We start from the raw sequence: 60948 nt of genomic DNA, 5'->3' as shown, positions 1-60948 counted from the left end.
GTAGTGGAGCTGAGTGTGGTGGTGGTGGTGGTGGTGAGGGGGGAGGGGGGTGTTACGGGGTTGTGAAGGGATTGAGGGAGGATATGCAGTGAAACAAATCTGATGGACTGAGCGTGAGATAATGAAGTTCACTCCATCCTGTCATTCTGTATTTATGTCCAAGAAAAAAAAAAAAAGAATGCAACATTAAATGAGGAATTTATTTATAGAGATTAAGTCGAACTCTCTCTCTCTCTCTCTCTCTCTCTCTCTCTCTCTATGGGGAATAAAAGCGCATCTCAACCTTCTCAAGCAATGTTTAGGTTTGTACCCGAGCTTTATGTATAGAGATATTTTTGTTTTTTTATATTAAAAGCTATAGTTATAATCCTGTGCTACATTTTCTTTTTTTCTTCTCTGGCCCTGAATCTCTCCATCCATTTTGCTGTTCATCGCCTGCGGCTACGCGGCATCCGAACTAATCATGGCGATTAAAATCGGCTTTGCTGCGGGAGAGGAGGAGGAGGAGGAGGAGGAGGAGAAGGAAAGAAGATGAAGAAGAGGAGGAGGAGGAGGGAAAACACGGGCAAGTCGTAGGCAGACAGGCACGCAGGGGGAAAAAACAGCAGTGTCTTTAAGCCATTTAGCGTTCAAATATACAAATATATAAAAGGAGGGGAAAAGGGTTTGTTCTGGGTCCAGCCTGCTGCTGCTCTGAGCGCTCGCCAGGAGCGGTTTTTTTATCCTCTTGTATTTTTTCAGACCGGGCTTACAGATATGAGCTAATTGTATCCTGGACTTTTTTTCTTCTTTCTTTCTTTCTTTTTTGCCTGGAGGGGTTTTGGAGCCCCGGAGCGACTCTCCCTCTGTATTAGGGCTCCGCGGTTCTCCGGCACGCTGCTGCATTTCTCGGCGGCGCGGCGCGGCACGGCGCGGGCAGTGGAGGCACCAGCGCGCAGGGCCGACACCAAGCGGGGAGAGAAACACAGACCAGGGTGCAAAAAAAGCAAAACTTTTTTTCCAGATGTTCATGGTAAGAGGGCGAATTTTCTCCTTTGTATTTTTTATTTTTTTATTTTTTTTGCTTTAGCTTGGACGCGTAAAGGCGCGGCCGCTTTTACGCATGAACCGCGCACGGCACTTCTAACGCGACAAAAAAGAAAAAAAAAAGATTACGAAACATTGAACTACTTCCTGCTTCTCTGAACCGGATATTTTTACACACACACACAGACACACACACACACACACACACACACATATGTGTATATAACCACCGACGTTTCCATTGCGCTTATTTTGTTTCGCGTCCCAAACCCACTTTTACTCCTGTACTAAGTAGCACCCAAACCGAACAACGCAGGTTCCTGTAATAACCATAGGTGGCGTAGGTTGCACTTTCTCTGCGTTTGGAGTCATTCTGGACCATGTGCCAGGTTGTTCCCCGGCTCCAGGTTTCGGTTTTCTCCAGACTCGTCGCGTAAAAGGCGCCATTGTGGAGCTCTTGAGCCCCCCGGGGAACGAGCGCGCTTCCTCTGCGCCCCTGCTCCTTCAGCCCTTCAAGTCAATCGCAGCTTTTGTGCTCTCACACTCCCGGTTTCTCTCTTCCAGACCTTAAACCGATCAGTGTACACTCAAAAGTAGAGCAAATGATCAGTCCTGACTGTGTGTGTGTGTGTCTTGAATAGTGAGGAGCCTTGAATAGTGAGGAGAACTTTTCCTACTTTATTCAGACATTTCCTGGGTTTTTTTGTGCTCAGATTGTCTTACTTCTCATTGTGCCCTCAAGGGAACTTTATTGAAATACATGTGTTCCTGTGACACATAATGTCTCCGATTTCCTTTACAACCAGTATTTCTGGTCATGTTAATCCTGGATCTACTGGATTCTTCTTAATGGTAATTTTGTGTATCCATGTACAGATTTTACATTATAAACATTCTCAGTGTTCCTGTACACTCTAAAATCCAAGGGTCCTAAAAGATCTTAAATCGGTTTTCCTGACCGTCTCCTTGGCAGAACCCGTAAATGTGCTTGCAGGAACCTTTTCAACATAATTCGAGTAGAACCTGGATTTTCTTGTTTCCAACCCACACACTGGTTCTACTGGATTTTCTATTGGAAAATGTGATGTTTAATGGGTTTTTAGTCTCACTGGTGTAACCCTTAAAATGTGCCCCAAAAACCTTAATGAGGCAGAACTAGTTCTTAAAAGGACACTGAGGAAAGAAAATAATTTTTGATCGAATCCGATTTTGTTCATTTGTATTTTTCAGGATTTCTCAGGATATCTCTAGATTATTTTACTGGTGTACCCATTCAAAGGTTTAGGATTCTTACTGGATTTTAACATTGTTAAAATAGGGCACTAACCCCATCAGAACCCTGGCAAGTCTCTCTCTCTCTCTGGGGTTCTGGGAAAATTGTACTTTCGTAAGTCACATTTATTTAAAGATACTGAAAGTTTTTTTTATAAGTTTTCCAAAGATAAAAAAAAACTGAAAGGTTCCTGGAAGATCTTGAATCGGTTTTCCTGACCGTCTCCATTGCAGGACCCGTAAATGTGCTTGCAGGAAACTTTTCAACATAATTTGAGTAGAACCTGGACTTTCTTGTGTCCAACACTGGTTCTACTGGATTTTCTATTGGAAAATGTGATGTTTAATGGATTTTTTAGATTGTCACACTGGTGTAACCCTTAAAATGTGCCCCAAAAGACACGGAGGAAAGAAAATAATTTTTCAATCAAATTCGATTTTGTTCGTTTGTATTTTAGTGATGTTCCAGGAAGATTTTCTGGATTTTTCAGGATATTTTTTGGTTTATGGTTTCATTTGTATCTCAGGAATATTCCTAGCAGATCTTTAGAGCTTCTCTAGATTATTTTACTGGTGATTTTAACATTCAAAGTTCTAGGATTCTCACTGAAACATAAACATTGTTAAAAGAGGGCACTAACCCCTTTTTATAAGTGTTCCAAATAGCTCAAAAAACTGAAAGGTTCCTGGAAGATCTTGAATGAGTTTTCCAGATTGTTTCAGTGCCAGGACCATTAAAAGTGCCTCCAGATATCTGATTGAAACTAATATTTCAAAAGAGCTCTAATTTTCCCAGTAGAACCAGTATCTCATTTCTTTCCAACCAACACTAAATGTCAGCACTGGTCCCACTGGGGATCGATTTAAAAAAAAAAAGAGTGCCTCAGGAAACCCTAATGAGGCATCTATAATTTTTCTTCTTCAGACGACTCTGAATTTCACTAAGGTTTAGAGTAGAACGGGTTTTCAGCGTGGAGACGAGGGGAATCATTTGACCTTCTAGGCTCACTTTCTCTTTATTTGATTATTCTTTAAGGTCAGGGACTATACATTAGCATTTTGTAAAGGGAGCCCTGTTTACTGTTTCTGATCGCTGCCTCACGGGCTTTTAATGTTATTAAATTCTGTAATATTACTCGCAGGCCGTGCTGTTATTTAATTCCTCGTTCCTTCCTCGGGCCACTGATTCAGTCATAACCTACAGACATACAGTTTTTAGAAACGATTATATTTCGGTGCTTGGAGCAGATTCACTGCAGATACGCTGAGGCACATTCGATGTCCTGTAGGTCTGCAAAAACGCAGAGGTGCTAAAAGTTCACCTTTACTCAAGTAGACGTACAAATACTTATGTTTTTCAAAGACTCTGGTAAAAGTTGAACACTTCTTTTCTTTTTCATTCAAGTTAAAGTAAAGAAGTTTGACATGTACAGTAAAAAGTAATCATTACTACTACCTGTTTTAGTGTCACGCAGGTAACTGGACTGAAAAACTGGATACCAGAAAACTACTTAAGTACAATAACAAAGTATTTGTACTTTATTACTTCCACCTCTGCTGAAACATAAATCCCACCAACCTTGAGCGTTAAAACCGTAGCTCGATCTCCACATCTCTCGCCCAACTCTGGAGCTTCACATTTGAACTTGTTCCTGCTTTAATACAGAGAAGTGTTAACTATTAAGAGGGAAGTAGCAGGTTTTGGGTAGATCTAGAACACCATTTGGTTCTTTGGTTCATCACTGGGATGATAAACTAAGGTTTTGTTTTTTCCTTCCAATTTCCAGAGGTTATTAGAAATAAATGTACATTTTGTGGCATTTGTAAGATGCCCTTTTCCAGAACAACCTACATTTATCTAATTTGTACAACTGAGCAGCTATGGGATTAAGGGCCTTGCTCATGGGTCCAGCAGTGAAATCCAAAATTTAATGCTATAACCACTAAGCTACCACCTTCTCAAACTTCTCCTGTCTAAACCTGGGGGTGTTACGTTTTATGACCCCTCGCGAGTGACAAAAAATGGCGAGGTTTTGACTCTCTGCTTTTGATGGTTCCTTTTTCAAGGGGAATTGTACATAAATGTTGTCAAATGTTGTCATAAATGTTTTATTTACTACTTTAAATGAATCCTACAATAATAAAATAGTTTTTCAAACATTTTTATGTAATTTATTAGAACAAACTTTCAGATTTTTCGCGAGTTAACTCTCAGTCCAAATTAAAAGTCGCGAACTATCGAGGACGCGAGTGTCAAGGTTCCACTGTATATGTATGGACAGGGGTGGATTAGTAGTTTAGATGTTGGCCTTCTGATCAGAAGGTTGAGAGTTCATATCCCAACACTAAGCTGCCACTGCTGGGCCCTTGAGCAAGGCGTTTAACCCTCAACTGTTTGGTTGTAAGTCACTCTGGATAAGGGTGAATCAAAGCCTTCTGACCAACCAGGATCATGCATTCAACAGTGCTGTGGGCAAATCAGAAAGGAATCAAGATCATGTTGATATTTCTGATTATTTTCAGTGTTATGCTCTTGACTTAATAAATAATTAAAACTCTATCATTCTGATTTAGAGGAGAAGAAATCACAGCTCGGTTACATTTCGAAACACTTTCATCGACTTTTTCTTGTTATTTCCCCTTGGGTGGATCTCTGTTGGAGCTCTTTGAATGCTTTATCAGCCTGAGCGAAGTTTGTTAGATGAGATTTCTTTTAGAGCAACATCACTAGAACCCAGAAGGATCTGAAATCTTGTATTTAGTTTTCATTTATTTTGTTTGTTTCATGCAGCCACCTACTGCATCTGAAGCAACTCCATCACACTTTTGTGCCGCGATTTAGTCGTTAAGTCCACTCGTTCATGCCATACGCACGTTTAGGTCAAGTCAGTGAGGGCACAATGATGTCAACAGTAAAACTTTTACAGCTGAAATACACTCAGCACAGGTTAAATATGGATAAGTGATGTCATGATTCACTTTTTTGTGAGATCACTGAAGGGCTGAGCGATATCATATGATGATATAATATTGATATTATGAGAACGGAGATTTCTAAAGCTCTAAATTGAGGACCTACTAAAACTATCTTTTAAACTGTACAAAATAAAAACACATTCATATTCAAATTAAGACAAATAAATAACATTAATAGTTCTTTTTTATTTCTAACAATTTTATAGATAGATAGATGTATCTAAATATATTTGAAGTAAATGTAAAGTAAATGTATGTACAGTAAATAAATATAAAGGCTCTGGCAGTGTGTAAATATTATCTAATAAAACTCAACCATTTTATTAAGAATAAAAAATGTATATTAATACATAGACTATGTATATAAAAGAGCTATGCTACATATTTATACACATTGTATTATTAAATATGAAATGTTACATGCACATACAGTGTGTATAAATATGTATACACTGAATATGACCAGAATATGACTATAAAAATAATAAAATAAATCAGTAAAATGACATCAAAATCCTTAGTTCATCTCCCAAAAGTAAGTATTTGTGTCAGTAAACATCACACTGCTATTAAAAATGACAAGTGTGAATTTTAGCAGCACAAATGTATTTATTTGATTGCATATTTGATTTATATTGATTGTAAAAGACAGGATTCACACTTTTACTGTACAGGTGTTTGTTCATTTCTTGGTTGTTCATCCATTTTCAGAAATTGTAATTCCGTGTTTTGCTCTGTCTCCAATTGAAGGTTCACGAGATTCACCTTTGACCTGTTTTAGAGAACCGGTTGATTATCGGTTGATCCGATGCCGTTCACTCGCCTGCATTAGCGACAAGATTCATCTGCACAATTCATCAATTCGAGTCACATTTACAAATAAAAAGTTGAAAAGAAATTTTAGATGAGAGATTCTGACAATGAGCTGAAGCCTAAATGTTTTGGGGGGTTAAAACTATTCAGGTGAAACCAGTATAATATATTTTGATCAACATGATCATAAACAGGAAACGGTAAACGATTGTACAGAATCATTTATTTGAACGTATCAAAGCATTCGCAATTAGATCGAAGCAACGAGAAACGCTTTAATGATGTGCACGTGAATACATGATGTGGAGATCGACCAAGAAGTTTTGAGAATTTTATTTCTGATAAAAAATCAGTTCAGTAAAGACATGTGTACTTCAGTCAGGTTCTGGAGATAAAAATGTAGCCAATGCACAAGGCGCTCTATTTTTACTCTATTTTCTACTCATCACTTACAGGACTGCTGGTTATTCTTCATGAAGGGTTGATTTTTCGACATCATATATTTCCTGCAGTTTGATTCGATCATATTCAACTACCAACTCTGAGTCATCGTTTCTCAGAAGCCATTCGAAACTATTATACATATTCTCATATATTTCCCTAATATATGAGAATATATATAATACGTTGATGTATACACATATTTCTACATTGACACCTGATACTGCCTCGTATGTTCAACATTACACACAAATTACTGTTAATAATGTCATATAATTTTATATATACAGTATCTCAGTGCACTCCTCACATTTCAGCAACCATTTTTTTATATGTTCTTAAGGGACAATACCATAGAAATGAAACTTGGATATATTTTAGAGTAGTCAATGTGCAGTTTGTACAGCAGTACAGATTTACTGTCCTCTAAAAAGAACTCAACATACAGCCATTATTGTCTAAATAACTGGCAACAAAAGTGAGTGAGCCCTAAGTGAACATGTCAAAACTGTGTCGAAAGTGTCAATATTTAGTGTAAGCACCACAGTTATGTAGCACTGCCTTCATCCTCCTGGGCATGGAATTCACCAGAGCTGCACAGGTTGTTGCTGGGATCCTCTTCCACTCCTCCATAATGACATCAGGGAGAAGCTGGATGTTGGATACATGGCGCTTCTCCACCTTCTGCTTATTATCAGGTCTGGAGACATACTTGGCCACTCCCATCACATTCATCTTTAGAAAGGCAGTTGTCATCTTGGTGGTGTGTTTGGGGTCGTTATTATGTTGGAAAACTGCCATTTGTCCCAGTTTCTGAAGAGAGGGCATCATGTTCTGCTTCAGAATGCCACAGTACATGTTGGAATTCATGTTTTCCTCAAAAACCGCAGCTCCCCAGTACCAGCAGCACTCCCGCAACACCAGGCCATGATGCTACCACCAGCAAGTTTGATTGTAAGACAAAATTTCCTTTGTATTCCTCAACAGGGCATGACCACACATGCCACCATTTGAGCCAAACAAGTTTTTCTTATTCTCATCAGACCACAGCTTCCAGTAATTAATGCTCTTGGACAGGCTGTCCTGAAGACGACCTGTCCAAGAGCATGAACCTTCCGCTTCTGCAACCTCTAAAACAACACTGCAGCACTCATGCGTCTGTTTTCTAAAGCAGCTTCTGCACCTGACGCACAGCACGAGGACTCAAATTCTTTGATGGACCCTTGCGAGGTTTGTTCTGAGTGGAACACGTCTTGGAAAACCTCTGTATGACCCTGACCACTGTACTGTAACTCAGTTTCAGGGTGATACTGATCTTCTTATAGCCTCAGCATCTTTGTGGAGAGCAACTCTAATTCTAATTCTCAGACCCTCAGAGAGTCTTTACCATGAGATGCCATGTTGAACCTCCAGTGGTCTGTAATTGTACTCAAAGTGCCACATTTTAACTGCTCTAATCTCTAATACAAAATACACAAATTTGTATGGTCCTGTCAAGCAGACAACATGAACATGATGAATAGGACGTGTGGCTTTGCACGGTTACATGACGTACAGCTGTTAGGGTTTACTTACGTATGTTGCCAGTTATTTTGACAGTAATTGCTGTATTCAATAGCCGATTCATTTAAATAATTTCAATTCTAATTGACTATTTTTGCTGCTAATTAATGAAAAATTTGATTATTATTATTGACAAAGGAACAGGTGTATACAACTTTTGATGATTGTATGAGCGGTGAGTGAATGGGCTAGCTAGGTGATTTGCAAGTAGATTAAGTGATGTAATCAAATATTGACTCTTTAATTTTTAATTTTTATTAAATTTCATTCAATATAAGGACACAAATATTAGGACACGACTTATTTAGCCATATGTGATTAAGGAATACAATTGTATAGGTGGTCTTTGGATGTTGTAGCATTACATTTTACCTTGAACTAGGAGACCCAAACGTGCTCCACATGTACACAAAGACAGCTCCATTAAGATATGCTTTACATGTGTTGGAGTGGAACTACTCCCACTATAGAGGTCTGACCTCAACCCTATTGAACACCTTTATGATGAATCAACTGCAACCCAGGCCTCCTCACCCTATGCGAGTACCTGACCTTTGCAAACACCCTTTTGTCTGAATGAGCACAAATCTCCACCAAAACATCTTCCCAGAAGAGTGAAGTTTATTGTTATAGAAAATGAGGAGTAAATGTGGACTGGGATGTTCAAAAAGCATTGTATTTTCTAGTAATGATGGTTGTTATTGTATACATCATTGCATTATCTTATGCTAGCAACAGTATTTTCCCTATTCCATTTATAGCTACTATATGCTATATACCATATTTCCCTGACTATAAGCCGCTACTTTTTTCCCACGCTTTAAACCCCGTGGCTTAAACAACGAAGCGGCTAATTTATGGATTTTTCCTGGATTTTTCCCAGTTTCACAAACTTCAAGCCAAAAAACTGAGCCCCTTAACATTAGACCAATGAAATTGCCAAACGGATTCAGATGAACCAATGAAACTCTTTATATTAAATCAGAGGCGCTCCCACTGAATCGGGCCGCACCACATCATAAATATGGATGATGTTCCTCTGATGTTTGACCTGCCACTCACTCGGACTGTCTACAGGAAATGTGAATCATTCGTCATGCTGAAAACAACCGGGCATTAAAAAACACACTTTCCTGTGTTCTGAGCTGCACGGCATCGGGAGAAAAGCTTCATCGATGGTGATTTTTAAACGCACGACGATGCCAAAAGATAAACTCTCGAGAGAAATAGTTGTGAAAGGAAGGAGGAAGACAGTGAACAATGACTTACTTGGTAGGCTAATGTTTAGATACAAGCCGTGTAACAGACACTGTCTTTCGTTAAAGCCTGTGTAAAGTTCATGAGTTTCAGTGTAGACATATTTATGTTCAAAATAAAAATCTTTGTCAAATTCAGTGCGGCTTATATATGGGTGCGTTTAATAGTCCGGAAATTACGGTACTATTAACAAACTATTCTAGTCTTGATTGCGTAACGTTATTCTCCAGAAATGACAATAACATAATATCATACATATCAAACATTCTCACAATAGTCTAAAAGTAAATCTTTTCCTCCGTCTGAATTGCCTCTTTAGTGTGGATGAGTGTAAATGTGTGTGTACATCACACCTTGTGATAGACCGGTACCTTCCAGCCAAGGTGTACCCCTGGCTTACACTTCCCAGAGTCTTACAACGTCCTTGACCAGGATAAAGATAAGTGCAAGTACATTTTAATAGTGTATGAAGTAAGTCTCCGCAGTGCTAATGTGTGAGAACGTTTGCTCTCAAGCCCAGATACAGTTCCACACTCCCTAACTAGAAGTGACCGGGTTCCCTAACACACTTTCTACCTCTCTACTTCTCTCATATTTCTCTCTCTATCTCTCTCTCTTTCTTCCTCACACACAGTAGGAGTGCAGGATGTAAGTGAAATAGTGAAGAAACACTTTGTGGATGGGAGTTTGATCCCATTCCTCGTTCCTGCAGCTTAACTCAGGTCTGTGTTTTGAAGAGCAGCAGTGTGTCCCCCTGAGGCTTCGCTGGCAAACTCTCCTGATCTCTCTCTCTCTCTCTCTCTCTCTCTCTCTCTCTTTCTCTCTCACGCACACACACACACACACACACACACATACACTGCATTTCTTAAGTGAAGCATGGCTTCTGATAGAGCTCTCGCTTATCAGCAGCAGCACAAATGCAATGCAAATGGAGCCGTGCTCGCTGAAGGCCTTGACTCTGAGGCAGGCTTAATTGGTAAAGAGGGAGGAACGAAGGTGTGAAAACTACACCACTAACCACACCATGGCAATACGGATGGTTTAAAAAAAAAGCCCAGATTTTTTTTTTCCTTTTCAAAGTCTTTCTTTTTGTACTTATTACAACAACAGCAGCTGCACAGTAATTTTCCACTTCATTGGCGAAAAGAGGTCGTTCAAGACCTGAAAAAAAGTAATAAAGCTTGAGTAATGTAGCTGAGTACTTTGTGGGTCAGGGACACCTCATACACTGAGGTCTTTCTCAACATCTGCTCTAATTAGGGTTACAGATCTGTCTGGAAGAAGTGCGGAGAAATTTATGGATTATGCACATACGTAATTAGAGCTCTGTTACATTAAAAGGGCCAAAGGTCACATATAGCAAATCACGGATTAATTATACAGTATCAATTCAGAGGTACCTGAAAATCATACTTTAGTAAAAGTATATTGGCTTTTACTCCAAAACCTACTTTATTACAAGATCACCAATCCAATATGACGAGTAAAAGCCTTAGAGTACATGCTTTCAACAGTTCTTGAGTTCTATGACTCATAAGCCAAAAACAGTTGATTTGTGTGGATTTATTCCCTAAAATACACATCAAATTGTACATCTGAACACTGCAATAACCATCCACACAACAACCTCTTCAACCCCCCAGAATGAAACAAAGATTAAAAAAGTCGCTTAAAATAAAAAGACAAAAGCAATCTTCCTATTTGTTTGGTTTGAAAGAGGCAGATGTAGAGGATAGGGGGGTATGGAGACGGATGATCCGCTGTGGCGACCCCTAATGGGAGAATCCGAAAGAAGAAGAAGACGAATGTTACTATTTGCTAATTGAATCTGTCTTCTAAAACAAATAAAATTATAGCAAATAATTGTAGATGAAGTAAAACCAAATATTCAGAGCTGACTGTGATTTGATGACACTCAGTCTCAGAGAGGGTCAATATTTTTTTCTTCAACAAAAGCTGGTTCTCAAAGACTTTGGAATTTATTCGAGCTCTTCTTTGAGTGAAAATGAGGCCTGCTGCAGTAAAAGGTGGAAGTGCAGTTCTAGGAAAATATCCACAAAATCTATCATAAAATCTATTTATAAAAATCTATCCGTCTCCATACCCCCCTGTCCTCTACATCTGCCTTTTTCAAACCAACTACCTGCATGTCTTCACTCACCACATCCATAAACCTCCTCCTTGGTCTTCCTCTTTTCCTCCTTTCTGGTGGCGCCATCCTCAGCATTCTCCTACAGATATACCCCATGTCCCTCCTCTGCACATGTCCAAACCATCTCAATTCCTCACAGATGGTCTTCCTTTCCTCTCAGCCTGGTGTCCATTACTCTTTCCCATAACTTAACGATGTGACTGTTAAACTTTATTCCCCTGTAGTTACTGCAGGTCTGCACATCTCCCTTATTCTTAAAAAACAGTGCAGCACACACCTTCTCCATTCCTCAAGCATCCTCTCAGCTTCCAAAATCCAGTTAAGCAATCTTGTTAAAAACCATGCCCCTCTTTCCATCTACACCATGATAAAACAGTTTAAACCCACCTCAAATGTTCCTGGCCTTACTCCCTTTCCACTTGGTCTCCTGAACACACAACATGTCTACCTTTCTCCTCTACATCATATCAGCTATCTCCATCCCTTTACCAGTCATTGTACCCACATGAAGTATGAACCCTAACTCTACTACACTTCTCCTTTTCCTGCTGTCTTTGTAAATGTCTTCCTCCTTCCCTTCTTCCCCTTCAGGCCAACAGTAGCCCAATTTCCAACAGTACCCTGTTGGGTAACAATACCTGTGGCGATCGTTGGTAACCCGGGCCTCGACCGATCCAGTATGGAATTCTGATTCGTGATCTGCATATTTAATTTGGCACATGTTTTACGCTGGATGCCCTTCCTAATGCAAACCTCCCCATTTATCTAGGCTTGGGACCGGCACTAAGAGTGCACTGGTTTGTGCCTCCCTAATGGCTGGTTTATATACTGTATATATATATATATATATATAGGAAACATTTTGGCCGATTTTAGAGAATTGCCAGATAATTCTGTGAATTGGAAAGTTGTGTCCATTTTTCTTACTTAATTATAATGTTGTTCTTTCCAGTTCAGTGCTGAAACAAATCCCTCCAACAATGCCCATTCAAGACTATCACTTTCTAGAAAAATAAGTTTTGATCATAAATGTGACTTTTTATTGACTTTCACTAAGTTGTTTTCCGATGCTCTTTTGTCATTCTAAAGGATAACCGCTCCAACATGTCCAGGCCGATGATCACCAGGTCTCCAGCGTCACCTCTCAGCAATCAGGGCATCCCGACTCCAGCGCAGCTCACCAAGTCCAACGCGCCTGTGCACATCGATGTGGGCGGCCACATGTACACCAGCAGCCTCGCCACCCTCACCAAGTACCCCGAATCCAGGTGAGGGCTTGAGAGACTTTTATAAGAAAATGATCATACGTTTGACATTCAGACCTTTGCAGTGGTGTTAAGCATTTGTGTTTCTCACAGATGTTTGAGCTTGGTATACTGTCTATTCAGAGTTTTGCAAGTTCTTCTAGTATCTGTGTGGGTTTATTCTCCGGTTTCTTCCTTCTTCCAAAAACATTGGTGATACCGGAAACGTTATGCTACATTTCCCACTAGGTGTGAATGAGTGTCCAAATGGATTCCTGGGGTGACACTGGTCATACCAATCAATGTGTTCCCAACTCACACCCAGGATTCGGTCAGAATCCACTATGACTCATGACACCTATAATATGGAGTAGGGCTTCACTGGTTATTGTACATTAATGGTAAATAGTGAACTACAAAGTTTGTGTATACAGACTACACGTCTGTATACACAAACTTTGTAGTTCACTATTTACTATTTAAAATGTAACATTTTATATTATTTCTGATCAAAGACACAAAATAAACTAAACGATTAAAACAAAAAAGGTTCGTTCGTTTTAATGAACGAGATTCAAAGTCACTGAAACGATCCGATTTTCCCATCACTAACAGTAATGCTACACATTTGAATCTTGGACAAGTATCCAATAAACATAAATTAACCAGTATAAAAGGAAAGTAGTGAATGAAAATAAATAGGTGATTATTTTAGATATGAAATGGATATGATGCTGGTCCCCTGTTGCTCGCATTAACTGTGCGTCAGCATGACATCATCTTGCTAGAACACCATGTCGCAGCAGATTTATTAGAGACTTGCATATGCCACCTGAACCCTGATCTCTCGCTTCTTATCTGAAGTTGACTTAAAAAAAAACAGTTCAGCAATTATATTTAAAAAGCATTTTTACAATAGGACAAATATTTTTACTGCTTCAAATCATGGACTGTAGTAACTGGCTAACATGGCTATAGGGCAGAAGGCTGGGTAGTACAGTGGTCTTTTGTAACTTGCATCCAAAATCACCATGAATAAAAAAAAAAAAAAAAAATTTGATGGAAATGTTTTAGCTCACATTTTTACACAAACAAAAAGGAGGTTGTGTGCCGCCGTAGCAGGCCGCAGGATACAAGATCCATGTGGAGGCTGGGAGCCAGAGCACTCAGGCCAGACCACAAGCCCAGCGCTGAGGCCAGGGACCACTTCCACAACCAGATGGCCCTTGTACCCGCTTTACAACGAGGGTCTAGAATTTCAATCAGATTAAGTTTTTTTCGTTTGAAACTACATCGAGCTGCATTTTTTTTTCTCAGAGTAAAATTGAACAAGTTGCATATTTTTTAAGTGGGGGTTGTGGGCAATTCTAGTGTAGTTCAAAAAGGAGAATTAGATATACGTTTTAAACTAGTTCCTTTCAATTAAAGGATCACCTTTACAACTTACGGTGCAATAAAAAAAAATACACAAATAAAAAACACATTGAACTACAATTAAAGGTTTTAAAAAATACTTAAAAAAGTAGAAGTACACAAAAAAAACCACCTAATTACAGTAATGTGAGTACTTTCCACCTCTGCTATATAGCTTGTATACATTATCTTTCTCAAGGGACAATACAATAGAAATGAAACTTGGATATATTTGGGTTGTCAATGTGCAGTTTGTATATCAGTACAGATTTACTGTCCTCTGAAAATAACTCAACATACAGCCATTATTGTCTAAATAACTGGCAACAAAAGTGAGTACACCCTCAGTGATAACAGCTGTACATCATGTAACATGTATTCATCATGTTCATGTTTTTGTCTGCTTGACAAAACCATACAAATGTGTGTTTCTTGTATTAAAGCAGTTCAAATTTGGCACTTTGAGTACAATTCTCTCATACTGACCACTGGATGTTCAATATGGTACCTCATGGTAAAGTCTCCTAGAATATAAGAAGATCAGTACCACCCTGAAACTGAGTTACCGTACAGTGAACAGGGTCATACAGAGGAAGCAAAACATGATGCTGCTCTCTTCAGAAACTGGACCGAACGAGAGTTTTCCAACATAATAACGACCCCAAACCCACCACCAAGATAACAACTGCCTTAGCGAGGAAGCTGAAGGTGAAGGTCATGGAGTGGCCAAGAATTTCTCCAGACCTGAACCCTATTGAGCACCTGTAGGGCATCCTCAAGCGGAAGGTGAGAAGCACCATCTGTGCAATACTCACTTTTGTTAGATACAATACATTGGAACAAAATGTGTTTCTTTAGTACCATGATGCAACACAAAACAATACTGTAGTTAAGACACAACAGTAAATTTATTGGTAAATGATAAGTGTGCAGTACAACAAACCAAGCCTGTGATTGGTCAACAGAAACAAGGCGTGGCCAATCCCAGTCAGTCCCAGTATCAAAAAGGGTTTACTATCTTTGACCATTGTATTATTTTCTTTTTGTAAATTTGAAACAAAATAAGCCATTCTTCTTTTTTCTTATTTTCGTTTGCTCTTGCTTTGCAACAACTACTGAATTGTCAGAGTTAATTAATGTTTTAAACACTTTTCAGTTCTCAGACTTCTTTCTGTAGGCAGGCAATTTTTAAAGCATCGCCTGCAGCAGTGGAGAATTCAGAACATGATACCCAACCAGGGAGACAACAGGATGTGAATGTGAAAGAAAACTATGCATTTGTGTATTGGTATAAGTGACAGTTTAATCATGGTCAGTGTTTCTGTCATACTGGGGGTAGATACAATAAATGGATGGATGGATGGATGGATGGATGGATGGATGGATGGATGGATGGATGGATGGATAGATAGATAGATAGATAGATAGATAGATAGATAGATAGATAGATAGATTTAACCTTGATAGATAGATAGATAGATAGATAGATAGATAGATAGATAGATAGATAGATAGATAGATAGATAGATAGATAGATAGATAGATAGATAGATAGATAGATAGATAGATAGATAGATAGATAGATAGATAGATAGATAGATAGATAGATAGTAAATAGATAGTAAAATACTAAAAATCTACTTGAATGTGGATGTTTTTACTTACTGCCATCTTAGCTTTAAAAAAAAAACAAAGGTATTTTTAAATTATTGTTTAAGTTTATTATCTTAGCAATTTCTTCTTAACTATCTCTCTCTCTCTCTCTCTCTCTCTCTCTCTCTCTCTCTCTTTTTCTCGGAGCAGAATTGGCCGTCTTTTCGATGGCACGGAGCCCATTGTTCTGGACAGCCTGAAGCAACACTACTTCATTGACAGGGATGGTCACATGTTCCGCTACATCCTCAACTTCCTCAGGACGTCCAAGCTCCTCATCCCTGACGACTTCAAAGTGAGCAAGAAAGATAAAGAATGAGAGAATGAGATCCGGGGTCAATCATGTGTCCCCATCGTATACATTATATAAAGTTTTGCTTTTGCTGATGGATGCAGCCATTATGACAGTAGCTGATCTGAAACGTTACGATCTATCAAGCGCAGCGCCCAGACGGCGAGAACGAACCTTCATGACTTACGATACATATGCACGGCGGCACGTATAGCAAACACTAAGCGTTCTGTTATTCAGATGTGCACATTACAGCCTTTTGTTCTCGCCACGAACTGCATTTGCATTCCAGTGGCCTGCTCCTGTGTGTCATTTGGCCCTTAATTACAAATTTGCCTTGGGAGAAAACAAATAATCCCATTATCTGATGGTCTGTCCATGGGGAAACTATGTCAGCTAAAATAAGCAAAGACTCCAGAGTGGCTTTGGTTCACAGAAAGGCTACATTTACTCAGAGATTCTTGGAGCGTTCGTGGCTATTCAGTTGTTGTTGTTTTAATCGCCCCCACAATTACCCCATTAGTGGTTTTCGTGTCTTGTTTTTACACGTATTAAGCATTTCCTGTGAGTGACTCACTGTCGCTGATTGCACCCCAGTGCTGTTAAAGTCTCCATGCTGATTGGTTGGTAGTCCAGCTGGAAACCTACGGTCATGGCGCTTGTTCTAACGTGCTATAGTTTCTATGGTAACAGTTATAATTCACAGGGACGTTCTATGGCAGAGGCTCCGCATGATCTTATAAGACTTATGAAAACATGTTAGAAACCATGTTCAGCAATGTAAGTGTGTAGAACAGATACGGTGAAGTTTATATGGAAGGGGTCTCCAGTGCAAGAGCTTTGTAATGATCTGAGGTAATTCTATAATTAAACAATTTCGGGACAGACGTTTTTATTCTTATTTTTGTCAAAAGAGGAAAAAGAGAGTGCAGGACCAATTGCTATACCGTAATTATTACCAGAAATTCATTTGTTTTACATGTTTTATATCATAAAAATGAATGAAGGGAGAAATAGGATTTAGATGGGCAAAGTAACTTAGTGGATAAGGTCTTTATTGTGGCATTTGACTTTGGATCCGAAGGCCATGAGTTTAAATCCAAGCCTTACCATTCTGCCACTTCTGGGCCCCTGAGCAAGGCCCTTAGCTTTAAAGTGACTGTTGCATCAACAAGATCAATGTAAGTCGCTGTGGATAAGCACGTCCACCAAACGCCGTAAATGTAAACCAAAAAGGAACCTCATGAGGGTGTGTTTTGATGTGTTTAGTTACCATAGAAATGGTCAATAATTTGACCATCAAACTCCATGGATCATGGATATCATGGATACATCAGCAAAATGTCTTCTTCTGAATTGCTGCATGGGATGTTCTTAAGACATACACTGGGCTGACATTAGCTGGTTGCATTTGCTACCCAAAATATACTGAATTCTTGTCGTACTGTCCCTGCAGGACTTCAGCCTGTTGTACGAGGAGGCGCGGTACTTCCAGCTGCAGCCGATGCTGGTGGAACTGGAGCGCTGGCGTCACGAGCGGGAGCTCAACCGCATCTCGTGTCCGTGCGAGTGCGTGGTGGTGCGGGTGGCGCCCGACCTGGGGGAGCGCATCACGCTGAGCGGAGACAAGGCCCTCATCGAAGACATTTTCCCAGAGATCGGCGACGTCATGTGCAACTCTGTGAACGCCGGCTGGAACCATGACTCCACACACGTCATCCGATTCCCTCTAAATGGCTACTGCCATCTCAACTCCGTTCAGGTATGGGCATGGCCTAGACCACTAACTAAACTAACTAATGATTACTTTTTAACAGGAAGATGGGACTTCGTGTCTGCCAGTCAGTTTAACTTTTTTTTACATAGCTTGTCTATGGGTCATTTGTCGATCATGGTATCTTTATAAACTTTGCTTGTAATAAAAGCTTTAGCAAGATGGCTGACTGAAACTTTTACTTTCACTGCCTTTCTTCTAAACACAGGGTTAGAAGATTATGAATGTAGTGAAAAGGAAAGCAATCAGAAAACATTATAACTCGGCAATTTGTGAGACTAGCCTTCTCCAAGGAATTGTTGCTACATTTATAGAGTAGCTAGCTAACATTAGCTAGAAGTTTAAGCTTTTGTTATTATCTTGCTACGTTTAGCTAGTTAGCTAAAGCACTTTTATGTATTTCATTATTAAGGCTACGTCTACACTAATCTGAACAAACTAGATACATCTACACTAGGTGCATCTGGATAAATTTGCTCGTCCACACTGAAACGTCTGAAAACCTTTACTTCGCTCTACTGCTCATGAGAAAAACAGTAAGACTCTTTAACCTGCATCATTTTTGCCTAGGGTTTATTTACATTATGGCCCTTTTAAACGTCAGATTTTCAAATGTATTCACTTTGGGGAGTGTTTTCAAACAGGTACGTTTCTGTTTACTGAAAACGCCGTTTGAGCGTGGAAGGAAGGCCCAAACGGAGAGAAAGATATGCGTTTTTTAAACATATTATTGCACATATTAGTGCAGACATAGCCTTAATTATACTTGTGAATGTTGGGAATCTAGGATTGTCGATGAAATCTTCAGAGTTGAACTGCATTTTCTTGTAAAACGAAGCTTTTTAGAGACGTTTGGTTTGTGTGACTCCACTGGCCTTAAATTAGTGTTAGCAAAAAAAAATTTATAAAATGTGGAGTTTTTTTAGTGCCATTTCTTTTGTGTTTTACAGTAGCATTCTGCTCGCAGAGCTCAAAATGTAGTGCTATTAGAGTTACTGTTACCACACAATGCTAATTATTCTGGGAAAAAAAGCAACAATAATAGCTTCATTTGTATACAAGAGAGTAACATTTTGAAACTTACATTAGCTGCACATAATGGCATGCATACACACTGGCACACACACACACACACACACACACACACACACTAATGCTACTGGGTAGTCCTTAGGCACTGCCCATAATCCTGTTTGGTTATTAAAGTGAGCCCGCAGTGGATGCTGTATCTGGGCTTAATGGAGCCAGGAGGTGTGTGTGTGTGTGTGTGTGTGTGTGTGTGTGTGTGTGTGTGTGTGTGTGTGTATCTGGAGGGTGATGCAAAGATGTGAGACCTTTGTAGTGTTGGCAGGGGGGTTGCAGGCAGCCTGAAGCGACTGGAAATTTGGGGGGTTGGAGGTTCAGGCTCTGAGATTTTTTGCTTCCATGCTGCGCAGGCTCTACTCCCTGAGGTCTTTTGATGGAATTTGATGATTGTGGACCCACAAGGACATAGATAACATATAAAGACACAAACATACAAACATTCAAAAGCACATACTCTATCGGTTTTAGTAGGAGGAACCCATCCTCATTTGGGTGATATCAAGAGTGTGAATTATAGTCTTTAAAGAATACAAAACACTGGAGAGTGAGAACTAACATGAGCACTGGAATGTGTGATTATGAGTAATGTTTTTTCCACCAGGAGCTACTGAGCAACTCAACATTTGAGATTATAATAGATCCAACACCAACTTCTCCGTGGCAGAGCCTTTAAACACTCAAAGAGCTCCAATGTCCAAACTCTATATAAGGTGGAATCCAAATGGCCCTGGTACGTCTCTAGATGGTTCAGGATGTTTGCGGGCTCGGCATCTATTTCTTTAAAGGTCCACAATCTCCATGAGATGGGACAATACAGTGTCACATGTAATAGCCCACATGCTCTGTTTCTCTATCTCTATCATTCTGAATTCAAGAGTGCAATAATGACGAAAGCATTGACAAGCCCTAGATGTCTTTAACCTGCACGTGCAGTGCAAGTTTCCTTTAAAGTAAAAGATGTGCAGCTAGGATTTTGTATTTCAGAAAAAGAAGTAGGGCTAATTTCCAAGCAAGAACATGCACTTGCATTGTATTGTATTACTTTTCTAAACAGAGATGTACAAACCATGAATAATTCATGAGCAGCTATCTTGAAAACGACAGGTGAAGACCTACCTCTTCCTGAAACATTTAAACTAGCACTTTTGTGTCCCCGTTTCACTGTTAACTAAGCCTGGGGTGCAATTCAATTCATCCCAAAGGTGTTCAGTAGGGTCGGAGTTCTATAGCAGGAGATCTTCCACTCCAACCCATGTAAAGCAGATCTTTATGGAGCCGGATTTGTGTACAGGGACATCGTCATGCTGGAACAGGTTTGGGTCTCCTGGTTCAAATAAATGGGAAAGGTATTGATACAACCTCCAAAGACTCATATACAATCCCAACATGTTGTCCAAATTCTGCAACCTAGTGAACCATGTCGATGTATACGATGATAAAATCTGCAAAGCACAATTGTACATAAAAAAAAGAAGTATCAATCAAATAATTTGAGTCTTTGTGTTTGTTCAATTGCTGTAAAGGAGCTTCAGAATTTGACCCAAACAATTAATCCAAAAGCATTTCTTTCCATAGCCATAACCAAATGTATCATTTCCATTCGCCGAATCCTTTTCGAACGCATGTGATCTGCGTCATAATCTGATTAAAATTTTTCCGCTTATTCTTTATGTAATGTTTTACAATAAGTTTTACATGTCGGCGTGTTTTTACTTCGCCGTGGATCGGATGTGAAAGTCGTATCCACATTTGCACATATACCTTGACTCGGTGAATCCGAGATGCAACCCTCAACAAACCAAATGTCATTTGAGCATTGGTGAAAGCTGGCGTTAAAGAAAATAGTCTATCCTAAAAATGAACTGTATACAATTTTCGAAAACTAATTATAAACTGTATACACACACCATATGGGATTTGTTTTTTCCTAACAGATGAATTATTGAAAAAAAGAAAATAGTTTGAGTACAAAGTGTATAGTTACACTATAATGCAAAAGTATTGGAACATCTGACTTTTTTTTCAGCCATATGTGGTTCTTCCCAAAAACTGTTTTGGAGGAGCACAATTGTATTAGATGTCTTTAGATGCGGTAGAATTACATATTTCCTTCACTTGAACTAGGAGATCCAAACCTGTTCTGAAATGACGATGTGCACAAAGCCAGCTTCATGGTTGATGTAGTTTACATGGGTTAGAGTGGATGATCTCCTGCCATAGAGCTCCAACCCTTCTGAACACCTTTGGGATGAATGTAAATCCTGACTGCACCCCAAATCTCTAAACTCTAGTGAAACATTGTCCCGGAAGATGGGAGGTTATTATAGCAGCAAATGGGGATTAAATGTGGAACAGGATGTTAAAAAAAAGGCACATCTTGTCATCAAGTGTCCCAAACATTTGTTCATATTGTGTATGTTCTGGATGCCTGATACTATTACAAAAGTCCAGTATATTGAATTATCATCATGTTGATTTGTATCAGCGTGTGTGTCTCATTGAGTCGTGTTTTTTTGCGTTCCATCGCAGGTCCTGGAACGACTACAGCAGCGCGGGTTCGAGATCGTAGGCTCATGCGGTGGCGGCGTCGACTCGTCTCAGTTCAGCGAGTACGTGCTGCGGCGAGAGCTCCGGAGATCTCAGCGAGGACTCCAGACGAACAGGATAAAACAAGAACAGCTGGACTAGAACCCCACCCTAGAAACTGCCTCACAGACTTTCCACTTGGAATGAGTTTTTTTTTAAGGGAACCTAAGGAAACTTTTTTTTTTTTTGTTTTTTTTTTGAAGATGGTTGACCTTGCTGACCTTCAGGAAGATCGGGACTGTCCAAATGAGGAAATTGAAAACGTTGTCCCTTTCCATCCATTCAATTTCAAAGCAAACATTAAGACATCACGTTCTGTTTGCAGTACTATATACAGTATATATATAAAAATATGCATCTATTTTGCTATTTCACATAATTGACCCATGGATGTTTGTTTCTCAATCATGTCGTTAGGGTTTATTACAAATCTCAACACATCGGGATGTGTTTTTTTAATTATTATTATTATTATTATTCTTTTTTTCTCTGTTGTTGTTTCATATTATATAACATACATGCAAAGATTGTGTACTTTCGTTCAACGAAACGTCCAGATCCTTATCTGAAGATCGTGTGATATATTTACTTTTATTCAATATGATTATAAGATTAACATAATATGTATCGAAAGAAAACACAATTTTAACAGCGATCCAGCGCTAATTATTTTCTTTTAATTTATGATCAGATATGATGTTTATCTATGATTTTTCATTTGTAATCATGTTTTTTTTCTCTTTGTCCTCAAACCTCTTTTTGACTGAATTTGTAATGACATTAAATACAGGTTCCTTCTGAAAGCTGTCAAAACCGAGCAAGTCATTTCGGCCACGCCACATCCCTTACCAAATTACAGAGAATGTGGCAAGGAAGTTCAAATAAATTATCCAAAATTGTAATAAAGCATTGGTCTGGCACTTATTGTATTATATAGTTATATGTCGAAACTGGGAAAATGGAGAAGTCGTAGTATTGTTTATATAAAACAAGTTAAATAGATTTATTTAATGGTTTTACCCTCCTAGTTAAGTACTATAGGTATAATATCCCTGTAAAATAGAGAAATAATCTGTAGTTGTAATTTTAAGTGTTTAAAGACTGTACAGTTTATTATTCATAACAGCAACATACATTTTATATAAGCTTTGTATATTGTCAATTTCTCATCATTCATTTATCTTTAATAACCGATTTATTTCTGAAAACCAGCCTCGTGTTTGAAGCGGACCTCATATAGCTGTGCAGACTATGGTTTTCTTACATTCTCTTTGGTGGATAAGTAGTTAAGACATTAGACTACTTTTGGAAGGTCATGATTTTAAATCCCGAGCAGGACCATTGAGCAATTCCCTTAACCCTCAGTTGTCTAAATGTGGCCATATGCCAAATCATCTAAAAGTTTCCTTTGGGTTCTTCAATTTCACACTACAACCCCAGAAAAGCTTCCCAGGGTGACTTGCAACATCATACTGGTGTCCTATCCAGGACGTATTCACCCAAGTACAGGCTCCAGATCAAATATAAAAAGTGACCCTGAACCAGGATAATGGGCTTATAAAACAAAATATGAGTCAATATAAAAAGATCATTTAAACAAAATGCATTGCTTCTTGATAAAACATTAAATACAAACAGCTCCAAACTGTTCATTGACCTTCAGACATTTTTCCCTTCCATCACCTCTACCAGCATGTCCTGGTGAGCCAGTGAGGTATTAAGCTCTATTTCAAAGTGCCCTTGCCCCGAGCACTGACTTCTCACAGCAGCCATTTCTGCACAAGCTTCAGGCTCAGCCGATGGAGTCGTGCTGGTCCATTAGCAGAACTTTTATTTCTGGAGCTGGTCTGTAGAGAGGGGTGGGACGAGCGTGTCCCAAAACGACGGAAGACATGTGGGGTAAGGGATTATTTTGGTTCATTTCACATAAACAACAAGCCATCTATTATTTACAAGACTGTGTTAAAAAATAGTATCTTGTTCCAAAAAAAGGGCTTTGTAAATCCTTTAGAATGCTGCAAAATAGTAATACAGTCTAATTGGCTTTGCCTTTTCGACATTTCCCTCAGGAGAATACCTGTCTTCATCTCAGGAGCCATTTCAGTAGGTTATTAGCTCAAGTGAAATTTCTTAGTCAGAGGGATCACGTCAATATGATTGTTGACTGTAGCAGATCTTACCCAGAAGGTCAAGGTCAGATATAACAAAAAATGTCAGTAGAAGCAGGACAATATGAACTCCATAGATTTGGAAAACATACAACCTGGGCTTCAGTTAGCTAAATCTGGCTAGCTAGTTAACAAACAAGCTATTGCTAATACGAAATGTATATCCTAGTAGAAATTACACAAAAGCCATTGTGGCTTACAGTTTTTCTCAGGTGCTTTGGAGCATTTCTCAAATCATTCTTAATATTTGCAAACCAGTGAGTGCATTTCTCCAAACAATTAGTACAAACTAGTTAGCCCGGGTTCGATCCCCGGTCAGGGAACCAACCCCAGCTATTAGGGTTGCACAAGCCAGTGCACTCTTAGTGCCGGTCCCAAGCCCGGATAAATAGGGAGGGTTGCGTTAGGAAGGACATCCAGCATAAAAACATGTGCCAGATCAATTATACGGATCATGAATACGGATGATCCGCTGTGGTGACCCCTAATGGGAGAAGCCGAAAGAAAGTTAGTAAACACATTGGATTTTTTGGCGAAAGGCTGTACTTTTCTCGAAATCCTTATCTCTTATAAGTAAGTATTTTTGTCAGTAAACATCTAATTGCTATATTAAGTTCTTTTGTCATTGATCACAAACAAGATCTTCAAAAAGTTTAGTCATGTTGTCAGTATGACGGCGCACGGTTTCAGTATTTCCCGATGTAAACTACGGTTTGGATTACATCTTAAATTTCAACAAAGTAAAGTAAAAGAGCTCCCTTTAAACTTTCACTTGAGTAAATGTACAATAGTATTTACCTTCAAATTGAAAGTATTAGCAATATACAGTATTAGTAAATGTACTTATTGCTGCATGTAGATTTCGCCAGTGTTGGGCAACGTTACTTTTAAAAGTAATGCATTACAATATTGAGTTACTCCCCAAAAAAGTAACTAATTACGTTACTTAGTTACTTTTTATGGAAAGTAACGCGTTATATTACTTTTGCGTTACTTTTGCGTTGCTTGTATCTCTTTCACGCCTTACAGGTGTAACAGGTGTAATATAGATAATTGCCATTAAGAAATAAGTTATATTAGGGCAAAAGACATGTGGACTGCACACAAGTGATGTGGAGGGAGAACATACCTTTCGCTGTCATCTTACAAAACTTCGTGCAATATCAGTGACCGTGGCAGTTTATCTTCCCACAAAGAGCAAATGAGCTGTGAATTTGCTCTCTTTCTCCGCTGTGATGGCATCGTACATGTGTCTCCCATGGAAAACTTTTATTCTGAGCAGTCCATAGAGCTGCAGTGGTGGAAAGTCGGCAAATGTTTTCTATATTTCTGTCTCCATTTCCATATATGCAACATTGCATAATGTTGCATATATTCAACATTATACACGCACACACACACACACACACACACACACACACACACACACACACACACATCTGTAGTGCTGTGCTTTGCATGCAGATGTTTTTTTTATTTGAAGTGGTATTTTTTGCAGTTGACAAGAGCTTTTCACCAACACATAATCTACACTTAACCATTATTCCTTTCTTCTTTTCCTCCACTATTTCAAAATAATAAGAACACTTCCATCACAGTAATGTAATGCTCTGGTTTGCCATCTCTGCTTCTGACCAGCTTCTGTTCCCGCGGCTCGCATGTATGAGTGCGCGATTCTACATGACTACGTTCATTTTAATTCATTAATTTTTTTATGCAAAATAATTTAACTGAAAAGTAACTCAGATATTAATGTGTAAATTTATAAAGTAACGCGCTACTTTACTCGTTACTCCAGAAGAGTAATTTTATTACGTAATGCACATTACTTGTAACGCGTTACCCCCAACACTGGATTTCGCCAAATGTAGTTGAGTTAAAAGTATGAAATTTGAATTTCAAATGTAGTGAAGTTAAAGCAGTCTCCCCAAATAAAAATACTTCAGTTAAGTACAGACACACAAAAAAACTTACTTAAGTACAGTAACGAATTACATTTATTTTGTGGCCAATTCTCGATCTACAAAGTTGCATGCATTCAGTATATCTGAACCGAATTTATCTCGAAGAAAAAGCTGAGAATTTGTCTTAGGAACAAATTTACAAAGTATGTTTTATAAATTATGTCCTTGATCCTTCTTCCTGGTTAACAAGTAAGCTATTTTTCACACTCGCTAATGAACTAGCATAAGTTTTTAAAGAGTTTCAATTCCAAAAGCAAATAACTGGTAAATGGCTGTAGCAGAATATTTTCTGTAAATCTTTTGCCCTATTAAAGCTACTGTACTCGAATTAACCGTCAGGTGTTAAAAAAAGTATACAAAAAACCCAACATAGTCATGTTAAAGAAATAAAATGTAAAATCTATACTCTAATAAAGTATTAATGCAAATATTATTTGGTTGCACACTAAGCAAACTTTCCTGCTTTTGCTGATTTTTGGTTGGTAAGGGGTTTTTTTTTCTGCTCATATATAATAGCAGACTGATCGAAGAACATGATGTTTCTGAAAACAGTGATGAATGAGGAGGACTGATACACGCAAGCCCTGTCAGATGCTTTTAGATGTCTAACTGCAGGATGGCGATCCGAAGCAAAACAGTGCCTGGAGGCTTGACGTCTGGCAGAATCGCCTCTGTCTCACACCTACTTGATGTTAGCTCCAATTTGTCTCTGTTTCAGCTCGACACTTGACTTCAATGAGAAGCGAACAGGAGCTGCTGCAGATGGACTGAGCTGGGACACACTTCATGCATGGTTTTTTTTTCTGTTGGGATGGGGGATTTGGACTGCATTCAAAAAAGCAGGACCACTGGGGATGTTCAGTTTCAGTATTGTGTATCATGTTGGTGTTATATACATTGGGGCTTAAACACCCAACCTTCCAATCAGTAACCCATTGCCGTAACCACTGAGCTACCCCCTCCCTGATACACACTCTCTTGGCGATGCACATTGATATTGAATTGGGTTGAAATTTTCCAGAAACTTTCCATGGGAACTTCAGCTGAGGAATTCTGAAAGTATTCCATGTTGGAAACTTACCAAGAATTTATTGGAATTTATGAAAATGAATTAGGGAAACTTAATATAAACAATATCAAACATAAATATAAACATTTTCATTGGTCATAAGCCGCACATGTCACATGCATGCAAATTAATACAGGTTTTAAAAAATGACATTTTTTATTTCATTGTAAGTAGAACTAAATCAAATAAATAAACACTCCCCAGTCAGCATGCTTGCTAAAACAAACTATAACCTAGTATATAAGGTCCCCAAATGTGCTATACAATGTGTTGGTATTACACATTGTGCTTGTGTTGGAGATACATACTGTATGTAGCTGACAAAATGTTTATTAATACCAAGTTCTTGTACCATATCGTTAACATTTCTGTGAATAAAAGTGTGTGTGTGTGTGTGTGTGTGTGTGTGTGTGTGTGTGTGTGTGTGTGTGTGTGTGAGAGAGAGAGAGAGAGAGAAAAACAGGCAGAACATGGCTAATTGGACATTTCTTAGCTAAGCACTGTCATTTCATAAAATGTGAAATCCCCAGGAGGTGGCCTGTGCCAACAGATAATTAGCAAACAACTTTCCTAATTTTCATCTAATATCTGTTCCAATAATCACACCATGACTTTTGCGATCATTCTTTTTTACACATCCTCAAACACTATATAATATTTAACTTAATTTTCTCTTTTCTGACGATTGTACCTCAGGAGCTCGCTGTTAGACACAGCCTCATATAGAGGAAGTAGAAAGTTATACAGTGTCAGGCCGTGCATTTCACACAAAGGCCTTTAGTGGTGACCCACCTAAATCAGTCCAAATTATACAGGAAAGAAAATGCAAAAGTATAAATGGTTAATGAAAAAGCTTCACAACTGGTTTGAACTGGTTTTCCTGACCTTTCCTTAACAATATCCAACTTTTCTTGCAAAATTCATCTTGTAAACGTCCTTGTCAGTATAATTGTGACCAAATCCATTTCTTTTCCTCTGTCAGTCTTTGTGGAATGAAAAAAACTGTTATTAAATCCACACGAATAGATTTAAGATTGTGCAGTTTGCTACAGATGTAGCTCTGACTAATGCGCTCTCTGATTATCAAAGGACGTAAAAATGCTGATGAGATTAGATGCCTGCTAGACTACCTAAGAGTGGCCAAATCGAAATCTGATTGGTTAAAGCAACATCTTAAAGCAACATGGATTTTACGCTAAAAGAGATCGTTTTGACCCCTGCAACACATGACGTGACGGCTGAAATCTGATCTAAAATTCTAACCTAAACTTACACTTGGGTGCCCTGCTCCTTGAAGCAGTGGTCTTGAGACAAAAGCTATAAAATAAAGATTATGGACTATTGGAAAAAATGTATTACATATTCCGGGAAAAAAATATACTTTTTTAAAATCACTAGTGAATTCTTAATTCTGATTGGCCAGGTGTTGTTTAGTGATGACATTAGTCACGTTAGTGATGGCAACATAATAACCAATAATAACCAAATAACAAAACTGCAGAATTGTTACATTTATGGAAAGAGTCTCCAGTTTTTTACTTCAAGTTTTCAACCACAATAAAGTCTTTTGTATGAAATAAGTGCTATAAGGTAGATGGGTGCTGATCTGTTTCTGCCTTTTTAGCAAAGATGGCAAAAGTACAGACATCCTACAAATACTCATTTTTTTAAAAAGTTGAACTACTGATTATACTTTTTCACTCAAGTTAAAGTAAAGAAGTCTGGGCTTTGACATGTACTTAAGTAAAAAGTCACCATTGCTACTACCTGTTTTAGTGTCACACTGGTAACTGAACCTCACATCATCATAATATATTAATTCAAAATAAATTTAAATGTTGTTACCTAATGAATGTATCCAGGTTGAACATCCAACATATAGAACACAAGCAGAGAAAAGATGATGATGATCAGGTGATCAGGAATGTCTCTGTTCTCAGTCATGTTTACATCCCTGACTCCCTCTGTCTCATCCACGTTACCCCCAGACTTCTTGTTCACTTTTCCTTGCTCTTTGTAAACTAGCCTACATCTGTGGTGTGTGAGAGCCAGGAAACGATACACCAGTGGTAGATTAAAAAAGCCGTGCAATGACAAGAAACAGGTTGATGGGCAGAAAACGGTGTGAGAATAAGAAGAAAAATATTGATCATATCACCAAATACATTAAAACTAAAGTAATGAGTCTGTTTTGAAAATGTGAGAAGTAGAAAGTGTGTAAAAAATGTAATGATTGAAAGTAAAAATTTGATTTGTCTGAAAAATAAATAGTGAATTAAAGAACTGATACCAGAAAAATCTACTTTCTGGTAGTAAAAACAAAGTATTTGTACTTCCCACCTCTGCTTTGTAGGCAGCTACAGAATGCCAGTGGTAAAAGCATAATAAAGGGGTAGTGTAGAAGACCACCCTGTGGTAGTGTTGGATGGGAAGGAGTGGTGGTGACTCTGCTGAGCCCCTTGATCAAGACCATTAGCGTGCAACTGCTCAGCTGTATAAATGTACTGTAATCTTTATTAGGGCATCATCCAATTGCCATAAATGTGAATATAAACACTCCAGATTGTGCTGGCCTGTGATTTAAGGGAAATAAAACACTATACAATGTTCTATCATGAATACTTAGCATTGTTTTATTCCTTACTTATGAAAACACAATGTATCCTCTCATTAGTGGGCGCATCAGGGGCAAGGGCATCCCGTTCATTTGTTTGATAAATACATCACTGGCTCATCAAATGCCCCCAAGCACTGCAGAGTGAGACTATGATTTGTTGAACTGTTTAACCAAATCCGGCTGATATCGGGACAATAACTCATTTTTAACTCTGCAAATTAGATTAACAGATCATGTCTCAAACATTAATTGCCGCGATGATGAATATAGTGCTGGACAGCACTGGAAAGTCCCAGCTGATGCATTAAGATCCTGCTGTTTTTCCTTTAGATGTGTGCAAAGTCAGAATCAATCCTGCTGGAGTGGCAGTTGTGTGTCTATTTCTTGAGTTTCTCGGAGGGACACTAAAAGACAAGGTGTCCTTTGAAATTCTGGATTCGGTTATTAATAATGCTCAAGGGTCGTGACTTGAGAGCTACAAATACTTTATTGTACAGCATTTCCTAATGACCCCATGATTGCACCATGATTTCAGGGCCATTTTGATGAAACATTAATGTCTCTGATTAACGTCTGGACCACCAGCGATCTGAAATCTACATATGAATCAATACTATGAGGATTCAACAGTACACTGCTCCTACTAAATGAGAGTGTGCTGAACACATCATGACCCTGACCTGCATGAACCTGTTGTGGCATCACAGCATGGTCGAGTATCTGATGTGGAAGAAGAGGAGGTGGATAAAAGGAACACACACATGACTGATACACATGTAAACGTGGGTGTCCATTTTTTGTTCTTTTGTACGGAATGTTCATTTAAAGGCACAGACTGAATAAGTGTAACCAGGAGATCAGTGATCGGTCCTCCTGCCTCCCAAGTCTTCCTCAACTCCTGTCATAGACCGGCTTTTATACCAGTCACTGAATAGGAATGAGTAAATCAATTATAAATACAAAAACGCACACAGATATGTACTGAGGGTGCACTAACTAATCTAAAAAACTGTGAAAATACAGTCCTAACAATCGCTTGTTTCTCTCAAACCAGTTATTCTAGACAAACAAGAGCAAAAATACAGTAAACCAGCCAAAAATACTTGAAACTGACACAAGAATTACTTGAAATTATTCCGAAAAGACTTAAAACTAGCACAATAATTATTATACCATTAGCCCAAATGGATTTTAAATGAGCCCAAAAGAATTGAAAGTAGTCTAATCAGACATCAAACGAGCGCAAAACAACTTAAAAATATTTGATAAAATACATAAATCCAAAACTAGCCCAAACTATTTCAAATTGATCCACAAATACCCCCCCCCCCCCTCCGCCCAAAGACCCAAAGACCTACATTTTACCTAAGAATGAAAACAAGCCTCTTTAAAGCACTTTAAAATACAGCCATAAATGTCCTAAAGTACTTAAAATTAGACCTAAAAAACTCAAAAGTTGCCCAACCCATTTCAAATGAATCAAAAAATTACTTAAAACAGTTCAGACTTCTCACTCAAATACTTGAAAGTAGTCCAAAATAAACTATCCCACAAAAGACTTAAAACTCATTCACAAAGAGATTATTCAACCCCAAAAATTGCTTTAAACCATCACAAAAAACAATTTGAAGTTTGTCCAAAAAGTCCAAAAACCCTCCCTGCAGAGTAAATATAGCTTTAAACTAGCACAGTATAACTTGAACCTAAATTTCACCCAAGAATTAAAGCCCCGAAGCACTTGTACTTGAAAATAACATAGAAAGGCCAAAAAAGACTTAAAATTCGACCCAAAAAGACATAAAAATTGAGTGATTTGAAACGAGAAATTTTAAAAGTAGTCCAAAATAACAAAAAAAATTGAAACGTATTCATTATTATAACCCCTGAAAGACTAAACACTAGCCCTGCAGAGTAAATTGCTTTACACTAGCAAAAAAAATTAAAACTTGCCCAAAAAGACCTAAAATTTGCCCAAATATTAAAACAAGCCCCAAAGCACTTGCACTTCAAAATAACACAAAAAGGCCAAAAAAAGTCCAAAAAGATTTAAAATGAGACCCACAAAGACAAGTCCAAAATTGCTGAATTACTTCAAATTGTTGCACAAGATAGAAAGTGCCACGGGGTGTCTGTCTCAGGGGTAGAATAAATCTCTATCTTGTAAAATGAGCCTTCAAGGCCACACCATATCTATAGACACATCGGGTTCCGCTTTAAATCTGGAAGTAAAAACCAAAATTTGTAGCACCAAACAAATGCCTATATTACCATTGCGTAACAATCATGAACGTTTTGTTATTTGACTGTACTATGGGTTGAAATGTTGGGGATCTATTTCTTAAAATCCTAAAAATGTCATCTTATATTTGTATGTTCTGAGTCACACTTTGGTCCCCCAGCAAACTAGAGAAGGATCTGTGTCTACACAAGCAGCTTGCTGCAATCTTGGGGCCAGTAGTTACCCAGGAGCACAAACAACGTGTGAAGGTTTGTGCCAATCAGCTTGTAAAAGCTCCGAAACCCAGGAAATACTCCACACCATTTGGTTGTGGCATGACAGGACCCGGGGGCGAAGCCACCCCCGAGGTGACCCGCAACTCTAACATGCATGGCTGTGTTCCAAATGCAGGGTTGGGGGTAGAGATGGAGAAATGGCTGACTTTGCAGGGGTTTTGCATTGTTTATGTATCAGCGTTGCCTCGGGTTACGTTGCCATCTCACTGAGCCGTTTTTTTTTTTTTTTTTTTGCGGCTGGAGTGCGTTGGCTGGGGGCTCTTTGGCATTTTTTCCCTCCACAGAATCATTTATATTCCGCTCTTGAGGTTAGAGAGGAACATGAGATTGCGGAGACAGTCGGAGCTGCACTTCGAGGCGGCCGCAGGCACTTCAGAGTCGGTATGTTATAGAGAATTTTAAAATAGTTATTTATTACAGATTCCAAAGCCTGGCACATCCTCATACCAGGAAGAGCAAGTCTCATCGCAGGGAGGACATCAGAGTGCCTCAACACCGTTCCTCACCCGGATGTGCTGCGTTTTTTTTTCTTACGCGTCCTTACCTTGGCAAAGTCTTGCAAGAAATCCAGAACACAACCATATGCACTCTTACATGCATCACACACATACTGTACCTGGTCTAAAAGTGGAAGTGGGCTATATGGTCTAGTCTACCCCTGTTACGATTCCTTGAGTAATTGGATTACAAAAATTAATTTAGTTCAGGTTCATTTAACTAAACACGGAGCACCGTGTTCCCCACGGACCACTATTACTGATGCACCGCCTGCTAAACTCTAGAGCACTCTGGACGGGTCACACAGGAGACGCTGCATAATGAAAAATAGAGGGACGGCAATAAATCAGCGAGGGGCGAGAAGATTCAAAGAAAACACCAGAAAGTTACCAAAGTTTGGAATCATTCAAACCAAAACACGAAGAAAACACCGTACAGTGCGGTTACCACTTTTAAATTTATTTGAAACGGATTCTTATATTTTTATTTATATACAACGCATTTAAAACGTCCCTCCGCAGTGGGCGTGTAGAGCACTTAGTGGATTTAGTCCGTGAAACATTTCAAGCAGCTTTTCCAGAGACAAGAAAACCACTAAATGGGTTTAGTTTTCACAAAAAATCTTGTATTGCAGTTTCAGCAATAAAATTTGTAATTTTTTTAAAAAGAAAACCAAATTATTATTTTTTTTTTTCTTTTATCTCTTTTGAGACTCGTCTTATTTTGTCTCTTATTTAGCATTGCTCATTTGAATACTCAATTACTAATACAATTCGATAGCAGCAGCCCTACTCCTGTCCGATATCAGCCAAAGATGTGTGTGTTATTACAGATGTGCTTGGATGATTCTTTCGCTTGGACGTTGGAGGGACAATCCATCCATCACATCGCAGCTCCGGGCCCCGAGGCTTCTTCCAACACAGAGGACAGACATGGTCTGCGGCTATGTGGGACACAATGGAGGTCTTTCAACACACCTATAAATACATGATCTGTCAGCTCGGAGTTGCCACGGGCCGTGCTCAGCTCAGCTTGCGTTCACACCTCGGGCCACCCATCACTTATGTTAAGATATTCACACGCTTGGGGCCATGGCGAATTCTGAGTTCTCATTTCAAAACTCTCATCGAACCGCAGCAAGGCCTCTCTTTTTCTCTTTCTTTTCTTTCTTCTCACCCAGTCATTTGGCTGACTAAAGAAAAATCTAACTGCAAAAAAAAGAACACAGGAAGCGAGACTGAAAGAGAAAAGAGAAGGTTATTCATTATGATTGAACGCAAAACCGTAAGCAAGCAACCCAATTACAGGCGAGTGGCGTTGACCGACAGAGCGCCCCGCGGGAATGCAGCGGCGTGCCGACGATGACAAGATGAGGAGAATTTCATAAATAATCTCTGACAGCCATGAAGCAATAAGTGCATTACATCAATCTGGATTATTACCGAATCACCCAGAAAGCTGAAGCGCCTTCGAAATGGGAATAAATGGAAGTTAAATATGATCCATAATCACAGTCTAGATTTGTTATTCAATATCACCATCATGGAGTTTTCTTTGTTTTTTTCAGACATTTTTTATTTTTTTTCACAGAAAACAAAATCACAGCAACATGAAGCCCAATTAAGCAATAAGGTTAGCATGCAAAGATAATCGTATTCATCAAATAACTAAAAAATGAATAAAACCAGAAGTTAGTACAGTGGTACCATGACTTACAGGTGAATTAATGTACGAGTTTTCCGAGGAACGAGCGGTCACTTTGCTTTGTTACGTGAGCAAAAAGTTGAGGTACGAGCTCGAGACGCCGCTGCTAGATGGCGAAGCGAAGCCAGAAAGCGAAGACTGTGACAAAAATTAAGATAAGCAAAGAAGAAAAAGTAAAAAATGTAAAGTTTAGGGATACGTAGTGTACAGGCGTGATAGTAAAAAACTAGATTTCCCTCCTCCTCCGCCTTTTGCCTCTACTCTACACCTCTGCCAGCGCCGGAGCATTTTGAGGGTTGGAACGGATTAATGCCATTTTAAGTATTTTTAATGGGGAAAAAAAAAGCTCGGCCACGGAACGAATTAAACTCATAGGTCAAGGTACCACTGTATTTGAATAACGGGCTGATTTATACGTTAAGAACAGTATCGCAAATAATGGTAATATTGTATCGGGGTGGAAAAACTCAGCGAATAACCAAGTGTACTTTGTGAAAATAAAGAAATTAAAGATAAAAATAGAAAACACTGAAATGATAATAGAACTATAAATAATAATAAAATAATAAAAATATATTAAATATTTCATAAAATATATATAAAATGATTCCTCTGTCATAATGGAGCACAAAGGGTTAAGGGCCTTACTCCAGGGCCCCAAGAGTGGCAGGGTGGTGATACTGGGACATTCTGATCAGTAACCGGAATGTTTTAAAACAACCTTCAGAAACGAGAATCAGAATCACATTTATTGACAATTAAAATTTAAAAAGTTAGATAGCATAACATTTACATTTACATTTGCTGTGTTTAGCAGATGCCCTTGTCCAGAGCAACGTACAAAAGTGCTTTGACTCTCCAGCAATGAATAAATCTACACTGGTACAATAGATTAAAACTTAATATAAATCAGACTACAACTCTTGTTTTTACAAAGCACTTGGAAAGTGCTAATTTAAGAGGTTCAGGCAGAGGTAGGTCTTCAATCGTCACTTAAAGATAGCCAGGGACTCTAGGGGATAACATAACATAACATAACATAAAATAGAACCTTATTAATCCTGGGAACTATTTTGCCAGAGATTGCTTCAAATTACTACAAAAATAAGTATAATTGAAATATAAATTAAATAATAAATTAAATATTCTATATTCAAATGTATTTAAAAGTACAAACAAAGGTGCTAGTAAACTAAAAACGTATTACACATAATATTACATGTGATATTTATTTGAAATGTGATACAGACGGAGTAGTAGCTCAATTGATTAGAAAGTCAGGGGTTCAAGCCCTGGTATCACCAAGCTGCCACTCTTGTACACTTGAGCAAGGCCCTTAACCCTCTGTGCTCCAGGAGCGCCGTACCATGGCCGACCCTGCACTCTGAACCCAGCTTCCGAGCAAACTGGAATATGTGAAGAACGAATTTCACTGTGCTGTAATGAATGAGGAAGTGCAGGACAGCATAAGGACACTCGACAGAGTGATGAGAAAAGTAGGCAGGAGTAAAAGGAGATGCAGCAGCAGGTAAAGAGGGATGTGGCGAAAGCCAAGGAAAAGGCATATGAGGAGCTGTATGAGAAGTTGGACAATAAGGAAGGAGAAGAGGATTTGTACCGATTGGCCAGGCAGAGGGACCGAGCTGGGAAGGATATGCTCCAAGTTAGAGCAGTAAAGGATGGTGATGGAAATGTGTTGACTAGTGAGGAGAGTGTGTTGAGAAGGTGGAGGGAGTATTTAAAGCAGCTGATAAACGAGGAAAATGAGAGAGAGAAGGTTGGCTGGTGTGGAGTTGGTGAAGCAGGATGTAGATAGGATTAGTAAGGAGGAAGTGAGAGCAGCGATTAAGAGGATGAAGAGTGGAAAGTCGGTAGCACCAGATGACATACCGATAGAAGCATGGAGATGCTTAGGAGAGATGGCAGTTTTTAACCAGGTTGTTCAACAGGAGTTTGAAAAGTGAGAAGATGCCTGAGGAATGGAGAAGGAGTTTGCTGGTACCAATCATTAAGAATAAGGTAAATGTGCGGACCTGCAGTAACTACAGGGGAATTAAGTTGATCAGTCACACCATGAAGTTATGGGAAAGAATAGTGGAAGCCAGGCTGAGAGAAGAGGTGACCATCTGTGAGCAACAGTATTGTTTTATGTTGAGGAAGAGCACCACAGACGCATTATTTGCTTTGAGAACGACAGACTGGTTCAAGGTGAAGGTTGGACTGCATCAAGGATCGGCCCTGAGCCCTTTCCTGTTTGCAGTGGTGATGGACAGGTTGATGGACGAGGTCAGACAGGAGTCTCCATGGACTATGATGTTTGTGGATAATATTGTGATTTGTGGTGAAAGTAGGAACCAGGTTGAGAAGAGCCTGGAGAGGTGGAGGTACGTGCTGGAGAGAAGGGGAATGAAAGTCAGTAGGAATAAGACAGAGTACATGTGTGTGAATGAGAGGAAGGGCAGTGGAGGGGTGTGGTTACAGGGAAAAGAGGTGATGAAGGTGGAGGAGTTCAGGTACCTGGTCTCAACATTGCAAAGTAATAGAGAGTGTGTTGAGAAGTGAAGAAAAGAGTTCAGGCAGGGTGGAGTGGGTGGAGAAGAGTGATAGCAGGAGTGATTTGTGATAGAAGAGTATCTGTGAGAGTAAAAGGGAAAGTTTATAGGACTGTGGTGAGACCTGTGATGTTGTATGGTTTAGAGACAGTGGCATTGAGTAAAAGACAGGAGGTGGAGCTGGAGGTAGCAGAGCTGAAGATGTTGAGATTTTCTTTGGGAGTGATGAGGATGGACAGGATTAGAAGTGAGTTTATTAGAGGGACAGCACATGTAGGACGTTTTGAGACAAGGTGATGGAGTGTGCGGTGTACGGTCTAAACACTGGGAGTGTTCAAGCAGACCAAGTGGACCTTGGTGTCAGAAGGACCTACAGGACCTACAAGTATTACTAGTTGTTATAGAAACAACAATGCATTAGAAGAATCACATTTATATAAATGTCAGAGCTGCTGTTATGGAAAAGGGATGAGACCTCAGCTTCCCATCACTGGGAAATGCGAAGAAAGAATTTCATTGCGCTGTAAAGTACATGTGACAAGTATAAAGCACCTTTCTTTTCTCTCTTCAATCAGAAATGGTGAAATAAACATCTTCAAAGCCGAGCTGAGGGACAGCAATGGCTGGAAATAAGCAAAGCGCATTAGAACTTTTTCAGGTTACTGCACCATTGTGTGAAGGCACGAATAACAGGTCAAGGAGGGTGCAGTTTAATTTGGAGTGGCATTAAGATGGCAGGGGCATGTCTCCATGCATATGCATTCCTTATGTGGATTCATTGTTTCCCAGACCGTTTTTAAGTACTTTATTTAGGCACGAAAACGCACACGAACACGAGAAAGTCGTCTTTCCCTTGTTGGTATGAGCGATTAGCAAATCAAACGGCGCTCGTGTTAAATATTCGGGATTGGTTTAATGTAATTCTTTTCTAATTCTTGGTTTATTCAATTTCAGCTCCTCAAGGCTGCTGAATATGGTAATAAGACCTTTTTTTTTTTTTTCCTTTTTTTTTTGTTCGCCCCCCTCCCTCCCCCTTCTTCCTTGTGTAAATTGCAGCAATCACCTGGAGCCTTTTGAACAAGATTACCCAGATGGCCTAGCGTTATGTGCCTGAAGTTTTATTTTTCCTGTCTTCTCAGTGCACGCTCCTTCCTTTTCCCCTCCTTTCTTCTTTTTCCTGCAATGGCTGGAGGTGAGCAAACAGTGGCAAGGCCTCCTGGAGGTTCAGGGCGAGACTGCGAGGGGACAGCTGTGCTGAACACGAGATCTGGACAAGGAAAAAAGAGGGAGTGGTATTTTGGTTGAAACCTGAAGGTGTTCTTTCTCTCTCTCTCTCTCTCTCTCTCTCTCTCTCTCTCTCTCTCACACACACATGTTCCTCTAGCACCAAAGAGACTGTGTTGATCAACATTTAAGAGGTGACCACGTACATCAGTACCTGACTTTAATACCAACCTTCTGGCTGAATGAACAAGAATCTTCCCAAAATCTAGCGGAACATCTTCCCAGAAGAGTGGAGCTTATTATAACCTTCCGATGAGGACTAAATGTAGAATTGGATTTTGGGAAAGGGATGTTGAATTCTTGATTCTGATTGGTCAGAGGGTGTTGAGCAGCTCTAAAAGTAGTTCCAGCTGCGTGTCAATTTATTCATTTATTTTTAAAGCCACAGCGCTGTTAATTACTTGATTCTGATTGGATGGCAGACGTTAAGTAATTTTTTTAGCCAATGCACAGCGAAAGTAGTTCCAAGCACGTTTTTTTTTACCGCATTACAGATCCGTATCACTCCACCAAGTTTACTGAAATAACGTGCTGTTGAATTTCAATAAAGCAAGCATGACCAAAACGAGATGAAACATATGTAAATGAAATATCTATCTATCTATCTATCTATCTATCTATCTATCTATCTATCTATCTATCTATCTATCTATCTGTCTGTCTGTCTGTCTGTCTATTTATTCTTACATTTAATCAGAAATAAACTGTACTAATAATGTTTGATGGTATTTTTTGTTTTATTTTTATGCACAATATTTCTTATAGACTGACACGTTGCATCACTAATGCATTATAAGATCATTTCTGACATGAAGCGAACATGGACATATAAACACTTAATGTTCCAATTATGCAGCAGCCTGGGGGGAGGAGTGAGCACTTCCTGGTGAGCCCCTGCAGTCATCTTTTGTGTGTGTGTGTGTGTGTGTGTGTGTGTGTGTGTGTGTGTGTGTGTGTGTGTGTGCTCTAAATCTTTTTTTTTCACACGACCATGTGTGCCATGTTTGTAACATGTGGATATGTTGCGGACATTTGGCGCCGCTCTGCTGGGTGCGCTTTTCCATCAACTGGCTCCGCCCCCTTCTGTAGAAATGACTTATGATGGCTTATGAAAGATGGCTGCCACGTGAATCCTGTTGTATCTTTTTCCTTCTTTCTTTCTTTCTTTTGTTCGTTCTATATTTCATTCGATCGATCGTTCGCTCGCTCGCTCTTTCTTTCTTTCTTCTTTCTTTCTTTCTTTCTTTCTTTTCTTTCTTTCTTTCTTTCGCTCTTTCATTTTTGCTTCCTTTTTTCTGTCTTAATTTTTTTCTGGTTTTCTTTCTTTCTTTCTTTCTTTCTTTCTTTCTTTCTTTCTTTCTTTCTTTCTGTCTTTCTTTTGCCTTGGGATGTCTTTGACTGTGAGATGTTTGTGTGGGAGTGTCTTATCATGTTGCTGCTGTGTTTGATGTGTGTGTTCATGTGCACGTGTGTGTGTGTGTGTGTGTGTGTGTGTGTGTGTGTGTGTGCTGTCACTAGGTTGTCTTACACGCCTCAGGAATTTCCTCCATCAGGGCACGTGAGCTACAATGTGTCCTGACAGAACTGATGTGAAGGCGCTCGCAGGTCAGGCTCTGCTGCCCGCTGTCTTTTCTCCTGTGGTTAACACACACATACACACACACACACACACACACACACACACACACACACACACACACACACACACACACACACACAGTCACTGTTCACCACAAATGCGCCAAGTCCAAAAAAATATATATAAGCCTTTATAATTCCAGAGATGGCGATTGAATCCAGATGTCCGAATCCCTTCACGTGCAGCCACCAATCAGAATCAAGAAGGATCTCTGGGCCATTATGAATGTTAGCCACGAGTCATGTTTGATGTGTTCATTAAGATTTATCGATTTTAATTTCATATTTCAAAGCACCTCGGGCGCCAGACACCTTAAGCAAACAGCCGTGTACGCGAGATTAATGGCTGCTTCACATAATCAACCGCGGCGAGTAGATCACTCCGTTACCGTACCTCAAGGCAACTAAAAATAAACCATTTAGAGACTATTTATAACAGAGAGAGGGGGCCGAGCCAGGAAAAACGTGGCCTTCGTCATGAATAAATCATTCAGAAATGTTTACCCATGTTGATAATTCATGATGGAAAGGGTTTTTATGGACGGAGCCATGATGAAAAGCGAGTCTGATAATAAACGGCGGCCATTTTAAATAGATCTTTGAATGGTTGCTTTGTTTCTGGAAAATTCTTGATAAACAAAGAAAAGAGGTGGATGTTCGGAGATCAGTTTAATGCCCCTCGATAAAATGTTCACCATTAAATGCATGTGCTTTCTTTCTCTCTCTCTTTCTCTCACACACTATATATCTCTGTGTGCTTAAGTAAATCAGGTCAGACCTATAGGAAGTTCTGGTGAGGAAAAAAAAAGAGCCCTAAGGCGGATTAGTCACTGATATCCATGGCAACCCACATTTTTCCCCTAAGCAAATAAGTCTCGGCTGGTCATTTGGGAGTAGGTCATTAACATGTGTGCAAATGGATAAGTAATGACTAAACCTGAGCAGAAAGCAAAATGCTGGCCTTTGAGAATGAGTGAGGGATCAATGTAGGAAGTGATGCATAGTGGGAAAAAATAGAGTTTTGACAAAACATGTATTATGTGTGTTGAAAGGACAATGGACGATCTTTTCTGGGTGCACTGTTCTTACTGTTCAAAACACCTGAAGGTAACCTACTGTTTTTTTTTAGTAGATGAGACAGAACGTGGACCACTATTATAGTGAGTGTAATCACTTGCCTTCACAACGGATTAAAAAAATACGAACTAAGCAGATTGGTATGTTGTTTAAAATGTATATATATATATATATATATATATATATATATATATATATATACATGACTAATAGTGCTAACTGGTGCTATTCTGACCACATGCTTTACCATGTCTGCGGTTTCAACATGGTTCAAAGCATTTTAAGTGGCACTTCAAGAGCGGAAGAACGAGAGATCAGGATGACCTTCAGTTCACACTCGGTTGCACACGCTGCACTTTATGTGGCGAGGAACAACTTACCTCAGTCCTTAGCTCTGTGTGCTGTTATGTAGCTCTATGTTGTGATGTAGCTCCTTTGTTGTTTTCTGTAGCACAAGGGGTTCTGGGAAACGCTGTCTCATTTCTGTACTGCGTCAGCTACAGTATATATGGTTGAAATGACAATAAAGCTTTTTGAATTGACTTGACTTGAATTTCATTTCATTTAGCAAATCAGAGCAATTTACAGTACCGTACTGTAACAGGAGGTGGAGCTGGAGGTAGCAGAGCTGAAGATGTTGAGGTTTGCATTGGGAGTGACGACGATGGACAGTATTAGAAACGAGTTTATTAGAGGGACAGCGCATGTAGGACGTTTTGGAGACAAGGTGAGGGAGGTGAGATTGAGATGGTTTGGACATGTGCAGAGGAGGGACATGGGGTATATCAGTAGGAGAATGCTGAGGATGGAGCCACCAGGAAGGAGGAAAAGAGGAAGGCCAAGGAAGAGGTTTATGGATGGTTTAAAAGAGGCAGATGTACAGGACAGGGGGGTATGGAGACGGATAATCCGCAGTGGCGACCCCTAATGGGAGAAGCTGAAAGAAAATGAAGATCTGCTCATATAATCCTTTGGATGTGCTGTTAAAAGTGGGTCCGGACCTTGAGAGAAAACAAAAGAGACCACTACACGATCACTTGTGATTTACAGTACACTATTATTTATGAGATTATCAGGTGCAATTACAAAATATGGCCAAGCAATACACTTTTCCACAGGTGGACTCCAATCAAGGTGTAGAAACATCTCAAATATAGTAGATAGAAACAGGAGGTACCTGAGCCAAATTTCTATTTGAAATAACGTACTAGAATTCTGTTTTCACTTTGGCGTTATGACGGACTGAGTGTAGATTAATGAGGGGGAAAAAAAATCAGAACAATTGTAGTACAAAATTGAAAAAAGTGAACGGGGGTCTTTTAGGAAATCTTTAGGAGATTTTCTAAAAACAATATTTTTAGTATTCAGCCACAGAAACATCCTTTGATGGGATTTCCCAGACCACCACACGTTTCTATGCTGGATTGCTGTAAAGGAAAAAATTGAATTCATATTGTTTTAATTCCACTTCAGTAAAGCAGCAAGTAACAGGTCCTGCAGGCCTCTGTCACAAACAGTGTGTGTGTGTGTGTGTGTGTGTGTGTGTGTGTGTGTGTGTGTGTGTGTGTGTGCAATTGAGATTGGATTTGTTTATCTATGTTTGCATTCTTAGACAAAGTCTGGAATTCAGTACTTGGGTCTCTGGGTGGTCTTGCTGTTTACTGCCTGGGAGGCTGGTCTTGCTCTTAACTATGTTGCTTGAGTGTGTGTGTGTGTGTGTGTGTGTGTGTGTGTGTGTGTGTGTGTGCGTATGATCTCAGGCAGTGTCTTTGCTTCTACCTTCTTAGTCTATTCTGTATAGTAAGACTTGTTGAGCATCAGTATTTATGTGCTTGTGGTTCCTATCAGCTTTCTAATACCTAAAGCGATCTATTATCCATCCTGTCATGAAGCGCAGGACAGAACAGCTCCATACCTGCACCGTGTTTAAAGCTTATTTCAATCAGATTCAATAAGATGCAAAGAAAAAAGTGTCTAAAAGACTGGGTTTTTAAAGAAGAGACTGCAGATGGGAGGAAGTGTGAGATGAAGACAGATGGAGAGCTCACCGAGTCGGATGAAATAAGCAGATAAAGATAAATGAAACAGGTACGCGCGCCTTCCTCATCACCCCTGCAGAGAAAGCAATCTCAGAACGAAGCTCTTCTCTTCATTAAAGTGCAGAGAGATGCACTACCCCCTCGGTTTTTACGACCTTGGCTGCAGGGCCGATAACAGTCATTCGCTGTGTGTCCCGAGGCGAGTCGATGCTGCATCGTTCCCATGCCTTTGTTTGTTTCACAGCCGTTCTAACATTACCATCTGTTTGCCATTCGATTTTATTTCTCTTTCTCTCGTTCTCTCTCTCTTTCATTTTCTCTCTTTTTTTTTGTCCTTCATGTTTGCGATGGAAAAAAAAAGAAACATATCACATTTTTGGAACCCATCTGTTTTTGACTTGCCTCTCGGCCTGTTAATGTTTTGCAGGTTGTGGTTTCTGTGTACTTGGGGCGATGCCTAGTGCCTTCAGGCCAGAGATTAAGAGAAGTTTAGCAATGCAGCAATGAAAGAGAGGTTTGGTGCGGTACTCAGTGTGATATTAACCACTCATAAAGTTTACTTGCTTTATAGCAATCTAAGGAATGGGAAGATCTGTGAACACGCCTGAGGACTGTTGGTCTACTTTTTTTTTTCTCTTTCTGTCTCCGGAGAACTGATCTGAATTGCTGTTGAAAGCCCGAGAAGTTCTTGTACCAACCTGATCTTATAAACTGCTTTATCCTGGTCAGGGTCACAGTGGAAGCGGCCTCTTTTCTAGGAACACTCAATAGCAGTTTTGTATTGTTTTGTAATCTTGATATAGACTTATAAACACGTCTCCTTTCACTGTAGCCGCAGCTGCACTGCACGCATACATCATCTCTAGCAGAAGCATCGATATTCACCTCATAAAAGAACCCAGTGTTGTCTTGTGTATTTTTTTTCAGACGGTTTTCTTTAGACAGATTGTAAATGTTGCGTAAATTCTACGTGAAAGAACTACAGAAATCCAAACGTATAAATGGTTCATGAAAAGGCTCAACAACCGTTTTTTTACGTTTTGGCCAACGTTTCCTCGAATTGTCCAGCTTTTATTGAAAAAACTTTCTCGTAAATGTAATTGTAAGTGTATCAATTTTCTTAAATATATATATTTGAGCTTGTGCAGTTTGCTACAGATGAGTTTTTGCAAACTCTGACTAGTACGCTGTCTGACCCAGTGCCAAATCTGATTGGTTGAAGCAACAGCTTTATTCATATGTATTTTATGCTACAGGTGTCCACAGTACTGATATCTGAAGGCCTTATGGCAGATACCTTTGAGCCTGTGATGTGACAGCTGAAATCTGATTGGATAGACATTCAATATCGATAAAAATGCTGGGTTTTTTTTAAACAAACAAGAAAAATTGTTTGTTAAAAAAGAGATGTGAGATGTCATCTTAGACTTGCTACGGTCACACGTGCTACTAGAGAGACTCAGGAACCGTCTATGCTAATCGTGGAGTTGGAAATAGATGCTGTCGTACTGCTCACTGGTTTGGTTGCATGACTAACTAATATGAGTTTCCCCTTGGTTATTGTCAGGTCATGCGAGGAAAGGCAGATACAATTGCAAATCAAGAATGTTTTATTAATATAACCACGCAATATCCAAATCGGGAGGCAGAATCATAAAGAGCAAACAGGCAGCAATACATATTGTGAACTTCAGACTGCAATAAAGAGGTATAAATGGACAAAAGGGGTCAAGGGAAACAACTGTGGACAGTGAGGACATGTGAGAGTAGGAGCTAAGAGCTGGAGAGAGGACATAAAGCAAAACAATTATACACATGACTACAAAAACACACAACATAAAAAGCTCTGGCATGCAGCACTCAGGCTAATTAGGCTAATTAAATACTAGCTTGTGAGAACTAAACCAGTGGTGGACAGTAACAAAGTGAATTTAATTCATTACTGTTCTTTCACGTATCTCTACTTTACTGAAGTGTGTCCATTGGGAAACTTTGAATTTAATTTCACTACATTTCAAAGTCCAATATCTCAATTTTTATCTTTATATCAGTCGTTCCTTTTTATTTTTGAGCGGATAAAACGAAGCTTTCACATGTTATGCATTTGACAGTTGAGTGGTAAAAAATATAAACTTGGCATGAAACAATAGAAATACTGGCTGTATAACATGCATCTTAAATGTCACATTTTGTTTACTTTTACTGTCAGGAGTGTTTCGTGAGAAACTTTTAATACCCTGATAATGACACACACAATACGAATAATAGACAATACAGGGCTATGATTTACACAAGGCAAGGGACAGAGCCAGCAGCATTCGAGTGAACATTTTCCTGAGAAAGAGCTCTGCTCTGTTCGTTATTTGGGTTTAAAAAAGTCTCTTTTTGCTCTGGAGCTCAACTTTAGATGTTGGACTGAGAAATTGGACTGAGGGACATAGCGTATATTTAAAATCTGATTTTTCTGGATGAATTAAGCAGAACTGCACATAAATTAAAATATATTTATGATGTTTATTGGAGAATTCGTAGCTCACAAATACACTATTCATTTACTCTATTTGATTTAAAGAATATGGAAAGAGAGAGGGGGACAGAAAGGAGAGGAGAGAAAACTAACCTCAAGCTTACATGCCAACTTTTCTGCAATACTTAAGTTTGCTTCTACTCAATCTCTCGCCTCAGGCCTTGACTCAGTCTCACTCCAGTATTAGACTCCAATTAGAACAGGCTCCAATTAGAGGTCTCTCGCTCCCCTGGGCAAGGAGAGAGCGAGAAATAGAGAAGGAGAGACAGAGATGGAAAGAGGAAAGGGAACGAAAAGGAAACGCAGGACTGCGAGAAGTTGACGACATCGACATACTGGCACGGCCAACTCAAACAAACTTATTTTGTTGATCTCGCCGGTTGCTATGCGAGCGTCCCCTGGGAGTCCGCCGACCGACTCGACTAAGCCACGAGATAAAACAAAATAACGCAGTGCTGCTCGCCTGGGGCTGAAACATGAACTCTGAGAACACGAGGGCTCCGACACCACCAAGTAAACGACGGGGCCCTGAAAATGAAAAGACCCTCTGGCCCTTTCCATTTAGCCGAGCAAAAAGCCAGCCCACTCCTCAGGACCGGGGCGAGGATCAAGCTCACTGATTCAGCCTTGGAGAGAGAGAGAGAGAGAGAGAGAGAGGAGTCCAGAAGTCTGCAGCATGCCCCTTAGGCAGTTCTACATTACAGAACAATGCTAAATGTAGTGGGTTCATTCAAGGGTGGAAATGAAACATAGCGAAGGCATTATATTTCATGCATCGATTTTAAATATTCGATAACTGCATGAATCTGTACTTTGTGTCAAGTGTAATATTTAAAGACCCTTACTGATTATTTATGTATTATGTATGTATCTCTCTCTTTATATATATGATCTTTATATATGAATAGCCAATGAAATTTCTTTGATTCACTTTTATTTCTTTGGTTCAGACAGACAGTAAATCACCAATTTATTTAAGTGCCTTCTGACTTCTAACACATGAATCGCTGTGGTGCTAAAAAAAAAAAGAAAAAAAGATTAAATAAAACCAGAAGTTCTTCTCCTGTTCTGTCACCTGGAAGATGCAGCTCTGCCTCTGCCATGTCAATCTGTATTCTATGTGACTCTCGAGAGAACACGCCTCGATCTCCGGAGTGTTGTAATATGTCATATTCACGTAGCAGCGGTGGGAGAGAACGCACTCGAGTAACAGTTGAGCGACGAGAAATCAATCTACAGATCAAATATTTGTCACAAATTATTGATTACTTTCTAAACAACAAAACGATAGAACATCCATTGATAACTATATATAAAAAAATCGAGTTTTACTGATAAAAATGTTAAATCACATAAAAGTTTAAGCAGTTGTGAATATGTGAATCCTATGATACCTAATATGTATGTGTGTGTGTATGTAACAACCACTATTTTTGTCTATATTGATTCAAATGTAATACTTTTACATTTACACCCTAATCCAGAGCGACTTACAATTATCTCATCTATACAACTTGAGCAGCTAAGGGTTAAGGGCTTTCCCCAAGGGCCCAGTGATTTTAACTCATGAACTTCCAACATTTGAACCACTGAGCTTACAATTCCCCTGTAAAAGCACTGACACTGGAGACTCCTTTTTTAAAAATGCACAATAAATGTCTCTATTTTTCCTAACGTCACCAAATCAGCAATTACATACCTCCAATTATTTGCTATAGACAAGCCAAAAAAAATAAAAAATACTATAAATACCCTATGATCTTTAAAAAAACTGGCAGGATCATGAATTTTCATACCTTCAAATAGAGAAACTAATATCTAGATCTAATCTTGCCTTCCAGTCTGCTCATGTAGCAGGATAAGTCAATGGTGGCCATTTTGTTTTAGCATGTGTGTGTGTGTGTGTGTGTGTGTGTGGGTGTGTTGTTTGGACTTGCCCTTGCCTCCAGCATTCATGGCACTCCCTTGGGCTCTGAAAGCAGGGATTGGTGTGTGAGTGCAGGCAAACCTTGACGCGTTCTGCCTGAGGGGTTCACTCACTGATCAAAACATTCACACACACACACACACACAGACACACACAAACACTCACACACACACACACACACACACATACTATACATGCTCACACACACAGTAGAGATGTAGCAAAGACAGGAGGAGGTGTGGTGTCTTTGTTTGCTCCATCACATGAGTCAACTGGCATCAAATAAACCCGGGTGTGGAGGAATGCTACTGAATCAGTAACTCGGTCATTATCGTGCTGCCGATATTGAATCAGTGGTGTAAAGTATTGGAGGAAATGTACTTTGTTACCGTACTTAAGTAATTTTCTGTATCTAAGATACAGCCAATTTTTACTCTCTACTTAACTTCATGATTCAGTCTATGTACTTTGTATTTTAATGGTCAGTGATCATTACAAATTACATTTTGCACCTCCGTAGATGTCATTGAGCCTCAACACTACCTGACTCGCATCTGCTGCCTGTGGGGTGACTTTTTATCACCGCTGGCCTCATTTTCAGTCCAAAAAGTGCTAAATTCCAACTTTGAGTACCAACTTTTGTTGAAGACTGAGACTGAGAGGTGAATCAAATCACAGTCCGCTCTGAACATTTACTTTATCTACAAACTATTTACTTTTATTCTATTTGTCCATTGAATACTAACAGTTCTTCTACTTTATACATGATATTTTAACTTTATTTGTTAATTGATGATCCCTTTTTGAAAGATTGCTTTACAATTTTGTCTTTTTTTTTTTTGACCGACAGGGTATGGGGTATAGGAAATGGGGTAAAGTCTATAGGGGATGGGGTATATAGTATAGGGTATAGGAAATGGGGTGTAGGGGATGGGGTATATGGTATTGGGGATGAGGTATAGGGTATAGGAGATAGGGTTTATGGTGTAGGGGATTGAGCTAGAGGAATGGGGTATATGGTGTAGGGTATAGGAAATGGGGTATAGGGGATGGAGTACATGGTATTGGGGATAGGGTATAGGAATAGGGTATAGGAGATGGTGTTTATAGGTATAGGGATCGGGGTAGAGGGAATTGGGTATATGGTGTAGGGTATAGGAAATGGGGTATAGGGGATGGGGTATATGGTATTGGGGATGGGGTATAGGAGATAGGATTTATGGTATAGGGCATTGGGGATCAGGTAGAGGGAATGGGGTAAAGGGTATAACATATAGGGAATGGGGTACAGGGATGGGGTATATAGTATAGAAAATGGTGGTATAGGAAATGGGGTATAGGGGATTGGGCAGAGGGAATAGGGAATGTGCTATAGGGTATAGAGAACAGGGTATATAATCTATGCTATATTTTATTGTGATCTTTATTTTATTTTGGCGTGTTGAAAAGGTTGTTGTGTTGATGGTAAATGCAGTGTTCAGGTGCACAATTGAATGTGTATTTTAGGAAATAAATCCTCACAAATCAACTGTTTTTTGGATTTTCACTAACACGTGTCTTGGTGTTGAGGACTAGCGCATCTTTGAGCCTACGTTCAATATGAGTCAAATACTCAAGTAGTGTTCAATTCAGATACTCGAAGACTTTTACTTTTAAGTCATATTGAAAATATGCAGTAAGGAATATATATACTTTTCCTGAAGTATGATTTTCAGGTACTCTTTTCACCTCTGGTTAAAAAAACCCTGAATCATAAACATGCCATGCATGTCATAAAGATGTCGTGAAGCACAAGATGCTTTGACAGATCGACAAAAAAGTATCACATTGTCACTTATTGATATATATATATAATATCGCTTTAAATGTTTTGGGTCGCATGCTAACTATAAGAATTGTTTCATACTGTAGTAAGAAAACTTTGCTGACACATTTTTTGAAGGTGACAATGTTCATGTTGGAATGTAACCATGTTTAAAAGCATAAATCATAACTTGTCCACCAGAAAAAAAAAAGAATCTTAAACTAGGTACATATATCCATTTCATGCTAACTGCTATACTACACGTTGTTGCTAGCTGTGTTAGCATGTTGCCCAGACTACTCCTTTAAATTCCCTAAAAAGTCTCTGGAGGTGCACCTCAGTTCGCGTATCAGCGCAGTTGTGTGGAAGTGTGAGGAGACCGTGAGCCTGCGGGAATCGGGACACAGCTGTAGAGCTTTTATGCACGTGGTACGAACAGCTGCCCCTCTGAACACAACAACACACTCACACAATGGCAAGGTGGAAAACACAGCGTTAACGTCTATTAAATAACAACGTAGAGCACTAAAATAAATAAACCATCTTTAAACATGTGGTGGAGGAAATGAAATCTAGAACCTTAGCTTTTTATTTCCTATAACAAAATAGAACCTGTTTATACAAAGAGTGCTGGAAGAACCTTTTTCTACAAAAGTCTACAGAACCCTGAGTAACATTCTCGTTTTCCTGAGTAAAAAGTGCCATAACACTGACATAGCCATGTTATAAAGGTCAAGATGTCATATAGTTTTGACAGTTTATTCCCTGTGATTTAAAAAAGCTCATTATGTTTAGATATTTAAGTGATTTCATGACACTAAATTTTGTAAAAATGTATTTAGTTTAGCTAAAATATGTAATAAACCTGTTATAGAATGTCGTCATGGGTATATTAGCGTGTCATGATGACACGACATGAAATCTGGAGCAAAATGTGTTTAGTTTGGCTTATCCTATTGTAGACAGTTTAAAGATAGCAATATATTTCCTTATGTCCTGACAGGAAAATGTCTTCCGTTTGGTTTAAACATGTTATAAACATGTCATAGAATGTTGCCATGACAGTGTTGTTCTGTCAGGATCAGCAAGGACTTCTTTGCTGGCCTATTAGAATCACTGAGCTGTTCTCAATCGCTCAGCTGTGTAAAAGAAATGCTCGGTTTTCCTCCAATGTATAAAATGATGGACCTTAAGCTTATATAGATTCTGTTGTAACAGGGTTGAAGATGCAGGAAAACTAAATGGGGGGTTTTATTGGGGGAGTTTCTTGGGTTCTCTCTTGAGTCTGGTTCCTCTCAAGGTTTCTTCCTTATCCCATCACAGGGAGTTTTTCCTGGCCACAGTCGCCACCGGCTCGCTCATCAGGGACAAACTTAAACTTCTTACTAAAACATCTTATTCATTTTAATCACCACATTATCTGTGTAAAGCTGCTTTGAAACAATGCTTATTGTTAAAATGGGATGTTTAAAAGTGAATAAAACTTTAGTAAAAGTCGGTGTAGCTTTCGTTTGAACTTAAACTGAAAACTGATGAAAGCACCTACTTTGAATGTTTTTACCAGGTGTCATGAAGTACTAATGTAAAGGCTATAAATATTCCTGTAACATGCAACATGGAATAAAAATGGATTAAATCTGCCCTTTGAAATTGTTGAAAAAATTGTTTAGGTCTTAAATAAATCTTGGTTTGTCACCCAGACATAAAAATAGGTGAAATCAGTGTTTATGAGTTCAATCGTATATAAACTTTATAAAATTGTGTATGTTTATGGAAAAAGCCTTTTTAAAATGTAATAAGTGCATAAACAAATACATATACAAAGTACCGTATTTTTTTTATATTTATTACATTGAAGGTCATAAGTAACATACCTCTTACAGAATAAAATAGAGAGGGAGGGATTAAGTCATTTTACACTAACAATTTAAACCAAGGCTCGTAATTAGTCGTGTTTGGTCATCCTATATGTGAAACGCTGAATCTCAAAATTATATAGGGGGTCAATTGGTGCAGCAAAAGATAAAGGAAACCCGAAATTTACCTGGAGACTTTTTCATAAAAAGAATGGAGAGCCTGGCTGACATAAAAAATGAATAACATCCAAGTAACCGAACTTGCTATAATATTAGGAATTACGCGGGTGAGCTCGGTAATTATTGTGTCTTGTAGAATATATATATAATATATACCTCGTACACTCTATTGCCAAAAGGTTGCAGACACCTGGTCATATGGTATGTGGTTTTTAAGCATCTTATTTAACATTTGTCCAAATTTGCGCTTATAATTCCATCTTCTAGATGTTTCTCTAGGAGGTCTGGAGTGCAGTCGGCGTTCGCATTCATCCCAAAGGTGTTCAATAGGGTTTAGAGCTTTATAGCAGGAGATCTTCCACTCCAACCCCTTTGTGCACAGGGGCATCTTCATGCTGGGTTTGGGTCTCCTAGTTCAAGTGAATGGAAAATTTCATGCCATATTCAAAGACGTCCTATAAGAATTGTGTGTCTTCAAATTTGTGGTAACAGTTTGTGAAAAACACACAGATGGAAAAGTCAGGTGTCCCAATGCTTTTGTCTGTATAGTGTATTTTATTGCTTAATGATTCATTCTTTGACATTGTGCAGATTCCGCAATGTGTGCTTTATGTCAGTTGGATTGCACTTGGAAGTCCTAACTCGTTTTTATGAGGTCACCAGAACGTTACAGATGCTCGGAGACTAGTGTGCGACTGTTCACAATTTATTGTGAGTCCTAAAACAGAAAAAGGTCCAAATCCACATTTGTTTACGTTTCCTTGGACTTCTAAAACATTAACCATGACATTCCTGCTTTTTGATGCCTTCCTGACAAATTGTGCATCTTCTCATCCATCAGATTTACCTCCCAAGTGAAAGCTCTTCAGCGTACTTGTGTGTTCCACATTAGGGTATTGGACCTGTTTTTAATTGCTCCACTGTTTTTAATCAGGATATATATATTTTGCCTATGACTTTGCCTCTTTTCTTTTTGCCTAATTTGGATTTAGGAAGCTCCTGGCTTTAAGTGCGGCACTTTTTTGTAGCTCGCTTTTTTCCTGTCTGCTTTGCTTCACATCCCATCATCTTAGAGCGAAGAAACAGAATCGGGTGCATGGGGTGGTGAGGGGGGATTGTAGGGAGGAATAGCTCTCATCTGAGGCTGTAATGCCCTGCAGCTGCTTAGCATCTCTTTTATTTTGATCATCGCAGCACAATGGATTCATGCCATTCTGGCAGCACTTTTTTCTTTTCATTTCTTTCCCTGTTTTTTTTCTTCTTTTTTTTTGCCCACCATCAGCCCGAAACGTAAAGATAACACGCTTACTTGCGTAGACTGTCGATGTTAGTGCAAACACTGCCATTTTCTCTGCTTATGAGTGGAAAAGCTGTCTTTATGTGCCATCACTGGATGTGCTAGTGCATATTTGTGTGTGTGTGTGTGTCGATATGGTGATATGCGGCTCAAGATGCCCAGAGGCGGTTAATAACCTTTAGGCGCTAAAAAAACCTGTGAATCCTTGTTTACACCTGGTATTAAAAACAGCGAATCGAGGCTGTCCTTAGGATTTCCATACCAAACAGCACATAACACTGCTATCACACCTGGCTAGGTGGCTGTGTTTGTGTGTGTGTGTGTGTGTGTGTGTGTGTGTGTGTGTTGGGGGTGGTTGGTCTGTTCAGAAGCATGTTGATCAGATGTTCGCAGTTCATAAAGAGGATCCACAGTCGTGTCAGGTTTTGAGATAAGTCGACCACACGTTTATTTATTTATTTATTAATAAAGGTAAAATTTCCATTGAAAGAGTTCGAACGAGTACAATGTACCATGTCGTGTCACTTTCTGTTTGAGTGATCCTTTCAATCTGGAGAACCGGTAAATTAGCCAAAGACTTTTTTTTTTCACATGCATAAAAGTTAACAATGTGATGCAATGATTTAAAAAAATTTTTTTTTTTAATATTTTGTGAAAAAATATTTTTTCAAATAATTAAAAGTAAAAAATAAAATATTTATATATCATTAGTAGTAGATGCTATACCGTGTCCTGAGAGTCACATAGAATACAGATTAACATGGCAGAGGTAGAGCTGTAACTTCCTGGAGACAGACCTGGTTTTATTTTATCTTTTTTTGTTTGTACTATAAAGGTCAGAAGGCACTTAAGTAAATTGATGAGTTGCTGTCTGTAATATAAGAAATAAAAGCAAACTATTTGTACCATATTGAATTGCAGAGCATCGCATTTTTTTCCATTGCATTGAATCGCATTGTGGTGAACGGAAATTGGATCGAACTGTATCGTAATGGGGGTGAATCGTATCGCATTGCATTGGTAGCTGCTTCATATGTATTTTAATTTATTGTACCATGGGCTCTGCATCGAGATGCCAATCGTATTAGCCTCAATTAAGATTTCTTTTTATTGAAATGTTACTAATTCAAGTTCATTGAATAGCATGACATGATACAAAGGTAAGCAGGAAACTACCAGAGGTGGGAAAAAAGTTTACTTATTATTATTATTTCGGCTTCTCCCATTAGGGATCTCCACAGCGGATCATCCGTCTCCATACCCCCCTGTCCTCTACATCTCCCTCTTTTACCCCAACTACCCGCATGTCTTCCCTCACCACATCCATAAACCTCCTTCCTGGTGGTTCCATCCTCAGCATTCTCCTACCGATATACCCTCACCTTGTCTCCAAAACGTCCTACATGCGCTGTCTCTCTAATAAACTCATTTCTAATCCTGTCCATCCTCGTCACTCCCAATGAAAACCTCAACATTGTCTTTTACTCAATGCCACTGTCTCTAAACCATACAACATCTCAGGTCTCACCACAGTCCTATAAAAGTTTACCAAAAACTGAAAAATAATGCACATTTCGATGTTGATGCTAACAATTCCTACAGATGTATGTCTTCAAATGGCTAAAAGAATATATATATATATATATATATATATATATATATATATATATATATATATATATATATATATATATATATATATATATATATATATATATATATATATATATATATATATATATATATATATATATATATATATATATATATATATATATATATACTGTATATAAACAAAGTGGGTGTACTTCTATTACTTCAGAAATATAAATACACAATGACTTTAACTTGTATGACTACAGCATATAAGTGCACATGCATTGACTAACCTCCACTCCTACACAAATATACTGTACAGACTCCCATGGCACCCAGCTCATACTGAAAAAAAAACCTTTATGAGTGTAAATCATGTAAAGGTGTTTCTACTGTACGTCTGTTGTTATGAAGTGTTTCTGCAGCTGTTCTTGTTCTTGATCAAATCCCATTTACATTCATATGATGCTTTCCACAAGGTTTGCGTAGCTGTTTTTCTGGGAAAAAGCCTTAATGAATGACCGTGTTGTCAACAAGCCCCTGTTACAAGTCATTTAAATTAATTAATTGGACTTTTTCAAAATCTATTTAGGTTTAGTGTCTCATCTCTTGGTGTTGGCTCACATCCACTATTTTGGGGAGATGTTCTAGTGTCTATTTTGGAGTGTGCTGATGGAGATTTCGGCTCATTCAGCTACAAGGGTGTTACTAAAGTCAGGTACTGATGTAGGTGAGGTGAGAAGGCCTGGGGTGCAGTCAGCGTTCACATTCGATAGTTCATTAAGGTTGAGGTCAGAGCTCGATAGCAGGAGATCTTTCACTCCAACTCATGAAAAATGTATCTTCATGGAGCAGGCTTTGTGTACTGGTGTCCAAAAAATGTATCTATATATATATCTATGTATATGAGCTCTACTGACCCATAATCATGCTGAGAAATGAACAGAGGGAGGGTTACATGATATATTACCGGAGGGCTTGTGGAGTAAGATATCTGAGATACGCCTCTGGATGAGGTAGGCCTGTGGGTTCCCTGGTGTTCCCTTCATGTTCCCGGTTCCTTGTCCACATCTCCACATTACATTACACAGGGTGGAGACGCGTGAGGAAGAAGCAGCGGCCCGTAGGATAATTCGCTCAGCCGGAGGCAGCGCTTTCCCACGATTCCTCTATTTCCACCCACTCTCTTCCATTGTGCTCGCTTGCTATTATTGAAGGGTTTCGATGGTGGGTGTGCTCCGAGGTGCACACACACTTGGGCAGGAACGTAAGCTTGGAATAAGATCACATCCTTTTGTCACCATTTAGATAGATGTACACTTTTAACTTCATGCCACTCATTAGCTTTTGAGATGTAACACACTCACACACATCAGACCTCAGCCAGAAAATGCAAGACACATGAGTGGACATGTGACGGTTTTTGCAAAGGGACGCTGTCGTCCGAGTGTGTGGCCCCCTTGGTGACTCGACTCACCCTGACAGCTTGCTCTGTGCTCCAGGGACAGTGTCACACTCCGATACCCCCCACACCCCTCCATCCTTTTCTTGCCTCACACTTTCTTTTCATGACAATCAAGAACAATTCAGCTCATGAGATAGATTCAGTTGTTCTATCGCGATACCCCGAAGGCAAAATGTTCAAACAGATCGAAAGAAAAACATGTCAAGGCTCAGGGTTTACTGCTGTAAGTTTTTTTTTCCCTTTCACAGTCTCTATCATTCTTTTAGGGCAGTCAGAAGAAAGAAGAGAGAGCATGAATGCACTGACAGTGTCTGGTTCAACACTGCCATCTGCTAGTAGGTTCTGGTAATAACTCACATTATAGTACTGAAATATAACCATTTTTCCCAATTTTTCCTAATTTTTACATTGTATATTAATGGTGTAACACTACACAAAAATCACATATAATTGCTTGTCGTTTTTTTATTAACGCAACCCAGCCATTAGGGTTGTACAAGCCAGTGCACTCTTAGCATCAAACTTGGATAAATGGTGAGGGCATCCAGTGTAAAACATACCGAATTTTAAGAATGAGGGAGATGTGCAGGGGAATAAAGTTGATTAGTCACACCATTAGGTTCCACATTCCTCTTCGTAAAGCTATACTTTCTTCACCTCCACTACACTCTTACTGTATTCTTCTCTCAGAATCACCCCTACACCATTTCTCTTTCCATCCACACCACAATAGAACAGTTTAAATCCCCTTCAATGTTCCTGGTCTTACTCCCTTTCCATGTGGTCCACACACAAAATATCCACCTTTCTCCTCTCCATCATATCAGCTACATCTCTCCCTTTACCAGCCATAGTACCAACATTTAAAGTGCCAACCCAAACCTCCACTCTCCTCCACTTGTCCTTTCCCTGCCGTCTCTGTAGACGTCTTCCTCCTTCGGCCAATACTTACTTTACTTACTTACAACACTTACTTTCAATCTATTTGGTAAAATGTCAATATTTTTTTCTTCCCATTGCGCCCTTTACAGCCCATCAACCGATTTCCTGTCATTGCGCGACTTTTTCAATCCACCACTGGTATATCTTTTCTGGCTCTCACACACACAACAGATGTAGGCTAGTTTATGAAAGCTAACAATGAGCAAGTCAGGAGGCAACTAGAAGTCTGGGGTTGACATGGATGAGACAGAAGGAGTCAGTGACTGGGAACAGAGACATTCCTGATCACCTGATCATCATCATCTTTGCTCTGCTTGTGTTCTATATGGTGGATGTTCAACCTGGATATGTTCATTAGGTAACAAAATATTAAATTTGTTTTGTATTTATATATTATTTACCGCTGTCGAAACATGTTAACGGAAATTCATTTTAGCGGCACAAATTTTATGAGTGCGCAATTATTGCAGCGAGTGACCAGTTTATTAAAAATAGTGCATTTTGTGGCATTTTTGTCCTCATAACGCTAAAATGAACTTAAATTACTTTGTCTTTTTTGATCGTACAGATAAGAGCAATACATGATTAGAATCTGTAAAGGGTGTACTTTATTTTGTACACTTATAATTAAAGACAAAACCATGTGCTTTTGTAAAATAAAGAAAACAGACAGGTGACGTCCTCCGCGGTCTCTGTCGTCTCGCTTCACAGACACACAAATAAACCCCCTGAATCTTAGTGAATATTTGCATCACAGACATAATAAATATATGAATAGAAAGCTACTTTAAAATGAAGCAATTCACATTGAAAACAAATATTCTTTGATTATGTAATCCGTATGCAAGTTACAAGAGGTACAGTTTTTCTGGTATCACCTCATTAACCGTCCGTGTGGAAACATAGCAAAAGTTCAGATTGATTTACGTAATTTAAAACACCATAATTACTTTAAAACTTTTAAACATTGCAAGAATAATTCTCTCTCTATGTTGAGTTTGGTTTCACAAAAATATATATATATATATATATATATATATATATATATATATATATATATATACATTTGCATAAAGCATCAATATTTGTCCATGCCCATGTTGATTAGAGTATTAAAAACGTGAAAATTTTAGAACAGATAAAAATGTGCGATTAAGTTGCGATTGATCGTGAGTTAACTCGTGACAATCATGCGATTAATCGTGATTAAATATTTGAATTAATTGACAGCCCTAATATTAATATGACGTGACATCCAGTTTCTAACATGACACCAAAACAAGTAATACGTTTTACTTAAGTACGTGTCAGAGCCCAAACATCTTTACTTTAACTTGAGTGAAAAAGTATAGTCAGTACTTCAACGTTTACCAGAGTCTTTTAAAACATGAGTATCTGTACTTCTACTTAAGTGAAGGATGCGTTTACTTTTGCCCCTACTGTGTACACTTTCTTGACACACTATACACTCTACTGTATATATCTCCGAACACTGATGCTAGCTGAGTCCTCTCTTCATCCACATTATAATCATAGTAAACATTTATAAAGATTGATGATGGTTTTCATGGTTTTCAGCTTTCAGTTTAGGTGGTCATGTGCCCACTGTGGTCTCAAATCCCTTGTTGAAAGAAAAGAAAGAAGAGACCTGAAGTGATCTGCAGTTTTAGTGCTTAGCCACAAGGTTTAATGTTTTTATGAGTTCGGGGATGCTTTTCTGCCTATCACAGTTGTGAAGAGTGTTACCTTGTCGGTTTAGACATTGGATTTTTGATCTAAAGGTTGTGAGTTCAAATCTCATCGTTGCCTATCTGCCGCTCCGGGGCCCTTGAGCAAGGCCCCATAACTTCTCATTTGTATAAATTGTAAGTTGCTCTGGATAAAGGTGAGTGCCAAATGCCATAAATGTAAATTGGTTCTTGAATAATTCTGGACCTTCCCTTCTGACATTGTTGGCATTCCATTAGTGAAGTGTTTCTTCCAATGATTTCCATTTGGGGAGACTTTTACTTCAACTTCGCTATATTTCAAAGTCAAATATCTCATTTTTTTGCTAATTTCGTCAAACACGCAGCAAGTCACCAATCAGGGTCGAGCGCACGCTCTGTTTTGAACTTGTTTTGGTTGCCGCTTGGCAACATAAAGTTCAGCGTCAGTTCAACAGCAGGAATAAATGATGGAAGAAACTCCTGACTTTAACTTGCCACAACACCCGTAACCTTATTTACACTATTTATTCACAAAAGTAGTTAAAAAAAAGCAGTTTTGTGCTCAAGATAAAAAAAATTTGACTCATTAACATCATTCTATTAATAGATTGTTGTGTTAAGAATAACAGTAGAGTCTTTTCACATAAACTGGGTTGATGAAGTGAAAAATCTTGTGGTAAAAATGATAATAAGAACATTATAGTCATAAGAATCATAGTACTTTGGATACTCAAGTACATTCGAAGACAAAAACGTTTGTACTTTTCCTCAAGTGAAAGTTTAAAGGAAACACTGGAGTACTGGAGTCATATTTTACCTACTGTATCTCTACTCAACTACATGCCTAGTGACCTTCATCCACCACCAATTCTGTGTAAACTCTAAACTCTGTATTTTGCATGAAAATCCCAGGAGTTCAGCAGTTCCTGAAATACTCAAACCAGCCGAGGGACAACCGAGATTTCCCATTTTTTATCTTTTTTTACAATTTTACAAATTGAAACGCTGCCGTGTTATTGGCCGATTGGATCATTTGCATGCATGAATATGAGTACAGGTGTTTCTACTCAAGTAACCGGTTGGTATCTTACCATTGTTTCAACCTAGAGCTTGTTGTTACTGTCTGCATTCTCCCATATAATCCACAATCTGATTTCCTCCAACTCCCAAATCCATGCCACCAGGCAAACCCCTTTATGCTTGACCACTCCTCCGTTTCTGACCTTGTCTTCTGCAATAATAATGACGCCTCACTGCAACAGGAGATGAGCTTTGTGTCTTGGGGTATATCAGCACCGATTATGAGCGGTGGTGAATTCTGCCCATCGGCACGTAAAAGAAAAACCCGACAGGCTTCTCAGATCATAAAGCTCTCCCCATCTATTGATGAGATCGAGGCTGAGCTCTGTTTTTTTGGAAGGATTAGGCTGCTCACTGTGAAATCAGTTGCTCCCATGCCTTGTCTTTGTTTATTTCAGTCTGGGATTAAACTGGTTAAAGGATAAAAATGGAAGATGTTTATAATACTTCAAAATGTATTTCTGGATTAAAGCTTATTTCTTTTGCATTTTACTTACACAGGCCTTGCATTTCACTCCGAGGCTTTCAGTGTCGTAGTACCTGAATTAATCCACCTCTTATTACCATCATAATGACACCACGACTATAGAAACATCAGTGTTGTAGAGAAACGCAGTAAAACAAAGCGCTGCATCGCTGACAGGAATCTCACACAGTGAGATTGAATGTCATCACTAAAGCAAGCAACCAAATGAACACAATTTAACACGTCTCCTTTCACTGTAGCCACAGCTGCCCCTCACGCATACATCATCTCTAACAGAAGCATCGATATTTACCTCAGGAAATGAACCCTGGGTTTTCGCTGCATTTTTTCTGTGCGTTACGGTTTTCCTGGAGATTTGTAATTAAGAAAAATTGCGTATTTTTGTGCAAATTCTAAAAGAAAGCACAAAAGTAAAAATGGTTCGTGAAAAAGCTTAACAACTGTTTTGGCGACTTTTCCTCACGATGTCCGGCTTTACTTGAAAAATCGGTATTATAAGTATAACTGTAAATAAATACATTCATTCTCCTCTGAAGGTCACTGTGGAATGAAAAAAATAAACTAGCTATTAAATCCACATGAATATATTTGAGTTTGCGCAGTTTGCTACAGATGCGGTTTGCGAGCCCTGACTAGTGCGCTCTCCGACCATCCAATCAAAAGACGTGAAAATGGAAAGGTTATTGTACGCCTGCTAGATGGTCCCCAGTGTGGCCAACTCAAAACCTGATTGGATAAAAACTCTAATATAAACATATACAACCGAGAGAAAAGCAATGAATTGAAGAGAATAAACTATTGGAAATAATGTAATACAAATTATATACAAAGTAAATAAATAAATGAATAAACAATAAAGAAAGTGATTCAAGGTAATGTTTTCACAAAGTATTTATTCATTTTTCAATGTCAGTGCTTTATAACATTCAAAAATAAGGCTCTAACACTAAGTGTATTATTATACTGTATACTGTACAGAATTATAATACTGGTATATTTTTAGTATGACAATGTTTACAGTTTCTCATGAGCATTAAGAAAGCCGGTCAAACGACTGTATAACGGCGCTGTGATAAAAAACATTTGTTTAACAGCCTCCTACAATGCTTCTTATTATAGATTTAACTGTTGTATATGTCTATATTTGTTTATTGATCTAAAGCAAATACCCATGATCATGTGACCAGCACGCTCTCGATATACTGTAATACTTTGAGATGCACAGATTCTGACCTCTGGTGTTTATGGTGTGTAACTGCATGACATGAATAATTAATAGATTTCTGATTTCCGCAATGCCAATCATCATAATCTTGCATTGTGTGATGCAATTTGTCTTGATTTATTGCTACACCCTGAGAGCTACATTATAGAGACATCTTTTTAATTAAGCAATATCACAT

The 60948-nt window shown here is 38.9% G+C and overlaps 1 protein-coding gene across 1 annotated transcript; it reads left to right on the top strand.

The window, feature by feature from the left end:
• Positions 1-238: 238 nt before the first annotated feature.
• LOC124388035 (BTB/POZ domain-containing protein KCTD1) lies at positions 239-22457 on the top strand. The gene is made up of 5 exons (XM_046852659.1): positions 239-1012; positions 12593-12771; positions 15964-16108; positions 17562-17867; positions 21495-22457. Exons 1-5 carry the CDS (start codon positions 1004-1006, stop codon positions 21651-21653), a joined length of 798 nt encoding a protein of 265 aa, XP_046708615.1. The 5' UTR covers positions 239-1003; the 3' UTR covers positions 21654-22457.
• Positions 22458-60948: the final 38491 nt, after the last annotated feature.

This window comes from Silurus meridionalis, chromosome 6, assembly GCF_014805685.1.
Source record: "Silurus meridionalis isolate SWU-2019-XX chromosome 6, ASM1480568v1, whole genome shotgun sequence".
Classification (NCBI taxonomy): Eukaryota; Metazoa; Chordata; class Actinopteri; order Siluriformes; family Siluridae; genus Silurus; species Silurus meridionalis.
Note: the sequence above shows the minus strand (reverse complement) of the source record. Positions and strands in the feature narration are given on the sequence as shown.

What these genes read in the sequence shown, in the direction of transcription:
- LOC124388035 (XM_046852659.1), top strand. An exon ending in ACCAAGTACCCCGAATCCAG is followed by an intron (nt 12,772 to 15,963) that starts GTGAGGGCTTGA and finishes TTCTCGGAGCAG; the next exon opens with AATTGGCCGTCTTTTCGATG. An exon ending in GCCATCTCAACTCCGTTCAG is followed by an intron (nt 17,868 to 21,494) that starts GTATGGGCATGG and finishes GTTCCATCGCAG; the next exon opens with GTCCTGGAACGACTACAGCA.